At 51.9% G+C, this 67,537-nt stretch overlaps 8 protein-coding genes across 10 annotated transcripts in view; 4 read left to right on the top strand and 4 right to left on the bottom strand.

Moving 5' to 3' along the window:
• Nucleotides 1–67, top strand: part of LOC100904763 (uncharacterized) — a 2,046-nt gene extending 1,979 nt beyond the window's left edge. For both annotated transcript variants that reach the window (XM_018639863.1, XM_003744172.2), the window contains exon 2: nt 1–67. This exon is cut by the window's left edge and continues 1,503 nt beyond it. The gene's annotated coding sequence lies outside the window, so the exon portion shown is untranslated.
• Nucleotides 68–12,478: 12,411 nt separating this feature from the next.
• Nucleotides 12,479–17,915, bottom strand: LOC100904617 (protein similar). Its single transcript, XM_029111695.1, has 3 exons — nt 16,641–17,915; nt 16,157–16,292; nt 12,479–15,823 (listed from the first exon to the last, which is right to left on the bottom strand). Exons 1-3 carry the CDS (start codon nt 17,913–17,915, stop codon nt 13,656–13,658), a joined length of 3,579 nt encoding a protein of 1,192 aa, XP_028967528.1. The 3' UTR covers nt 12,479–13,655.
• Nucleotides 17,916–35,079: 17,164 nt separating this feature from the next.
• Xpac (DNA repair protein complementing XP-A cells homolog Xpac) lies at nt 35,080–37,379 on the bottom strand. The gene is made up of 5 exons (XM_003744170.2): nt 37,282–37,379; nt 36,580–36,774; nt 36,187–36,312; nt 35,914–36,071; nt 35,080–35,510 (listed from the first exon to the last, which is right to left on the bottom strand). Exons 1-5 carry the CDS (start codon nt 37,377–37,379, stop codon nt 35,359–35,361), a joined length of 729 nt encoding a protein of 242 aa, XP_003744218.1. The 3' UTR covers nt 35,080–35,358.
• A 1,732-nt stretch (nt 37,380–39,111) lies between these two features.
• Nucleotides 39,112–41,262, top strand: LOC100904323 (zinc finger protein 532). Its single transcript, XM_029111676.1, has 3 exons — nt 39,112–39,150; nt 39,294–39,422; nt 39,561–41,262. The coding sequence occupies exons 1-3, from the start codon at nt 39,112–39,114 to the stop codon at nt 41,067–41,069; spliced, it is 1,677 nt and encodes a 558-aa protein (XP_028967509.1). The 3' UTR covers nt 41,070–41,262.
• An 88-nt stretch (nt 41,263–41,350) lies between these two features.
• On the bottom strand, nt 41,351–42,370 carry LOC100908275 (U11/U12 small nuclear ribonucleoprotein 35 kDa protein). The gene is made up of 3 exons (XM_003744111.1): nt 42,142–42,370; nt 41,933–42,028; nt 41,351–41,768 (listed from the first exon to the last, which is right to left on the bottom strand). The coding sequence occupies exons 1-3, from the start codon at nt 42,226–42,228 to the stop codon at nt 41,391–41,393; spliced, it is 561 nt and encodes a 186-aa protein (XP_003744159.1). The 5' UTR covers nt 42,229–42,370; the 3' UTR covers nt 41,351–41,390.
• A 52-nt stretch (nt 42,371–42,422) lies between these two features.
• On the top strand, nt 42,423–43,977 carry aph-1 (gamma-secretase subunit Aph-1). Its single transcript, XM_003744110.2, has 4 exons — nt 42,423–42,588; nt 42,843–43,099; nt 43,222–43,472; nt 43,598–43,977. The coding sequence occupies exons 1-4, from the start codon at nt 42,476–42,478 to the stop codon at nt 43,757–43,759; spliced, it is 783 nt and encodes a 260-aa protein (XP_003744158.1). The 5' UTR covers nt 42,423–42,475; the 3' UTR covers nt 43,760–43,977.
• A 144-nt stretch (nt 43,978–44,121) lies between these two features.
• Nucleotides 44,122–45,153, bottom strand: LOC100904184 (uncharacterized). Its single transcript, XM_018639869.1, has 3 exons — nt 44,956–45,153; nt 44,474–44,826; nt 44,122–44,395 (listed from the first exon to the last, which is right to left on the bottom strand). The coding sequence occupies exons 1-3, from the start codon at nt 45,151–45,153 to the stop codon at nt 44,266–44,268; spliced, it is 681 nt and encodes a 226-aa protein (XP_018495385.1). The 3' UTR covers nt 44,122–44,265.
• Nucleotides 45,154–49,108: 3,955 nt separating this feature from the next.
• Nucleotides 49,109–56,027, top strand: SH3PX1 (sorting nexin 33-like protein SH3PX1). 2 transcript variants are annotated; one of them, XM_003744109.1, is made up of 10 exons: nt 49,109–49,403; nt 50,143–50,346; nt 52,048–52,303; nt 52,519–52,602; nt 52,981–53,165; nt 53,414–53,590; nt 54,454–54,632; nt 54,810–55,149; nt 55,279–55,463; nt 55,611–56,027. In XM_003744109.1, exons 1-10 carry the CDS (start codon nt 49,265–49,267, stop codon nt 55,713–55,715), a joined length of 1,854 nt encoding a protein of 617 aa, XP_003744157.1. In that variant the 5' UTR covers nt 49,109–49,264; the 3' UTR covers nt 55,716–56,027. The 2 variants fall into 2 exon arrangements, with proteins under 2 accessions (XP_003744157.1, XP_018495380.1); XM_018639864.1 differs by lacking the exons at nt 50,143–50,346; nt 52,519–52,602 and having other exon boundaries at nt 49,131–49,403.
• The last annotated feature ends 11,510 nt before the right edge of the window (nt 56,028–67,537 follow it).

The raw sequence follows: 67,537 nt of genomic DNA, 5'->3' as shown, positions 1-67,537 counted from the left end.
TTCTACATTGATTCAGAGAGAATTGCTTCTTTCTGCAATCGCGAAAGTCAATAAAACAATGGAGGAGAGTTTTGTTAATAATGCCAATCTTGCATGTTCATGCCCATTTCGCAACACACAATGAGCTTCCAATACCTCTCCCGACGGCCCGCAATCGTGGAGGGTGCTCCCTGCAGAGTTTTCGACGGGGTATCAACAGTTTTCCGGTGCTTCATTGAGACGCTCGTCTCAGGAGAATGGATGAGTGAGGGATGTTTCGATGGATTCATCTGGGATTCGGTGGGAAAAGAAGACCCTCGGGCTAAGAGAATTGGCACGTCGCGGGTCTGTCGTGCGCTCGTCTCCGGCATCGAGCTGTTCCACCGAGCTACATGACTACGCGCCGCAAGTCGCAGGCCCCACAAACCATTCCCTCCATCACTCGAATGCGATAGCCGAGCGGATCGCGTCTTTTTCGGAGCTCTATCGTATTGCTCCAATGCGAACCCGCGCACTGAGAGCGCGAGAAATGCGCGCGAGTGCCTGTCTGGCGAAAGATCGTCGCTCTGTCGCAGGGATCCACATAGTGTTGCCCATAGGCTACCGCTGCCACCATAGTCGAGGCTGGGAATATTTCTAGGGACCCGAATTCGGAGCATTCTCCGGCCCCCATCAACTTCCTGTGGAGGATCGCCTAGAAACATCGTGAGAATTCACGGCTTCTGGCGCCACACCGGATTCCCAGCCCTAGGCATTTCTATTTGCGTTTCCTTGGAGCCTCCGGAGATTCCTCTCTGTCTCATGACTTCTGAGGCCGGGAGCCCGTCAGGGTCCTGCTTTGCGGACTTCGGCTCCATCGCGAGCTATGGACTAGGTAGTTCAGGAACTTCCTGGAGACCACCTTCGGGAAGATCCTTCGGAGCACAACCACGCGTTCGCATCGCCTGCCGGCGGCAGCGGGAAAATATCAGGCTATGAATGAGGCAAGGCTCCTCACGATACATTGCGCGCACACCCCGGCCAGCTCCAAGCCCCCCCCCACCACCGCGCATGGTTCTCTGAACTACACCGAGTTCAGTATACGCGGATCAGGGTCAGTGCCCGGGTCCGTACAGCTCTGCTCCGTCGATGAGTTACGAGTGTGGCATCCTGAAAAGAGCACATAGCGCATGGAATCTTCAATACTTCCACTCTCCGATGTCGTGCGATATACGGGAGCCGAGCCGCTCTAATCCTTGTCAAGCTCCCGGAACGGGTAGATGGTGAGCCTGAAACGCAACTAATTCAGATAGTTCGTGTTGAGACCCATCGGTCTGCTCGGACGCTGGCAATTTTCGAATGGAACGTGGAGGTCCGTAGCTCGATCTGACTCGATGAATCTAGATGGACGAATCTTGTTGCCAGGAAATTCCCCAGCGACTTCCACAATCTCTTTTGGAAACTTTATCTATGCGGGAATTCCGAGTGCCGATTCTTGTGCTATGAACTTTGGGAGCTTCGCGCTCATTCTTCAAAAGCTAATCGGTATTTTTTCGATGAACATATCTCGTCTAACGATTCGCGAAATCCCGGATTTAGGCCGGGAGTATGCAAAAGGTACTCTGTGGCATCCCTCCAAGCAGGAACATCGGTGCGTCTCTGGGTTTGACGAACGATTCGCAAGCTGCGTCTAAACTCATAATCATCAATCTCAGAAACGATCAAGAGCAGCCAGCGCATAGCTCGCATTGTTCGCCAAACGTTTCACGGGACTTTCTCGAGTTTTTGCGTCGAGACTGAATGTGAATGCTTCTGGAGTTCGCTAGAGCAACAACGACGACTCTTCGCCAGACAGACATACACTCACTCATTCGCTTGCTCGCTTAGAGAAGCTGTCCACCAGAGAATCGGCAGAACAAACTTGATATACACCTGCAAGCAGGTCTGTGCAGTTTCAGGACAAACAGGCCATCAGACAAACAGTCTAATGGTTTGCTACTCAACTTTGAGAGGCTGTAGTGGCGGTCTCCGCGTCTGCAGTGACGGCCGGTCTCACTCAGAGATTCGGCTACGGCAGAGGCGCACTCGTAGAAGCGAACATTATTTTTGGAAATCATCAGCCAGTCGATCTGAGCCAATCTCTTATATGGCCTTGCCTTTCTCCTCTTCATCACGACCGGCCGTAGTAGCCGCAGCCGCGGTACCGTGATCTTGATGCTCATCGTCGACGTCTTCCTCTTTTTCTCGCTTGTTTTCATTACCGAACCCGTGGCCGGGAAGAGGTGCCTTTGGTCGTTTGTCAAACGCGAGAAATTCGGTATCCGGGCATGCGTTGCTGAATCTGGCTACTGTTGATATAAATATCTCCGCACGAAGCGCGAGTGCGCGCAAGAAGAGGATGGAACAGAGAAACATTGTGGAGTGGTTCGAAATCTCGCAAAAACTAGGCTCCAGGCCGGCGTTCCCAGGATATATCAGACGCTAGGAGAATCCGCGGGAGTCGGGGAAGAATAGGTGGCGCGTCCAAGCTTCAGCAACAGAGACCGGAGCCCTCAAAAGTTTTTGGGATTTTTCGAAGAGGCTTCGCTCGAGTTCTTAGTCGAGCTCGTACACGCTTCCTAAGCCCGGATTCCTCTGATATCGATTCCTACAACAGCTGTGAGGATCGCGATCGATCGCAGGCAATGGCTGTCCGCTCAATCATCTAGGATTTAGAATTTGATCTCATTGCAGCTCCCGGAATAGAGACTGATACTCACCGATGAAACCAGCTTGAAATAACGAATCAACCACTGACGGTCGCGGAATCTGACGTGACAGTCACGTAGATGTGAACGCCGGAGACGCTCAGCTATCGGATGCGATCCGTCTGTCGAGGACTGATATCGGAGACCTCCATCGTCGGTTATCCAGGACCTCTACCAGTCGAGCGTCCGGGAATCGCCGTGGGTGCGTTCGTCTTGAGTTACGCCGGAGAATTCCTTCGAAACCAGAAATATTCAGCAGGATAATATAAGGTTCAAATACTTCCGTCTGCCTCGCGACTATGATGAGGGATCTCAGAAACGCGGTGCTGTCAGCTTTCAAGAAAAGAGATCATCTGGTAGATGCCCTAAGCTGACTCGACAGTTGGCGACCGCAGGAAATGCTCCTCACGCGCGCTCTCAGCTCTCTCTTCACAAGGAACTTCTGGGGCTTTCCATGACGGAGAGCGAGGGATGGCCTTGGAAAAAGTTCAAAACTCATTCTATCTGACGATGCAGATTGAACAGCTTCAGACGTTGCCGTTCGGTGTGGTCAAGGCATGAGAGATAAATTGCGCTTCAATCGACTCAAGAGGGTACATTTGTATACAGTACAGCCAATTCATTGGCACAGCCGGATATTCGGACCACATCGTGCAGCCCCAAAACATGTTTTCCAGCTGATTCTGGTTTGGTCTATCGGACCTATCGCTTGTGTGGGTCAGACGGATCCGGTCTCGATGGGGTCCCTTCAAGCGAGAAATACAATATAATCTGTTGTATGTATCCCAGATCCTTCCTTCTGCAACCACCTGCCTCAATACATCGTTTCTTGAATACGGCCTTAACGGGAGACAGCAGTGAATGACAGGATTGAATTCCACCATGCGTAATCAGTCGATAAGTCGCAGCAAGAGATTCATGTCCGTCGAAAACTTCCCCAATCATCGCACACTTCGCTCATGCTCGCAGAGCATCCCGTCATTGCATCGAGCGGCCTCCGTTCGACTGCTCACGGAGAATGATTGTGCATTCACCCAAGCCATCACTTTCGGGACCTCCGGAAGGTGTTGAATGAGGAGGGCGGAAAATTCGTTGGGGGACACCGAAATACATTTGAGACGCTGTCGACGCTTCGGCAAATCCGTTCGCTTACGGCGTTCTCTAAATATAGGAACGTATATAGTACTGGAACGGGTAGATGGCACTCCGAGGCAGTCGTCGGTCTTCGATTGAAGGACGGCCTCGATATTGCACATCGAGGAGCATGACCTTGGCCAAGTAATGGGCACATAAATGTCTCTTATGGATACGGTCATTTCGACTCATCGCCGCTGCGCTACTTTGCCCGCCGGATGATGGTCAAGCGCGGATCGCTGTCCGCTTCAACACATACACATTCACCTCAGGGATATGCGGAAATAGAAAAGGGGATTGAGTGTCAACAGATGCTCGGCTCGTCGGTATCGGTATCGATTGGCCGCTGCTTTCAAGCATCCGAACCGAGACCGATCCTCTTCTAGACGTTCGTCCCGTGATGTACCTAGTCGATCGTCCGCCCGCTCCGACGCGACAGAGAATGAGCCCGATATGTTCATGGAAGGAATTCGGCCTGCGTGCTGCCGAGCTCGCGAGAATATTGTGTCGACCGGAATTGGTGGCTTTTTCGGATACTTTGCTGGTGGGGATATGATCTACCCATCGAGAATTCCTTGTCTGGATTGGCGGCGGGCGGTCGATTCATTTGATCAAAGATCAGAGCACGTCGGCGCACCTTTTTTAACCACTGACGCTATCGCTGTATTCCACGCGAAGCCTGTTCCTCGTTCGAGGTCCAGCGAGAGCAGAAGAATTCCCCTGAGACATGTGATTTTTCGGTCTGCTTCCGGTGCGATCGGACACTCCGTAGCTTCGGACACAAGTACATTGCCTCCCTAGCATCAAGCATGATGCTGCGCGGAACTCGGCTTCCCCGAATAGGGCTTCGTCTACAGAGGACCGATGCCCCAGTGGAGCGTCGATCAGGAATCATGATTATCTTCGAGTCTTCCGATGAGTACAATGAGTTCGAAACATCCAACGAGGAGCTAAGCGATCGACAGGGTCGGGGCAGTGGGGAGGCACGAACGAACGATTGTGATAGTAATCGATTGTTCGTCACAATTGAAGGCCGAGTTCATCGATCTGAACTTCTATTTATACCCCTCACACAGTTATGATTACTTTGTAAGTCGTCAGCAATATATGCGCCGCCCCGGTGCCTACAGTGTTCTGGACATCATAATTTTCTAAGATCTGTCCCGAGGCCGCCCGTTCTTATCATTATTGCTGAGGCTGGCAGGAGGTTCCGCTGAATTCGTCGCAAGCGACCGCTTTGGGCTCTGGCCCTCCGACTTATCGAGTGTCAATGATTATGAGATGCCTGGCATTTCTTAAGGAACAAATGATGGACAAGGTTGACTAGGTTCCGACTCGGACCGCAGCTCGTATCACAGATGCACTTCGAAGCACTCGGTCCGCTACCCGTCGATGCTACGTCTGTCTTCATTTTCGTGCCCGACGTTGTCGTAGGGAAAAGATTGAGGTAGGCGGAAGGGTCGCCATAGTGTTCTCCTCACTCAGCTGAATGAGTGTCAACAACTACGATCTCTGAAAGGCCTCCGTACACCGAAGCCAAGACTTGCAAGCTAAAGCTGGCACCGGCAGCAAGAACAGCACTCTCTTGCGCGGCTCTGTGGGCCACTGGACTACGGTGCTCACTTGCCGCGACTGCCAGTGATGCTTGAGAAAAGAAGAAGTTCTTCGCAAGCGAGCAACGCATCACAAAGACGACGAATAAATGGTGTATCTACGAGGAGGTGGGCTAGTGAGTTTCCAAATTTAGAAATCGAGCGAACCAAGTTATGCCGAGCTCTGCGTTTGCCCATCGAGCCCAGCCAGACAAAGCGACCCGAGTCAGGACTGCGTGCCGCTTGTACTATTTTTCACGAGCACTGGAGTCGGCGAACTACATCTGCCGTCTGACGCAGAGTGCAAGTCTGAACGAATCCGGGTTTTTCGAGACGTCGTGAACCACCTCACATAACCAGAATGAGAGCCTAAAAATTAGTGGGCAAATGTTACGACATTTTATAGACCGCGTGAACGCGTTTGTGACATTGAGTGCGGTCTGGGGAGCCTCGGTTTTCGAAATGGATCAACGTAGTGTCTTAAGATCTAGAAAAGTTCTGTTGGGAATCAAATGCTTCCCCGACAGTGGGATAAGGTGGAATCTGAAAACGGGACTGATAATTTTGAATATTTCATGCGAATGACTGACGCTTTAGGTGACCGCTTCTCGTGATCCTGAGTGGACTCATAAGTGCTTAGGTTCAATTTCGATACCACGGAATTCCCACCTCTTCAGGGGCGACCAGAGAACTCCCAACTCTCCCTTAGGGAAACCAGAACCACATGAGTGGAATTTTTCCATTCAGGTAGTGTGGAAAACACACTGCCTCCCCAACCTGGCAGGACCTCGAGGCAAGTTCGGAAGCTTTCTATAGCGCGGAAGAATAGGGGTAACGAGCCCGCTTCCTTGCTCCTTCGTCTGAGGGGAAAAATCGGGAGAAAGAGTCTGGTCGGTGGGAAATTGCACAAAGGAGAAACGGCGTTCGTTCTTTCGCCGCTCCTACGTTCTGCGTGAGACGAGGAGTCGTCCATGGAGATGCGAGCATCGAGCGTGCCATACAAGGTCCTTTCCCTCAGCTCTTTCTTCTCGTCCCTCTATATCTTACCAGCCCGTCCGACGAACTAGGCCATCTGACTAACGGAAAACTCTCCCCGTAGGTGGATGGGCGCTGCCCTGGGTGGGGTTCGTAGCCTTTCTCCCCTTCTCGTCTGCGCCAGAATGTGGGTTAGCGAGGCGAACGAAGGCGGTTGCCGCCGCGCTCCGTTGAGACAGCCTCAGAGAAGCCTTCGTTGGCATGACCGCGGTTACGTCAATAGCGATTCATTTTTTTCTCGTTTCCTTTTCCCCTCCACCTCCTCCCGAGGTTTCCGTTCGACGCTATCATCAGCGGGAGCGGCTTCGAAAGTTCCCGTTCCCCAAAGGAAACAAACACGAGACCATGTGATCGAATTTAGATTTTATCCCGTTCGCTCTCCCCCTGCCGGAATTCGAGGAATCGCGAGCGAAGCGAGAATGGTCTGAGTTAGAGGGCCCATGTACCGGGGCGCGGTGTCGATTGACGTATCGGAAAGAATCGCTCTCGGGTGACTGATCGCATCTATGTACGTTTCGTTCGAGCGATCATTACCTCCATTCGCTTATGCTCCATGAATCAAAAACAGCGACAAACTCGTCTGGGACTCGTTGCCTTGGAGAGACCTAGTTCCGCTCGAGTCGAAGCTCCAGCTCTCTCGACTTGAATAAACGCTCCCTTCGAGGCGTTCCGAGCCTCGAGACCGTTATTGGAGGCGCCCGTTTCATAATTCTGAGCGAAGTCGCCATTCGCCGGGACGCTCGAGCGGTCTCCGTGAGCCGAGCGGATTCAGGGCAATACGTCCCAGTATGCAAAACCCTGAGAAATAGGTCGGGTTACAACGCGCCACGTGTGAGCCGCCCGGGAACGCAGGAAGACGGGAGCTCCATCCTCTGTCTTGTACGCGCGTGGCTCAAGAACGAATCATGGAAATAGGTGACAAACATTCGCCGGCCTCTTCTTTCATCGCGATGTCCGGTCGGCGAGATCCCTTTCTCTCGCGTTCTCCATATCCGATCGTATTAGCTCCTCCAGCTGGAGCGGTGTCTGCCCATGATTTAGATTCCCGGAATAATTGGAATATGGACACCTCAAAGTCAAGTCCCTCGATCGCGCACCCGCATAATCAGAGGGGGCCGAATTTCGGCGTTCCCCAGATTATCAGCTTTGTCGCGCTTTTAGGTAGATTGAGGCTTCTTTTTTAGGCTCGACTCGAATTCATCTTAGCTCTGCTGGTAGAGCGGAACAAGGAAGCAAGCGAGAGCCGATGTGAGCAAAAATAACTGTCGACAAACTTGCGAAGCGTTCTAGGTGTCAACAACGCGGGCACATCGAGCAACACCTTCGAGATGTTTTCAGCGCCGCCATCAACATACACACTATAATGGGATTGACTTTTGGAAAGATGCCAAAATCTTTGCATCGCCCCCGTCAGTCCGAGCTCTCTTCCCGCCGCGCCGGCCGATTGAAATCCCCGCTCGGTCCTTCCGACTGATTGGAGTCGTCGCAGCAAGCCTCGGAAACATCGGTCGTCGCGAACTCTGGGCTGCTCGCTTCCTCTTCCGCCGATTCCTTCTTCCGCTTCAGGCTTACACATCTCTTCATGGTCCCCTCCCCCTCTCCCTGGTCTCTCCCCTCTCTCAAAACGCACGTACGAACGAACGGACGCATGAAAGACGGCCGGCTGTTGGGCCAAGCCACGAGCAACTAACGCTCCGTGAGGTCCTCCCCTCGGTTCCGAGACCCCTTCCTCTCCTGACGTCCCTGCCGTCGAGTGACTCCACTAGACAGGGACAAGACAGGCGGCGGGAGGAGGAGGGACCGCATCGAGAGAGACACAGACAATGAGCGAGAGAGGCCGGAAGAAAGCGGAGGAGAAAGAGGGCCACTACTGGATCATCTAGTCAAGGTCACCGAGCCGAGCCAAGCCGAAACTGGCTGCTGTCCCGCTCCAGAGAGAGGAATCACCCACCAGCGACCCTATCCGCAATCAAATCTATTTTTCCGGAGGCTCCGCCGAGCTTTACGCTCTCGAATACAGACTTGAAATCGAAGCAAGGGAGTCGGGATCCTAATGCAGGCATTCGCGCACCATCGGAATTCGAACTTCCCTCTTTCCACCGAAAGCAAACGTACCATGTCTCCGTGTCTGGAGGTGGGCAGCCCCGACAGCCTTAATAGACGGATCAGGGAAGTAACGACGAGAACTCCTGATTAGACTTGCAGATCGTCTGATTGTAAGTTATGGGCTCCACCCCAGAGTTATGTCTCAGCTCGCGGCACTACCAAGGTGTATATTTTTCGGTCGGACGAGGGAGGTTTCCGATAGGTATCAGCGCCGACGCCGAGCTCTGTTCAGTCCGAGAGTAGAGACCGCGTCCTAAGCAAATTCCTCTCGGGACGGAAAACAGTCTCAGAGTGTTTTTGATGAAAAACGAAGAACAGATTAGAAGCTATGACGTTCCGATTTCTGCAAGCTCACGAGAGGGGTCATTCATCATTCCGTCGAGTGCGGGGACTCGAATAACAGACGGTGTAGCTCTCCGCTCGAAGGGACAAAGATCATAATTGAGGAAAAGATATGATAGATCAGAATCTCTATCCATTGCGGGTAGTATTGAGCAGGCGACCGGTCGTTCCACGACAGGGAGCCCCGGCCAACGGCAGTCCGTGAGACCGACGCCGTTGGAAGGTTCCACCATTGTGAATAATTATACATACAAACATTTTCCTTGTGATGGCGCGCTTACTCGAGTAGCAGCGGAACAAGGCACGAGACCTTGCTGTCCGACGGAGACGTATTCTACTCTCCACGTTACTCCACTCGACGTCGCCGGAGGCACAAGGTAGCCGAGAGCGCCGCGCAGCAGACCAAACGAAAGCTAGAAGTGGACTCTTGACGTTCGACGTCATCCGCTTCCACATGATTCCGATGCTCAACGTTGCTCTCGTTCGATGAGATCACAAACAGTTGTACGAATTCACCGATTTACAGTCACAGAACTGCGATCTCCTGTAGTAGCACGCGCTCCATTGAGAATTGGGATCAATGAGCTACTAGTCTAGACCCGTCTCATCGCGAGGGAACGCGTCGATCCGATTGATCCCGGCATCGATGGTTCCGTAAGCAGATCGGATGCGGATTACGAGCCGGGATTAGGACGACCGTCGATATTCACGCTCCGAATGGACGTCCTATAACTCGGGATTTATCCCTGAACGACTCTCGTTTCCTCTCTCGGATGTTTTCCTCCGAGGACGCATCGTTGCAACAGAGAGTGTATTCGACCACTCAGCCAGTCTCCAAAGCATTCCGCATACCCAATCGGGAATGGCGTGTCCGGGGAACTCCCAGATCGTCGTGCTTAGCCAGAGCGGACACGCATGTTCTCGATTCGGTGTCGAGTCGACGGTGTTTCCGCGTGGGGATAGACCACCGCGCCGATTGAAATTCAGGGTCCGGAGATCGGCCTCAAGTGACGACAAAGAGCGCCGTCGGTCCGATCTCGCGGCACCTAGCTGCCTGCCAGTCAGTCATCCAGTCAGTCAGTCTGCTCGCCAGTCTTGGACCTCAGAGTGGAAATATAGTCGAGCCCGTGTGAGTAAGCAAGGTCTCGAGCTCGACACACAAGCACCTCCGTTTCTCAGTGAGATTGAGGCTCACAGAGCCGGCTACACGGGTAAAGTCAGTAAGCCGCAGCGGGTTCACTATAAGTGAGACAAGTGTCGCAAAAAAGCTACAACCAACTAGTACCTAGTCAGATGGGGCAATGGGCTTACCATAGATTGTGCTCGCCCGGGAATGGGTTCATCTGGAAGTACATCGCGGCCGCCGCCCGCCCACTGTGACCATTCTGTTCCATATCGGCCTTTTCTTCCTCTAGCACTCACAGACCCCTCAACAAACCCGAGATCTGAAATATTGATAAGTGACCCGGGACTAGGACCGCATCGAATAAATAACATCCACGAGCTCAGAAGTCTGCAGTCGTATGCTAAGGGAATATCGAGAAAATATATGAAATGGGTTCCTGGCGTTACTCCGTCGTAGTATTGGGCTTGGTAGAGGCCTGTCCATGCCCGAATCCAAGTCTTTGAGCTGGTTTCGCAAGAGAGTCGCTCAACGCCATACGATGTGCTAACGAATGCTGCCTACCTCGGCTGTTCCTGCCAACTCATTATGTCAATGAATGATAGTGTATAGAGCGAAAGAAAAGGATGTGTGACTGCTCTGCTTAGGCTGGCTGCGAGGTCCACGGCTTCGAGCAAACATGAAAGCATCGTTCGAGCGGGCAACTCTGTACATCGCACCTGCTGTCTTCATCATTGTCTTCAGATACAAAGGAGGAAGCCACACGGACAACGACCACAATTTCGATTCGAGCGAGCCGTCTGGAGATCTCCATGCCCGTCTCATTCTTCCCACTCATATCCCGTTCTCCTGTGGGCTCCCGGTGTCGTTCCCTCTACTATATCCTCTTTGTCCGCATCTCCGTTGGACTCCCATACCGAAGACGGGAGCTCGAAGCTGTCTCCCTGGTGCCGTGAGAAAGGAGTCGACCCAATCCGAGATCTCGATGCAGGGCAGGTATTGCGGGAGAGCCGCGATCAGCGTTGCGATAAGCGCTCCGGGATGATCTGGTATTCGAGAGACGACAGCTCAATGTGGTGGAACGTGCGCAGATCGCCGAGACTTTCACCTCAAGTCGCATAGGCGTTCATCGGACGAAACCCGCGTAGAGAAGTCTGAGGGCGCTAAATCGTGTTCTTCGGAATACACTAGGAAGCCCTCAGGGTGATTATGGCATCGAGCAGTAGGAGCAGTCCTCTTGGCCAACAAACGGTGTTCTCGTTCCAGCAGTTACATCTAGAACCCAAAGTCCATCTCCGGGGATATTCCCAAGGAATGACGTCGACTCAGAGCTTTTTGATAAGGGAGTCTGTAAAGGGAATCACTCCAAAAACCTGGGCAAGGAATCATAAGGACCGATTGCTGAACGAGCTTTCTCGTCCGGCTCCTGGTGCGCATACCGGAGGCTACTGACAGGCGAGAGGTCCAGTCGTCGTCTATGCCGGCGCTCAGTGGGCTCGTCCTCGGCGCGCCTCCCAATGGTCAGGGCTTCTTGTTTTGACTCTGTTTCCGGAGCTCACGACAAAAAACGCATGCGATAGTGTCAAGCCCACTATCTTCACTGCAGATGGTTTCATCAGGTTTCCTAGCGATTATCAGAGATAATGCATCGACGTCGGGACCGACGGGAGGATAAGAACAGACAACGGCAACGACGCAGAGCCGACTAAGGTGCGTCTTGCTGCTTATCGATGACCTTAAGATACAATCAGCTCGGAGTAGCGGCGATGGTTGTCGAAGCTGCGGCTTACGGTCGCCGTGGTCATTACAATAGAGCAGGTAGGTAGCTGCAAAGGTAGGGAGGTGAATATCACTAGCGCAGATCCTCCGGAATGGCTCAAAAGCAACTCACGCGACAGGAGTATTCTACGCTGTCTGTTCAACAGCCCTCTCGAGGGAAAGTTATGAAACGATGGAGCGCGCTTTGAGTTAGCCAAGCTCGAACTCCGTCTTCGACACGGGCTCCCGAAACAGGGGTCTATCGGGCGATCGGCTCCGAAAGCTAGGCATGAATGGAAGAGCATGGTCCACGGGCCGCGTCCACGGGCTCGAACCTTGGTAACGTTGAAACTATGGGCGAAAGCTAGGCATGAATGGAAGAGCATGGTCCACGGCCGGGAACGACGCATCTTGAGAACGAGTGGAGGCACTGGCTGCGAAAAAGGAATACGACGATGGAATTGGCCAGATCCAGATCGTCGCTGTGCCGTTTCGACTCTTCCTTCCGCGCCCTGCGGAATGGATTGGCATCGAGAACAGGCTCCCCGGACGTGCTTGTACGCCGGAAGAAATCATGCACAGCGCAGGAAGGAAGGTGTGAATGATGATCCTGCAAACGCTCAACTATCTGGATGTAAACTGAAGGAAAACTGACACAAATGAACAATGATAGCTTCTAGCCACAAGAGTTGATTGACGTCAACACCATTTATTATTGCTCTAACTGTTTGATTTCATCAATCAGCGTCGGTCAACCAATTACCATCTCAACTTTCGTAGTGATGTCACGACCATAACCGAGAACTGTATGTATGTAGCATCCATTGCGCATTTAGTTGCGGTCTAGTCTGACATTATCGTTATATCAACGTTTATCTTATAAGTTCTTTCTTCAGAGAGCGACTCTCGCGTCCCATTGATCTCGGCACTCGCTCGAGGCTCTCTAGACCTCGTCGCCGTCTTCGTAGACGTCGCGGCTGCTGGTCCTGCCGCCGCGAGTTCCCGCTCTTGTTGCTGTAGCTGTTATTGATGATGATAGCATATCTGTTTCCGTTCCGTTCGCCACAATCCCCACCTTCTCCGCGTTATTCAATCGAGAATGAGCGGAGTCCTCTGTCCGTCTCGTCGACTTTGCCGTAATGGTCGTTTCCGTTTGCTCTTGTCTATCTGCTTTCGATATTTCGTTTTTCTTAAACATCGACGTGAAGCAGTCGGTATCCAATCGGGCTATTCATCAAGCATCAGTCAAACAATCTCTACGAATCAGTCGAGTTCGATGAAACTAAAAATCTACCTAGACAAGAATAAATCTAACAAGGGATTCCTTTGCGATCTTTGCTTGGATTTCTTGCATCGACAGGGTCCAACAGAGCGTTCGTCTTCTTCTCCTCCTTCTCTCAAATAGTATATATGTATAAATCGTATGTATATATCCTGCACTTCTCACAAGGTCAACTGAATTTCAACTCAATTCGACTGAGCACTCGATTCATCGCCACCGAGTCCTGTACCTAAACACCATCACGGTTCCATCGGGAAACGAACAATAATTGAACAAACGAACGAAGGGAGCCACGAGCGAACGAAAGGATTAACCAAAGCAGTTAAGGACCGACCAACGAAAGATGAGACCAACGACGAAGAGCGAGCGGTCAGACCGATTGCGGGTATGGCAAATCTCTATCTCGGATCATTTCAGGATGGTTGAGTAATGTCGAAACGTCATCGCGGAATATTGCAGCTGTCCTCTTCCTCAATGTTCATGCTTGTGTATTATCGTGTTGCTTTGTTACACTCGTAATGCCGGCGAATTCATTTTCTCTCTTTTCTTCAGACGCACCATTTGCCACTGTAGAGCTGTCATTCCTGTGTGACCGCGGCCAACGCCAGGAGTAGATCGTCATCGGCCGACAGCAAATGGCAGAAGTCGCTCGTGTCCGAACTGACAGAGCCGGGGTCGTTATCGTGCTGCGTAAGACTGTGAAGGTAGTCCTGAGCGGACCGGAGATCTCTGTCTTTATCGAGGCAGCCTGGGCGATGCTGCACCCGGCACGAGTATCCGTTGGGAAGGTCTTCTCCGCTGACGAGCAGCTTCATCAGAACACTGCCGCTCTTCTCAACCGGTTTCGGTTGCAGCTCACCGCTATCGATGGTTTTCCGACGTTTGATCGGACACACCAACGACGAGCGTTGTTGTTGTTGATGCTGCTGTGAATTCGATTGAGGATGTTGCGGCGACAGCTGGTCTGTGCTGTTTCTTTGGCTGACAGAGAGCGGTCTTTTAAGTGCGTTGATGGTGAGCGTAGAGTGTACCTTCTGAGGAACGAATTTCACAGGCGTGTTCCGCTTGGGACTCATTTTCATGCTTTCAGGTAAAGGTTGCGTGGTGCCACCCCAGTCGTGAACCATAGCTCGCTGCTTCTGACTGACACTCGATGGAACCAGGTCACTTTGAAGTAAGGCAGCCAGCATTGATTTACTCGAGGCGCTCAATGCCGATGATGATGATTTGCTAGATGAGTTGTTACTTGTACTGCTGGCGTTGCGGAAATTTCGACAATCGCCCTTCCTGGAATTCGACGTCGTCGTGCTCGTCGATGTCGTCGATGGACTTGGAAGGGGCCAGTCGCTTGGAAGAAGGAGGTTGTCAGCTTCCAGCTGGAGATTCATGGATAGATCGTCGAGCAGAGCTGGCGGAAGATCCGAGTAGCCGAGTAGAGGATCCTCGTACGGCGGAGAACTCGACAGCGGGGAACAGCCGGCACTGTCGAGCAGACTGGGGAAGAGATTTTCCGGCACCTCATCACAGACTTCGAACTCGACCTCGAGGGGCATCGCGGAATCGCCGGCCGTCGGAGCCAAATGAGTAAGATCAGCACCGGGCTCCTCGCATGTGAGAACTTGGCCTCCCTTTATCTGTAAAAAGCCCGGAGACATTTCTTCGGTTCGAGGAGCGAAAACGCTCAGCGTGGAAGTGAGAACGGACGTCGACTGCGGCGGGCAATCGTCGGCGACGACGACGTTGCTGTCGTCCTCGGTGTCGCTCCGATGATCGCTGCTGCCGTTCTTATTGCTCAGGCAGCGCTGAGTTTCCGCGTAGTCGCTCTCCGATTCGGGGTCTGTATTCTGTCTCGACCGCTTGGAACCGGCGATCGATGAAACCGAGATCGGAGTTTCCCACTTGTCCGCTCGATCCGATTCGATCAGGTTCTCGGTATCGTCATCGTTGTGCGGCTGCCGCTGCTGCTGCTGATCGTCGTGTAGATGGTGACCTAGTAGATGGTCTGGCCCGATGAGTGCTCCGTTGTACGTAGATGCTCCGATGGCCTTTGGCGAAGGCACCTGACTTGTGAGTTCCTGCTCGTCCCGATAAAGGCTAAGCTCGCTTGTTCTGCTCTCGAGCAGCAGCTGCTTTCGATTAGCGCTCTCGGCGAGTTGCTCACAGCTCGAAGCTTCGATGCCGTAGCTGTTGCGGCAACTGTCGTCGCTAGTTTCGCAAGCAGGCGCCGGAGACTCGAGTACTGGGCAATCGTCGTCTTCCTCGTCGTCGTCGTTCGAACTCACCAAGTCCGGAACGCAATCCGCCGCCGGTTCTGGCGAAACAACACGTTTAGCGCACACTTGTCCACGCTCTAGCTGCCAGTGCGCTTCTGCTTGTTGTTGATGTCGTTGTTGTTGTTGTTGTTGATACGCTTGAACACCGGTGAAACACGCTCCGAGAACACCACCAGCACCAACTACTCCCTCGATTGGCTGATGCACTTGGATATCCGAATCCTGGAACACGTTGTCTGTCCTTAAATCCGAAGCCGCTGTGGCCGCGATTTGGCCGGCACCGCTGCAACGAAACTCTACCGAGTCGACGTCGATGCTGGTAGTGCGCGATGTTGCGCTTGGTACTTTTTGTCCGCTGGCGGTTGAAGGCACTGCTGCGGCCGATACTGCGTGCGTTAATGTAGTCGTCGACGAAGACGACGACGGTAGCGGCAGCGACTTCAACGTCGACGATGTCGATGATGATGCCGATACTGCTGATATCAGAGATCCGTCAGGAACCGATGTGGAATACGAGCGGCGGCGGCGCAGCAGCAGACACTCTGCCGCTGCAGCGTTTGCAGCGAGATCGTTGTTGCAGCCGACGACAGCAGCCGCCGACGGAGGATTCACGCCACCGACACCACGACCACCACGAACACCATGAAGAGGAGAAACTCTGATGGTACTTTCTCGCTCGGGAGGAATTCCTGCTCTCTGATGAAGCTTTCCTCCTCCTCTCACCGAAGCAGGTGCTGGTCCGACGACTTCTGCTGCCGCTGCTGCTGCTTCTGGTAGTGAGAAGCTTGCCAATTGGAGCGAAGTACTTTCAGCAGCCCGCTCGGTAGTGTTATTATTATCCAACTGATTATTTTTAGATTGGCCTACAACCGCTACAGGGCTCGGCTGACCAGCACTCAACTCGGCAGCGTTCACATAAGTCGCCGTCAGGCGCAGGCTTTGCTGGGGGAAAGAGACGAATCCGAGGGCCCTGCCACCCGCCACAGGAGAGGGCCCTCCGCCAATATGTCGGCTAGGGACAGAGGGCGCTGCCGATACCGAGAGACAGCTTTCCGGACGCCCGTTGAGGGCACCACTGTCGATCTGGCCGCTGCCGGCTCCAGACGGCACAAAAATAAGCACGTGATGCTTGTTGCGGCTCTCGCCACTGTTATCCGTCGTTGTCGTCGTCGTCGTTGACGCTGCCGCCGCCGTTGACGTCGTCGTCCCAGTCAATGATGATGATGCTGACGCTGACGTTGATGATGGTATCGTCGTCGTATTCGATGATGAAGCTGCCAGTCTGGGTACGGGTTTAATCGGGGTTGTGCATGAAATCGAAGGTTTTTGGGCATATTGGTTTTTGACTTCACGGAGTCCGTCTTCCAATAGAGACACGCTTGGGAACGATTCCGATCCCAATGGAAGACCGCAACGCGGAGCTTGCTGCTGTTTAATTTGCTGGAAATCGGCCAGCACACAGTTCGCGTCCACTATCGTGCTCCCGAGACAATAGTGCACGCACTGGATCGTCAATGGTTTCCCTGTCGTATCCTGAACCAACTGAGCTCGACTCGAGATCCAGCAATAGCCACCGCAACCGGCGAGGAATCTGTAGAAACCGGTATCGCAATAGCCTTTGCTGAAGAGCTCCTTGAAGTGTCCGTTCATTTCAAAAAGGTCCGCGGGATGGATAAGATCGTAGAGCGACAGCTTCTTTAATTCATCGGCCGAGAATCCTATGAACTCGGGGAAACCCTCGACGCTTTTGAATACTAAATTCAGAGCGTGCTGGGTCGTGAAGTCTAAGCAGGTCTTCACGTCTGAGGTCAAGAACGAGCTCCTCGTCGGCCGCAGTTTGGCAAAGCACGGCCCCATGGGCTCGCAGAGCGCACTCATGTACTGCACGTCGTTGCGCTTGAAAACCCTCACTTGGAACTTGACGACTTTATATGCGGCGCTCTTGATGTTCACCACTCGACCCTTTGCACTGATCGTGCATTTCATACGGACTTGGAGAGTTCTTTCGATCCTGTCCGATTCCGCGTTCTCTTTGAAACCGAGGAACAGCGTGCGTAGCTCCTGGTAGTCGCAGGGATGAACGAACGTCTCGAGTGAGACGCCGAGCATTTCGGCCACGGGCAGACCCATCTCCAAGTGGAGACCCTCGGAGACGAATATCGGCTCGAGTTGTTCGCCGTCGTCTACGAGTATCATTACGAATCCGTCCATGAAATTCAACGCGGGATCGTCGCACAGAGAATCCTCCGACTCCCCGAACTTGATCCAATCCTCGTCCACGGAGCTTCTTCGCGTCGACTCGATGAACTTCTCCAACCTGAGCGAGTTGAGTGTGAGACGGAGTATCGACATCTTGTCGAGGGTGTTCGCGACTTCATTCGCCAGCGGGAGATAAGACAGGAGCTCGTTGAAAATTTCGGATTCCTTCCCTCGGCGACACCGAGCGGCGTCGCGGGACTTCTCTTTGCGTTTCTCTGAGTTCCGTCTTTTCTCTTTCTCTTTGACTTTCGGTATTTTCTTCTCCTGGCCCAGTGGGGGCGGGCGCATGATTGATGTTCCACACATGGTTGCTTCTTCTGAGTCCTTCAGACTTGATCGATCATATCCTGGAATAGAGAGGAAAACTCATTTATTGGTCGGTATCGAATGAGCCGTGCTCTACTGATGAGCCGACGGACGTCCAGGAAGCCGATCGTGGGAAGCAGCTAGGTATATGGCATGGAGCTCCATGCTTTAGAGATCCAGAGCTCCGACCGACGTCTAGACAGCGCTGGGATGTATTCATTTTGAGCGTGGAGGTGGGATTCCACGAAATTCTTTCTCAAGCTCGATTGGAATTAGAGCCGCGAGTGGATATCACCGGGTCCTGGCAGGGGGAGGAATGCATTCGTAATCCGATGAAATCTAAGCTTCCTGTCGCGACAATTATCATATTCATCGACTAATCCAGAGGACTCGTCCCGTCCGAGAGCTCTCCGATCGTGAATCCTGCGATCCTCCCGGGCTGAGCAGCGAATGAGAATGGAATCGAATGGCTCGGACCTTCTGTGATTCGAGACGGTAAAAAAGCCGATGAGCCCAAGACGATATCAAATACGAGAATAGAAGGAGTGATTCCAGAGATGCGAAGGGGGACGAGGAAAACTGCGATTCTGCGAGGAACGACAATGGCAATTGCGGAATTGCGGGGCGATCTCCAATCGCACCGAGGAGTGATTTCAACCTTGTCGTCGAACAGATCAGACGTCTAAAGATTATGACCGAACAATGGACAGCTTGAAAGAGGCGATTTGAGCGACAGAGGTAGACGAGCTGCAGCCAGGCGGGCTAGCAAGGTGACAATCACCACCGGCCAGCTCGCTCGACGTTTCTTTCTTCGCCCTCAGGTTCGCCTGCGAGAAAATCGACCGAGCAGACATTTCAAACCAGTACGAACAACTACAACTATCTAGCCAGTCATAGCAGCGGACCGAGGAACAAGAGCAGCCGCCTCGGCGAGGACTCAACCAACCAACCTAGCTCGCTGGCCTGTACTTCTCGCTTGTTCCGGCTGTTTGCACCACAACCGTCGTCGGCGGCAGCAATGCTCGTGGTTGCAGCAGCAGCAGCGGCGACGACGACGGCGCGGGCCGGATGCCAATTCGTTGCTTGTGAGTTATCTTGCAGACGTCAATCAACTGTCATCCGCCTGAGACATTCTACTCCTATTAAGGCCATCAACAGCAGCCGTCGCAATGGTGGTTACGAATGCCAGCATGCATTGCCGGTCGATCATGCAGATGATCATGTCCCGAGTCGAAATGCCGACTCTTGCAACTGTACAATTCCAGACCTCGAAAATCGCCTTGCGACCGCCGTGCGACAGGTATCGAGAGCACAGATCGTTCGCTCGGGCCGCAAGTCTCCCACGCTCGGGTGGAGATCTCGAAGACTCGGACAGATCGTTGTGCAGGGTAATTAAATTGCGGCAATCGAGAAGCAGTCAGAGGCGGACCGAGGGAACAATGAGACAATGCAAGCAGCAGTGTTCTTTGTCAAGAGGTCTACAAACAAGGCATAATGTACACGGCGAGCAGATGTGGGCCTGTGTGAAGCGACAACACTGTTATCGTGAAGCAAGTAAGCAAACTGGGCTGAGCGGTAAGGGGAGACAGCACACTGTCTGCATAATCTACGACCGAGTAGCGAACGAATCGTCCCACTTTGGCAGCATAAGTGCCGTACGGCCTCGTCGTCAGGCCCGGTGGTAGGCTTGCGCGAACCCTTTGTACAAGCCCTCCTCTGCTCGCAGTGTTCCGTCGCAGCGCACTGTCGACCGACCTCAGTTGTTGAAAGTCTCAGCCGGACAAACATACGTACCGCACGCGGCTCAGTCGCACATTCACCGACATGGGCACACTTAGCGTTCGGTTTACCTTCCTCGATGCTTGTCCCTGAACCAGAGCGCTTCGAGCCGCCAACAGGCCAACCTCCAGTATGCACCACAATCGTATTGAGAGACCGATGACATACCTAGAAGTGAACGCGTACAAGTCGATGCCTTAAAAACGCATCCCAATTACCGAATCCGAACGTTTCTGGCCTGGCGAGCCTGAGGCTCTTTCGGAACCTGAGCTCGATCTGCCGGAAACTCTGATCCCGGCAGTTCTGTCGGAGACAGCCCATCACCGCCCTTATTATTGGAACGCGACGAGAGCTCAGAGCAGATAATCCGGATTGGGGAAATTCGAGGCTGCGGAGGAGGATCTCGGATGTACGGTCACCGTCACCTGATTCGAGATCTATTACCATATCGTTCCCCTGCAAGCCAGAAACAAGGCTCTTCCCCCTTCTCCTCCATGAGGTTCTGGTGTACGGTCCCTCGCGGGACATAGCCGCGGACAAGATGTCAGCTCTCGCTCATGCTTCGGCGACATGAGAAACACATTCAGCCCGTCGAGAGAAGTTCATCTTGTACATACTTGAGATGTAATGGCTACCGTGGCACCTAGAGCAGAGAAGCCTCCGGTTGTAGCTTGTCAATGTCCCTTGAAAACTCGACACACCGAGGAGGATAATATCGGAATCGAGCAAGCTATGCCTAAATGAGCTTCCCGCAGGGCTCGTCCGTCACGTGGTGCCATGGACCCGCACAATTAACCTCACGTCGACCCTCCACCATATGGACGAGGACTTCGGTACCGAGCGGCCTCCCCTCGGGACACACGAATTCGCTCCGGTGGGAGTTCCTGTGGAGATCCCACCGCTCCGTCTAGGAGCGACTAGCCATGAAAGTCGAGGGCGGTAGAAGATGTAAAAGTCGGATAATTACTACCTCCCCTCCCCCCCAATGAGATAACTTTTATCCGGTGCTGCCAACGGATCCATGGAGCCAATGGGGTGAGTTTCCGTCATGTATCTTCCCGAGTTCTTCGTACCGAAATATAATCCGTCTCAGATAGACGCGTCTCTCTCGAAGCTGACAACAGCGTTCAGAATATCCATCGCTATTAGTACAGTCCTGATTTGCCGGGAACAATCCCTGCTGATAAGATTGTGACAGTCTCCATGGGTTTCGCTGGGTGACGGAATTGACGGTTCCATAGAACATAGAGCACGGAACCCTAGAGAGCCACTATTCCTCTTAGAGCTCCTCATTCGGTACCGACTGACACTGGTGAGCTTCCCCAATGATGAGCGTAGTGCCAAGTCACTGCTCGGCATGTCTCGAATAACCGCATAGTTTATTTCTGAGACCAATTCTCTGTCCGCCGGCGGTCCCCTTTACCTTACACCTGGCGAAGCGAATGGGAACGGGGAGGGTCCGTTCTGGGCGAGGGAGCTCCTCTTGCGCGAAGAATTCCCGATTGGGATGGTCTAAAAAAATTCTTAGCCTCACCGTCTATGATTGGTCCGAAAAGCCGTTGATCAGCTTGTTGACATAACCAATGGTTAAAGTCGTGCATCTTGTATAAAGCTGATCGTTGCTGCTTCTCGATCGAGGAAACTTTAGGGAAACCTGAGAAAGTTTTGGGGTTGAGAACAGGAGATTCGCGAATAACCGAGCCGAACACCAAGCAAGCTGACTGAGGAGAACTCCAGCACCACTACCAGCTACACCGACACCGAAAACGATGCTGCATAGCAAGAGGGAAAGGTCGCAGGAGATTATGGGGATCAAGAAATCTTTCCAAATGGACTGACGATTCGGACACCGGATGCTCAAATCGCGGGTTTTCATTTTGGAACGACAGATCGATCGATGAAGTCCCGGAGGCTTCCTCACTTTACAAGTCGACACTCCATGGAGGGGAGTAGCCCAATATCAAACTTCCTCGAGCAGGTAATCGTGGAGAGTAATGCGATCAACGCCTCCATATTGCAACAATGGAGCAGATTTGAGAGAGATTTGTTGTCTGAGATAGCTTCGCGAAAATCATATCGCGTCATCTGAGAGGCCACATCAAGTCGCGATACGGCGATTCGATTCAGCTGGAAAGACTTCATGGCACAGAAATAATTTAATTCCTTTTCGAGGCGCTCCCCCGAGGCTTCCTTCCCCCCCCCTCCCCCCCACACGACTTGCGATAGGATCTGGATCGAAGTTCCGGCCAGAAGGGACGAGTCAAAGATCGGAAGAGACGGTAGTCTCCCGGTCAAGGATTAAGCTACGACAATCCGTGGATGGTTGAGGGATCCCGAAGGAGGATATCTTCCAACTCATCGTCCGTGGCCAGTTCGGAGGACAAGTATTCAAGGCAGCAAAGTCAGACTCCTTCTACGGCTCAGGGTTCACCCGCTCGATCGGCGCTTCCTCCTATGCTCATCCGGGAGATCCTCCTATGATCTCGGCTAAGGTCAAAAACGCGGGCACGAGCATCGTACCGTCAGGGTTGCAGATGCTCGCATTGATCTCGAAGGGAAGGACCATTTGATACTCCAATGAGATTTCTATCTCTAATCCGCGATACCGGTGAAGGGACAAACCCGACGGGATTACGCGAGTACACGCAGCTATGTGCTGGGAATACTCGAGCGAAGTGCGCTCATTCGCGATACAACAATGCGAACACCGGACCGAGTCTGATTCCTTGCTTCTTAGTCAGAAAAAGGGAAGATGAACGATCAAGTGAATCTCAATCTAACATCGTCAGTCAGCAAGCGAGCGAGCGGGTAGATGGCCCACTCGCTTCGTCAGACCTGAGTTAGGCCAGTCACAGCACAGCGACTCGCGAGTTCCCCCAGATGCCTGTGCAACTATGCGCGATTAGAGGTCGCCGCAGGTTTTAATCATTTCTTGGCCTCGCCACGAACACCGGTCAGACCCATCTATCTTGAGAGAGCTCGCTTTCCGGCGTCGGGTTGGTCGACCTGCCGTTGAAAGAACATCGTTTGCAGAACTTTGGTCCCACCAAAAGGCAAGATCGTTTCCTTGATCATCAACGTTGTCGTTAGAGTCCTGCAGAGAGAACCTGCAAGGGAGCAACTCTTCCGTGGGGATCATCCTCCAAGACCTGGGCGCGCCCGAATGCAAGTCTCACGTGGAATGTTCTTGTGGTCCCGCATAAGTTTGGGACGCAAGTGCAAGATGTCCATCTGCCGAAATCGGCTTGTCGAGATGTTGCTCTCCGTGGATGGATCGTTGAGCGATTCTCCCGTCCAGCGCCTGTGCTCGGGTTTTCAGAGCCGTTTTTCATGTTCCCTACTAGGTGCGCCCACCGGATCGGGGCGCGAGACTCTGTTCGAACAGCCTTTAACGGGGACATCTGCGCCGTTGTCAATTGCCCGCTCCTCTCGTGGCTGTCGCAAAAGCGAGAGAATCCGGATCCTCGTCGGACCCAGAGACAATTCCGGGGCACCCCAATGTCGCCTAATTTCCTCCCTCAGAGTAAAACGGTCACGTCACGCTGATGAAGCGCTTGGTCAGCCCACGGCAAGGGAGAAAATCGCTTTTTTTTACGGGGAAGCGTCGACCACGTACGGAATCGACTCTGTCTCATGCTCTTGATTAAATGTTGACCATTCGGTGGACTGGAAGACCACGTTCGGCGTTTCATCCGCAGTCCGGGCGCAAGCCTCTTGGTTGTTCGTCCGCACCGAGAGAATCGTGCCTACGGTCGATTCGGTTGTTTTTTCCCGAGCGTTCCACGGGAAAAAAACCCTGGAGCTCCCTCCGGGATTCAGCGATCCGCTCAAAGAGCTCCGAGAATTCAGGCAGTCAGCTGACATCGCGCAATGTATATCTTGTTAGCTGATCGGGGAAGAGCAGAACGACGACCTCAATTGGAAGGGAACCGACAGTCTCTGAAGGGGAATCGTCCGACTGCGCACGGAGCTCCAGCAAAGTATCCAACGTATTTTTACCGCTGAGCAATACGCAACATGACGCCATCATATCCGATGCATGCCTCCGATGCTCAGGTAGTGTACAGAGACATTAGTCGGAGAAGAGAATCGTGCCATCGAGAATGAGGGTGCGGTGTCAGCGATGGCTGCTGTAGCGCCAGAGGCTTCATCGAAGACCTCATTTCAACGCGGTGGAATTACCGCGATGGCCTTGAGGAGAATCGAAAGATTAGCCATGATTACCCACCATCGATTGATCTGACTGGTGCCGGATCATTAAGCTCACTTTCAGAGGGGTCACTTCGATACCTTCAAAGACCGGATATCCCATCATTCGTAGAAATATGAATATGTGATCTGCACAGGTACGACGTGCAGGGCCGCCCTTCAATCGGTCTCATTCAGTGCTGAATACTTTCAAGCTGACTGAATTACGGCTCGGGTACTTGCTCTCATGAGAGATTGAGTGCGAATCGAGCTTATCAGGAACACAAAAACCGGGCGCGTTTCGTGGGCTTCATTCTATGTTTGTGGCGTCCCACCCGTCGTTCTGTTTTGCTTGTGGGTATTTCTAGACCTCATCTCTGACTGAGTGAATGTTGTGGTGGTGCCTATAAATAACGCCACCTCTGGTGCCGGTCCGACTGAGAAAGCAGAGATATTCGACGGTTCAGACTAGGGTTACGGAGACAGGACGAATAACCTCCGCCGACAATAGGCAAACCTGTTCTGCTTGACAGAACGCGACAGACTGAGTGTTCTTCCGACCGATGACAAAGCAGTCAGAGAGCAGAGCGTTCCCTCCCTCCTCTCCCTTTCCCCGCATTCGAGGGTGAGAGTGCCAGACGGCCTTGAGATTTCAGATTGACTTACGTAACGAGCAACTCTGTAATGACGGAAAAAAACAGAGACCTAGGCGCGGGTTCCGGCTACCAATCCTAGGGGTTTCATGAGAGACTTCGGAATGCAGGTTTACTAAATTGACTCGGACGTCAGACCCGGAAGGCTCATTGCCGCGCGCCGCCGACGCGAACGTCGTCGAGTGGAAAATCGGTCCTTTCGTCTGACCGGTCCCGCGAGACCACCGAGCGAACACACCCCCGGCACTTCCTCTGTCCACGATGCACAGACTGAAATATTCTCTATCTGACTTCTAGACGCGCTTTCGACGCCTATAGCAGATATTCTTCGTTTAGCGCGGTTTTTCTCCTCCCGACAGACGTTCCATTCTTCTCAGAGCCTCGCATCCGAACTTCACGGTAGAACCTCTTCGATCTCAGAGGAGTGGGGGCCGAACACTAAGAAAGACAAAGGAGGTATCGGGAGAAGTAGAACGCTGCACGCTTGTGAATGCGGTCTGTCGCTTAGATTACCGGAACTCACCTCAAGCTCGTGAATGGAGTCTGAAGCAATCAGTCTGACGAGAACACTTCTCGAAGCCATTACACCTCGGAGAGCAGTGAGCGGGACGAGCCCGTGCGTAAGCCTTTGCAGACACTGCCTACGTGAGATCTCGTAGTCGATACGTCGGATGTGTCTCTTCCCACTTCTAGGAATGAGATCTACGTCTACCTCGTTCGGGTTCAGTGTCTTGTTTTCAGCGGATAGAAAGACGCAAGTCTCGTGCATAAATCTTCCCCTCGATCGGAGAATTCTAAATCCCCGGATGTAGTGGAGCAATGATATTTCCAGTGATTTTAATCTTGGAAAGCGCTCTGATCTTAGCTCGAGTAAACCTGTTTGCTCGCATAAAATTAGAAGCCAGCTAAATGGATCCTTATAAAGTATTGGAGCATGTCCCATGGTCGGTTTCGCTGTCCGATGGAACAGCTTGATTTAATCCGTTCTCTGATACTTCTGAGGTCACGCACCGACTCGCCAGGGCACAGATCTCCGTACTGACGCAAATCGAATCCTTCGGCAAATCGAATTGAATTCCGGAATCTCGTCGTTCGCGCGGCTCGGGGAAACAAGGCAATCAGGGGAGATGTCAAAATGAAAAGTTTCCTCGGCTAGAATCGATTCCCCTGTGGGAAATCCCCGATGATGATCAACCGGTTGAAAGGAGTCCAAGACCGGCTCAACAGGAAGATGGCCGCTGGAACGACGGAGTTTTCCTCGCACAGAGGGGGAGCATCAAATTCTCCTCAAAAAGTCGACCGCGAGCGACTTCCGAAGGTGTTGCGCATAAAAACTTGATAAAGAGACTCCGTGCCGAAACTAAGGCCCACGGTCTTCGAGCATATCCGTCAGGCATAGGCACGGGCTCCTCTTTAGTCGTAAAGCTCCCTCGATCGATGCACTGATTTGGCGAACGAAAGACTTAATGATGGAATGCTCCCCACTGACTGCGAAAATATCCGAAGGACAAATTCACTCAATGGAGCAAGCAGAAGAACGTGACGTGATTCTCTTCGGGCTCTAGCTGTTCCGGCAGTCGACCAGCAATTTAGACTCGATTTGGCATCATCGCGCTATATCATCTCAATCCCGAATCATTCATTGAGAGCGACGGCTTGTGTCTTTCCCCTGATCCGATCGATGTGGAACTATCCGCATTCGCCTCGCAATGACGCGCGGAGCTCGCATCCCTCGTAGCGCGGCCCGTCGAGTACGCCGAGCGTGTCGTCGACGATAATAACGTCAGCATCCCCCGGACAGGAAGTTTGATATCGGAGTAGATGTTTTCACGCACGTTGGACGCCTCTCTGACGTCATAAAAGTCACTCTTATCTAGACCTCGTAAATACATACATACGGGCATCACGTTCAATGCTCAGAACGGATGAGTGCAGTTTCTTCGCCGGTAATAATTATGTAATTTCGTACTTTGCCAATTTGCTCGACCCACCAGCGCTGACAACGAGCAACGTAACGAAAATGGGCGACGGCCAACACTTGACCGTGAGCAACAATATTTCTCTCAGGTGAGCGTTCTGCTGGCGTTCGAGAGAGCTACAACAATATTTTGAAAGCCGTAGAAAAGTTACAGAATGATAGTCGTAAAGAGTGAAGAGTTGCAGGCATCCTCACTCAGTGCGGGCCAGAACGACGAAAAAAACACCGCGCTCGATCGCACTCTTGCTGAACCCTTCCCCTTTCGGCCTTGAAAAGCTGATGGCCTTGGAAACATCCCACGACAGTCGACCTCTTCCCCAGGCGGGAAGCTGGCGGGAGCAAAGACCTCACTCACCAGTCGGGGAAAAGCCCGGGACCAAGGGAAAGAATCTCGATACGGGTGCCAGGAGGCATTCGGTCTGCAACGCCTTACAGCCGCGTTGGACCTGTCAGAATCTGGACCGAACCGTCATACTACCACTTTTTCATGCCGATTGTTTCGGTGACGTCGCGTTGACGACTCTGTCGTGCCACTCGATATCTGCGAGCCGAAAAGATAGCTCTCAGCCAGCGACGTCCGGACATGCGACAAACGATTCCCGTGCCGTCAATTGTCTCGGCCGGACCGATGTTGAGCATTCCTCTCCAAGGAGAACTCTCCCTTCCTCCTGACTCCTGACTGACTGACTGAGTCTTGCGTCCGATCGTGCACGCCACTGAGCGATCCGTAGACACTCTTCTGACGCGCTTCGTCATTTTTCTTCGACTCGGAAAAGTGAAAGAACTGCTTTCCTCGTCTGGATAGCCCTCGAGAAGGGCTGCATTCTGCATGGAGTTCTGATTGATGCTGATAGACCGAATTGACGGAGAGCGCGTTCGATCATGGATGCGAGGACCTTTCGTAAGCTCGTTAAAGAGATGGCGTCGACCGCGGTCCCGGGGCATTCGATCAAGCTGCACTCGATCCGGAGCGGATATTTTCCTCGATTTTTCAGGAGCACAGGCATCGAGGAGCAAGCTGGGACTCGATCCGCAGCTCGCAGCTCGAGGCAAGGCGTCGGTCGAGGAGGAATTTTGACAAGTTCTCGCCTCGAATTGAGTTCTATGCGCCGCGTGACGAATAAGCCTCGCGTGTAATGATACTATTGTACGTGGGAACGGGTTCAAGAACGCGAAACAGATTATGGAAGCAACGGCTGTCAAGTATTTTCCGGGCTGCGGAATGGCACCGATAGATAACATGGCTGTAAACGACCGTCTGTAAACACAACCGGATCACAGGTCGCTCTCGCCTGTCGCGGAATGACTCGAAACCTACATGCTTCCAGTCCGCGTATCTCGGCTTGCAGAAGCGTCCTTGAGCTCTCGTGGAGGAAATTGAGCGACAACTCATGCGGCGAACTTATGTAGAATCGCAAGGCGCACTCGCTTGCGTTTTATTAGTTCGGATTCGAACGCATACAGCGGGGCATTCCTCCGCAAGAGCCTTCGGCTGAATTCGCTGCCGTGGAAAAAGAATGCTGTTCCTCGTTGTGTCCAAAAAAGAAGAACACGATGCGTATAAAGCGACCTGCGGGCTTGTCTCCCGAGACGGAATGTCACTGGCAGCTGAGACAGGCAAGAATAGAAAACCATCCTTGCCTTGCGGAATTTTATGACAGTGTTCGTGCTTTCCAATATCCATCCGCGGCAGTCCTTCACTCGGGTTTTCACCGTCAAAACCCAGCATATACATCCGAGCTTCACATCGAGCCTAGAGACCGCGCGGCGTCAGGAGAACCCAACAGTGTTCCCTCAGAGCCAGAGCTTATAGCCCACAAATTTCCCCTCCCACGATTGGAAGAACGAAGCCTCAGACTCTCGTCGGAAGCCCGTCGTCGTCGGAAGAGGGACCACTTTCTCTGAGAAGATTGATATCCAACGCGAAAAAGTCGGCTGGATAGTTCAAGAGTTTCGAAGCGTTCCGCGAGCTGAGATCGTCTCTCGACTTTCCGCTGTGGAGATACGGCGATCCCGATGGCGATTGCTGGAGTCGACGCGAGGAAACCCGAGTCGGAAAGAGTTTTACATTCCGGGAGTCTTGGCGTATCAACGAGGAGCGAAATTCGCGCTCAAGGATTCCTAACCTTCCCCATATGAGGGAATGCCATGGAGAAGAAACAGACATGCTGTTCGGAGAAGTTAAGGAACTCGAAAGGTAGGTATTCGCTGGTCGGTAGGCATTCAGAATAGTTCTCGAGCGCTCCTTCCATGAAGCATAGTATCAGATATCCTTGCGGTCTACATTATTATGGAGATAAACGAGGTCATCTGATGGCACGAAATCTGAGAGCTCAGCGCTGGCTTTCGGTCAGACAACAGACACCAGCAGATCTATTCACTGAAACGTATCCGACTCGAACGAAAGCCGTTTCGAGGGAGCCGGCTTTGCATCCGAGAGCTCAGTTTCAGAGCTCGGAGGAATGAGATTCGAATTAGCTGAGGCGGACTGGCTGCGGGAGACTGGAGCTGAATTCTCTGCCAGCGATTCTAGGAAATGTCAACAAGGTTGTCGTCGGCGAATTATCCACGCTAAACAACTAAATAACCAAATATCAATAGACTGTACGAGCGACCTTCTCATAATATTCGTCGGATATGCGCCGTCGCTGGCTCCGCTTTCTCGGGGCGAAAGTGGCGTAGCCTGCAAAAATCCGCAATCAGTTCCCGAGCGACGGAGCGGCTTGCGAAAACTGATTCGCGGTCGATCGCACAAACAGACGGGCAGATACCAGCGACCCAGATAACGGGATAGACCAGCGGCAGGAGCGTGTACGAGCGTTGGAACAGTTCAGAAGCGGCGGGTGCGGGTGATTAAAGAAAGCGGGATCAGATGACGATAGGACTCCGAGCCATGTAATCCAGTCGGTACTCGTAGAGGGACTGCCACCAGAGGATCTTCCCGAGTCAGATACGAAAGAAAACCTACGATATTCACGCGTCTGGCGCAGATATTATCATCCATCCGATCCTTAGGCGCAGGAGAACAGAATTCCGGGGAGGAAACCTCAATAAAACAGATTCTGAATAGTGAGCAACGCGACCCAGACTCTTCTTTCTTCGCCCGAACGGGCTCATGGCCTTGTGCGATTCGCGTCGATTCGCCTTGACTTCAGCAACAAACGGCACATAATAAATCCCAAGAACTACCCCGGATCGCGGTGAAATCGACGACGGTAATCGTTCGCGAGAAAGCACTTTGTAACATCCTGTTGTTGGTTAGATTTTTCATAGTTTCCAGGTTCTAGTTTTCGCGTACTTCCATAACACTCGCCGCACCGGTCGCTCCGAGCGAGAAAATATCACTCGCTCACAATGTCATTGTGGAGATTTATTTGCAATGTTCGATGCCGGGGTATGGTCAGGCTCGAGTCTTCTTCCGGCGTCTCGGCTCTAGTATTTCCGGCCAATATGTCCGCACAGGATACTTGTATGGCTCTCCCTCAGGCGAAGGTGAGGCAAAGCTTGGGAGGCAAGTAATTCACGGTGACGACAGAAAGTATGCCCGTACAGTCAATAGAATCAAAAAAAATTCCGAAGATCCCATGCATCACGCTCGCCAGTTGCTTCCACTGAACTCACTCCGTCCATTTTTCTCCCGAGACTTGGCGAAATGAGAATCGAAGAATCTACAGTCACCGTAATCCGGCGTTCGGTTCGAGCTTGTTTAAGCGATTGACGCAATCCACAGCGGACGTTCTGATACCGTTATAAGTCGGCTTTTGGACGTTCCTTCACAGAAAAAAAATCCAATCACCGAAATGTGCTCCTCAAGCACAGGAGCTCTCTCGGAACGAATACCTAGGCGGACACGCTCTCGAAATTCGCCCAAAAAGAGTCTGTGACGAGCCTCTACCCCATGAGAGCTCCTTCCGGGTAGAGCTCCAGATTTGAGTTCTGGTTGGCGACCTCTGCTTTCCCGATTGACTGGCCGCTTCCCCGACTGAGAGGAAATCATCGGAGCTTCCCTGTGACATTCCTTATCGCCAGGAATTCCGCTTTTGATCAGTGAATACGGGGCAATCGATTCCGATTGGGCGACAGAAAATTTGCTTCTCATTAGATTACTTTCGTCTGGAACACCACTGCCAGATATATACAGAGTATTCAGTGGAGGAGAACATCAAGAGAAAAACCGATGAATGACCCGATCTCTGCTTGCCGCGTCAAGCCAGAAAATTCCGTGTCTTCCCCATAATTGTCAGAAATGTCTCGAAGGTACGGTACCCGAAACGACGGATGACTCATCATTGGGGTACGTTCAGGACAGAGCCTACTCTTCGAGGTACATGCGAAATATCGGCTCAGAGTCACCATCAGGGCTGCTATCGCCCACGTCATGACGTCGCTGGGGAAAAGTCATTGAACAAGATGATAAGATTTTCCTGATCTATCGATGCATGCCATTTGACCAAAGGAAGCACCTCAAGACGGAATGGGCACTCCATGGGTCTCATCAGCAGTCGTAGAGGCCCTATCGACTCTGGCTAAATGACGGAGCTCATGCGTCAATGCAACGACTGTCAATTCCGAGCATTGAAACCACTCGTGCGAAGTCTCGGAATGTATTGGCGAAGACAAAAGCATTCCTCCCGCACTGCCATGAGTACTGAGAGCGCTGCAGAATCTTGTTGAGACCTCTGATTTTGTTTCAATGCAAGTGGTCAGCGTTCTGGCCGTCAGAAGAAAATTTCCCGAGTGCTGAAGTAGGTATTATGTCGACACAGCGGTCTTCCTCCGATAGGAACAGATGAGCTTCGTTCCGTTTGCCTTGCTGATTGACGCACATTGAGAAGCGACTCTGAATGCTGCTTGCTAGATCGCAATGATCGTCCTCGTCCTCCTCGTAGAATGCAAACCTATATATCTTGGCTGGCGTCCATTGGCAGCTGTTCAGGGTTTTTAGTTCCGAGAATGAAATCCGCGCACTGGAAATGATTCAGTGAGAATTCCGATTCGATAGAGGATGGGAAAATCTCCTCGTTCCCAGCCTGCGAGCTTCTACCGACGAACACTCGCTCCTCCATGCTAACGAGCAAATAGGTTAACGACACACACTCGACTATCTCGGGCCGGCGATGATATTGTCTGCGCGAGAGACATCGCAAGCACCGACCGGTCGGCGTGTATCGCTGCTTTATACACTCGTGTCTGTCATATTCCATCAGCGAAATGAAAGCTACGAGAAGACGACGACGACGACTCGAGAACTAAGTCGAGAGAACCAGCGTTGCCAGCAGCGGCCAGAAATTATCCAGACAGGTCGACTACTCTTCTCGTTGCCACGAGCTCGGACGCAAATCCACCATCGTGATAATCACACGACTATTACCATCGACCGGAACTCTCATCCGTGATGATAATTGCAATCGATGCCAAAATCTTGGACCCGGTCCAGTGTTTCGGACTGGTGGTCGGGATTCCGACGCACTCCGTCAGTCGAGAACCGGAATCGGAGAACTCATAAAGACAGGGAACATGATTTCGGATTGCCAACGAGGCAAGCGGATTTGGTGAAATACGCAGTTCAGAAACCTGGTTCGGTGGTTCAAGTGAAAGGATTGTCCATAGCGAGAGAATTTTCTGGCAGCGCTCAAGCTGAGAGAGACCTCATGAGATTGTTTGACGTGAATTAGAACGTGCTGCTCTTTTCTTCCTTGCCGACATCCAGAGTCAGATTGGAAAAATCAGCGAGAATTGATCCAATCGGACTCGTGTGTCATGCTGTTCGCCGTTACCGCTCCACTGCTGCGGACGAAAGACACCGACTCCACATAGAGCGGTAGACGCGCAGTGCTCTTGCTCCTGAACGGATCTGAGAACATGAATGCGCCGTCTCAGAATAAATAATGAGCCCCACGATTCTCCGTCGCGGGCGCTGGATAATGCATGAAAAATGATGCCAAGAAAAACCTTCCAGCAGTTGAAGCAAATTTTCTTCCAGGAATCCCTGCTCATTGGATGCGAGCTCTGACGTCAAAGGCATACCTCGCTGGCCGACTGCTGATGTCAAAGGCCGGCCGCGAAGCCGTTCGCTCGGCGCCACCGCCGCTATGCTCGTCTCCGGGCTGTCAAGCGCGCGGCTTCACGAGACATGTAACTGTTCGAAACCCTTCTGCGGCCTGGAGGCACTCGCGAAGAGTTACCCACTCAGAGGCGTTTTCCGTTACCGGTCGTTGCGGCCGGTAAGCCACGACCCGATAAGCGAGTGTCCGAGCGACTGACTGACCGAGCGAGCGAGCCAGCAGAGTACCGACGTCTTCGAGCGAATGAACCCGTTCCCGCCTCGCGCCGGCTCATATTCATCGCCGGATTCATTACGATTATTTCTGTTGGAATCCCTCGTATCAATTGGAATGGAACGAATGAGCCTCTCTCCAAACTTGTCGAATGGAATCGACAGTTCCGAGAATAGACCTCAAGACGGAAAGCTCATCTCAAGCTACGGCACAAGCCTTAGGGAAGCAACTCGAAAACATTTTAGAAAGGAAAACAACACTGTAGCGAGATTGCGCTGGGCCGTCGGCGAGATTCGAGCCAGACGTCGCGGCTCTATCAGAGGCGCGCTAGTGTGAGCCGCGATCATTCTAGAAGAAAAAAACGTTCCCCTCATGAACCGCGCTCTACCACTGACCACGAGCACACTCCGAGCGAATGGACCTCCGGAGCTTGACAATAGAGTGCTCGTTGTTTTGACACTCACAAACAGGAAAGTCGTTTGGAGACTTCCTATAGGGATATTTCGAAACCTAGATTGAGCCCGCATCCAACGACCGTATCTTTGCGCAACAATAACTAGTGCTATCCGGAAATACTTTCGTTTCCTCGGAATATATGTTCTCGAATCTCCCCAATCAGCAGAGACCGATATTCCTGGTTCATCCTCGGCTAGATAAGGTCGAGATAGCGCACCGGTAGAGCCCTCGAGGGAAGGAGTCTAGTTCCATTGCATCATTTCGAGTGTTGCTCTATCTCTTCAGACGCTCTCTTCGAATCGCTCCCTTCTGCTAGCGCGGTGACCGAAGAAGACCCTATCAAAGGTCATCCATCCGTTATCTTATTCCAAATTAACACCTTAAGGTGCTGATGGGGAAAACTTATTTAGCATCAGGTTCCAGTGAGCTCCGCAAACGGCGCGAGATGCTGAGGCCTTTCGAGGGGCCAGCATGACGTCGAGCGTCAGCCAGATTCGACCAGTCGGACGGCGAACATACATGTCTCTCAAACTTTCGGCGAGAGACGGAAATGTTCGAGACCTGTTTCGATTCTAGTGTTCGTTCTATTTCGAGGTTGTTGTATCATATTGTCAGAACAACAGCTAGATCCAAATAGAATCATCGAAGAGATTAGCTCGAAGCCGCCGCTTCTCATCCGTGCGGTATTCGTCCCGATAAGCTCTCAACGATCGAGCGGATCTCCTATGAATAATAATTTATGCCTAAGGATATTCCAGCATTGTAGCCATTAGACGGAAAAATGGGGAAAAATACTCACAGTCAAGCGGGTTTATTCGGTTTTCGCATACTATGATGCTTGTCCTAATTCCTTTTGACTGGCAAAAGCTTCTGTGCAGCGGTCGACGAACCGCGGAAGAAGAGTGAATTTGTCGAAACGATTCGGATGAAGATCCGTCAGGCTGCAGTAATTTCACAGTTTCCTCGGGAACAGTGAACGAATCAGTGAAAAAATTCCGAGAGCTCGCTACTGTTCAGTGGTCCAGATTTAATCAACAAGTTTTTGCTTGCCGAGAAAGTCGTCCAGCTGACTCGGCAATGTGTCCCTCCTCTCCTCCTCAGGGTAGTTTTCGAATGTGACGACACTCTCGAAGAACTCGACAACACCACTTGTTTCTATGTTGGGCTTGACAGTAACTCGGAGTTCAGCTTACAGGTGGGCACGGTTCACTGAATTCAATAACTGTACAACTGTATTGCAGGCGTGAGTTGATTCCGCCGCGAAGACGCAGTCAATGTGATCAGCCCCCTCTCTGCGTCCAAAACAACAAATGTGGCACCAGCGACTGCGGCGCCCTCTCAAGTGTACCACAGGGAATTCGCCTGGAGAACCACAGTTTTGCACAAGTGCTACAGCGGCAAAGCAATAGTCGCTTTGCGAGAGGCTCATTGACGTGATCAGGGACGATTTATTGGACGCGATGCGAGATCAGACGAATCATTCGTGGAAATCGTATGCCTCATTCGACGGGATCTCCATCAAAGACTATATTCGCGGACGCGGAATAGAACCTTCTGGTTGGCGCATCTCTTTCAGAGCTCGAAACCCCTTCGAGCTCAGAGTTCGAGGTTCCAATCGTAGCATATAATGTTCCAGATCACTGTCCGGTTATTCAGCCCAGTGCAACTCTCAGGCGGTCGCAGACAGGAAATATTTCCCTTGGACCGGACCGTTGCTTTTCGACGTAAATAGAACCGGAGCAAAGATCACTGGTTGCGGAGCGCTCCTTATCTGGAGCGTCGAGTCTGACGACAATGGCTAAGGACGGAAAAGAGGAACTCGATTGAAGAGGAAAAGCTAAAAAGATGACCAAGTCACTCACTGAACTTTATTTCGTTTTTTAAAAATGTGAGCTCTCGTCATCTACTCCATGCAAGTTTAATAAGGACATCGAAGAGACGTGCTTCGTGAGTCATGCGCGGGCTGAGATGAGAACCTTACGATCCGTCAGATCGTTAGTGTTCTCCCGAATGAATGATATGAATTCACAGATGACGGACATGCTTCACGTGCTCCTGGAGGGTGCCTCGCGAAATTTACAGTATTTTTCCTCGGCTCTCGTCTGGAAGTATCACAACTTTTCGAACACTAATCGATATCCACAAGAGGTGCATTCTTTGAAGTACTCGTCCTCGTTGTCGTCACTTTTCTTCTCATCTCCGTAGGTGTGCTCGTGATTAGCGGGAAGCTGATAGGCTTGCGCCCGGAGCTCTCGACGTAACTCTGAAAGCATCGTTTTCATTATCCCGTGCAGCAACGAACCTCTGGAATTCTATCGACGCCGTTGTCCGAAATTCCATTTCCGCAGAGGAAAATTCCTCCCCGCGGAGTCAACAAGCTTGGTCATGGACTGAGCTAGATGGAGTCATGCTGCACTGCAAGCAACAAACAGACAGAGAGACAAACAAACGAGCGAGCTTCCAGAGGCATTTCCAGACATATTGCCGTCACCCGGTCAATGTCCGAGAGCTACACGTCGAGATTTGGCAGACCGTTCCGATATACGGCCCGCGGCTTTCGAGATTCCGAGTGTTTTCACCGACTGACTTTGATCAGCGAGTTCGCAATGCGTGAGAGCAAAAACGCAGAGCAAGCTTCCAGGACGGAAAATCGTTCCGCGACTCACCGGATATTTTATTTGTGAAAGCCGCCTTTTTCCTTTTCTTCGCATCCGTCTTCCTTTTGTTCTTTTCCTTCTCCAATGCATCAAGGCTTCCCCAGACTTCTTTCGCGCGTTCTTCCAGCTGGCAGAACAGGTATAATTTCATTGCAGCTCCGTGTTCCCTGGAAAAACCGGATCTCTCATCTTGATTACTGATTGGATCGCGTCGCGGGCTCGGAGTTCTCCGCCGCAGAAGTACCCTGTGACGTCTCGAGTCGAGGTGATCGTATCACTCACCTATGTGGATTCGGTTTTTCTAAGCACTTCAAAGGTGGCGGTCGCATGTCCAGGTCGCAGTCCTTAAGCTTGAATAATGTCTTTGCTTCAGTTCGCGGCACCAAGCGATATTTATCCAGAGATTTCCTGGAATGACCCAAATTTTGTCGGAAATCCTCGGATTCCCAATATCCCACATGGTTGCCCAGATCGAACGATGCTCCAGAACCGGAAAAAAATTCCATGGAAGGTTCTGAGAGCGATAATAATCATTCCCGATGCGATCGATGGAATCGGCAATTTTCATGAGTTTATTAGATGTCATTTCCAGAAAGTCAGCGGGATGCGGATGCAATCTTCGAATCAGAGACTGTCCTGATAATTATTAGCCTTCGTTCATCTTCTCCGGATTACCTGCATTCATCACATAGATCAAGGGAGAACTTCTGTCGTCCCACGGATTCCAGGAATGGCCTCTCACATTCGACGCATTCCACTTCGTGTTCCGGGGGCTGGTATAACTTCTTCACAGGTGCAGGCGCATCAGGCTCGAAGAAACCTTCCCCGGCTCGAGACCCAGCCGGTTTATTTTCCACGAAAACAGTGTTTCTGGAAGAATTGAGAGTTCATCTGCGTGATAATTTATAGCTGCTAATCCCTCGCACCGGAAGCGCATGCAGGCGAGCCGATCTAGCAGGAGGCAGTGAGAATCTGAAATCCAGATGATATGCACGCGATCTGAGCTGGTCGGATGAAGAGAGTAAGCTTCGCCGACAGGGCCGTGCCGAGTTGCCTCCGACATAAATTTCGCATCGAGCCTCCGAATACCAGGTACGGAGTTCATTCTTCCAGCTCCCAGATCAAGCATTCCGTCACATACTTTTGCAGCGGAAGCCTGTTTGAATTGTCGCGTTCCGCGGACGGACGCGCGATTTCCCCGAGAGAGGGAAACTGGAGCCTTCCTTTTCTCCGCACTTGTTCGCGGAGGATCGGAAAAGTCGCGCGGTCCGTCCCAATGACGTCTTCTCCGGGAACGATGTAGATATGCGAACTTCGAATGTCTCAGAGAATCTCGGAATCTGATCCGACGATCTGAACTTTCCGGTCTATTCTCACCTGATGAGGTTTGCAGTTTGAGCGGCTTTTCTTTTTGCGAGTGCTTTCTGCCGGCTTTCTTCCATGCGCTGCTTCTGCTCGTCGCTGAGGTCCTCCATATTCACAGCTGGCGACGGCTTCGCAACACGACAGATTCGAGGAAAACAGGCGCGATTAATTATTTCAGAGTCACTGTTCCTCGCTTCCTACAACTGAAGCTCATGAAGACGAAACAGAAAAAAACATCATATTCGAAGGGTTTGTTTACAAATTCGGATCTTCGCGCCTATGGTGGCTCTCCGTCCGCTCTCTTCTCTCCCAACTCATCCCTTCGATTCGTCTCTCCTCTGCGCGGTTGTTGATGCTGGAGGAAGTCGATTCCAGAATCACGAGTTGATTCACTCGGTAACTCGCATTCGATTCCGTTCGTATAGCGGACTCCAACGGCCTGATGCTCCGAGTCATGATGGGTATTAGCCGACAGCGAAATTCGAAGGCGAATAATGCTGCCGTAGGATAGTTTCGGGCGGGTCCAGCGAGCACTGCTACAGCCGCTACGGTTGCCGCTCGCAGCTGATTTGCGAGCAGCGATTGAGGATATCTTTCATGGAATCGTGGGGTGCCTCTGGCAAAACCCTCGAAATTACCGACGATTTCAGACCTTTTCAAGCGCCGTGATACTACAATCTTAGTCACTTATTTTGCTCACTCGCTTATTTTGCCGGAGTGAGGGGCTCCGATCCCCTCAAGCGTACTCGCACTCCCTCGAACTATGCCCCACGACTCCTTCACGATCCCGGTATCCGTATTTCTGTCCGCGTGACGCTAGATCGATCCGACGGGTAGTCGACCGAGTCTCAATGGTGGGTGTTCACGAGAATCGTTACGAGTCCTACGATGGTTCAGTCGGTGATGAAACTTACGGCGGAGGCCCCGGCCGACTCGATCATAAATCATAAGTATGACATTCCGCGCAACTCGCAGATTGATCGCTGCGAAAAAAGCTACAGAACTCCTTGACCGATTGGGACTGGAAACCGCGTGACTTATTGGCATTGGCGACAGCAGTTTAGGTAGAAAAACTCGGGTTTCAACAGGTTTCTGTGGCTCGGCTCGGGCATTTGAATTTCCGCGCCAGTCGTCGTCGTGCGTCGGCCGTCTTCCGCCGCTGACGATTCCTCTTCCATCTTCTTCACCTGATCCATTGTGTGTTTAGGTTTCGCTCACGGGGACGAATATTCCGCCGATATCCCAGGCCCCTGAGTCTTCTCGATCCCCGAGAGATATTCGTTATCCTGGGGGGATTACCCAGACTGTATTGCGCGGGGTTTCCGGTGAGTTTCCTGGGAAACGTTCAAAATCCTACATTACTTCTGTCAGTGAGGAGAGACCCCCTTTTCTTTATGTCTCCAATGATCCTCGAAATTATGTACTTCACCTATCACTCTCTTTGGGGTTTCGATCTCTGGAGAGGAGGTCTTATATCTGGTCGCAGAGCGGCTCCAACCGTTCCCTCTTGCGGTGTGAATGAGACTTCGTGAGATTAACCAGCTGATATACAAAACAGGGAGGTGATGTCGGATACAGATGAGCAGGCTTCCAGATCAAGTCTCAGAGCTCATTTCCTACGGAGCATATCGTCTCTCACTGGAATTCCAGTGCAGATTTGTATGCACGAGAACACCAACGTCGATGCGATATTCCGTGCAGCCGACATCGATCTCGAGCATATAGGCGTTTCTGATCTGCAAACTCCGATCGGGAGACAGGCGCAAGCGATTATTCGCACCAGTGATATAATTGCCGTCACCTTCGAGAGTAATACTGGACAAAAAACAGAAACCCACTGAAATGGCCCTGGTTCTAGCCAAACAGGGGACATCTTCCCAGGTGAGTAATAACGAGAAAGGAAAATATCTCCTCGAACGCAATCCCAGTGAATTGCGAACTCGAAATCAATCGCCCCGGGGAGACTCGCTTCCAGAGCGATATCGAGTTCAACATTGATTCTGAAATTCCCGATCCCCACCCAGAGTATCGATCCTCTCGAGCGGTTATTCTCTCGGAATGAGCTCCCGCTCGTCTTCCTGGACTACCAAGAGGATTGGTCGGCGAGAGTCGTCTCTGCTATAAAGGATTCATCCTCAAAGATCAAGAAAGAAGCGGTAAGCGTCTTCGACAATCCGTTTATTTAAGCGAGATATCCGCATGGTTGGCAGTGACGATAATATCTCCCGAGAGAGGAAAAAGTCGACCGGCCCTTGCTCCAGACTCACTCCCGAGCTCTGATTCTCTTCCAGAAAATCGAGTGCAATTATTGCGGACTGAAACTCCTGACCGAAGTCGGGCTCGAAGAGCACTACCAACGACGATCGATAAAAGTTCGTCTCCCCTGTCTGAAGTGCTGCCTAGTACACATATGCTACAACCCCTGTCAAGTGCTGAATGTCCTGAAACTCTGTCAGACCGTCGTGCCCTGGGGTCTGGCGGTGGAAGAGGTCGAGCCCCAGATCGCGGGTCTCCCGATCAAACTCAGAGAACCGGACCCGGAGGCTCCAACGAGCGGGAAGTTCACCGCGGAGGAACTGATCCATGCGACGCGTACCTGTCACGAATGCAAAGTGCTATGCGCCGAAGACACTCTCGAACGTCATATGACTTTCTCGACCGGTCTGAAACTCACGTGTCATTCGTGCGGCCAGCGCATGCCGACTCGATGCTCTCAGCAGGCGCACACACGACTCCATAGGCTCAAACCTCCGTTCGTCTGTCCGGAATGTGGGAAAATGGCTCCGCGCGAAACGAAGATCGAGGAATTCAAGCACCACGTCAACGAGCTGTGTCACCATAGGGAACGCTTGATGGTGTACCAGTGTCCCAATTGTCCTGCCGTGCAGGAGCGGGACCGAGATCTGGCGTCGCACATAGCCGATTCGCACGTGCAGGTCCTTCACAAGTGCTCTCACTGCTCGCTGGCGTTCAAGGACACCGCGGCTTTCATCAGTCACAGCGGCAAGAACCATTCGTTCCCAGGAGCAAGTCCGGTGTCTGTGATCAAGTGTCCGATGTGTGAAGCTTGCGTATTCGCAGACACCCAGATGCTAATCCAGCATTTCCTATCAATCCACATTTCGTCGTGTTCCAAATTCGTTTTTCGTTGTCATATATGTCGCCAGCTGCGAACAGATCAGTTAGCCATTCACGAGCACCACAAAGCCGAACACTCGTGGAAACCCACTTTCCCGGATGTCATGATCACAGTTGTCGCGAAAACAGTCCTGGCCATGGGTGCCGATGGGCTGAGACACAATGAAGGCAAGGCCGCCGTCCAGGAGATGGAGAAAAAAGAATTCAGCCTCGGACAAGGAACGCTCCTGCACTGTTTGAAGTGCGCGTTCGAGTCGATGAATCGCGTCCAGTTTCTCCAGCACGTTCGATCGCATAGAGAGAGCGAGACACCGCATCAATGTTCGGACTGCGGTATTTACCTCGACGACGATAAATCGCTCGAGAAACACCTCGTCGACGTGCATCAGTTGGAAGATGTCGCCGAACACTTGAAGAAAATCTCTGATCTCTCCAAGCTGATAGCAATGCAAGTGGACGAACAGGCAGAGGATCCGAAAGCGGTTGCGCTCCCACCGGAACCTCAAATGCCGGTCGAAGGGGCAGCAACAGACCACAACGACAAAATTCTCAAGTGCGCCGTGTGTTGCAAAGAGTTCATCGAGAAGAGGGCGCTCGAACTCCACATGAGGACGCACGGCAGCGAGTTCCTGAAGAGTTTCAATAAACAGCGGAGAACCTGACCTAGGAAGAAGTAGTTTAGCCCGTCGTAGCGTTTTCTGGCCACTAGACTCACCTCGTCCAATCAGTTTCGCTTCACCTGTGTAGAGAGATCGGGGGAAACCACGGAATGTTCATGTTCACCTCATTCATGCAGTGTAGCGCAACGTCCCACCTCCCTGAACGCGTGTTCATGTCTTGGATTTTGAATTTACATATACGATTTAAATAAACAATCAATGAATCATGACTCACGGAACACAATGCTGTCCTTGCGCAACATATTCCTTCGATTTATTTCCTACGAAATTGTGCATCAATCATGAATCACGCGAAACAGTCCGTTAGTACGCATCGTCTCGTCTCCGAGTCGGAGTAGAACAACATCGCTCGCGTTCCTTGCGGTCTGCACGACTCCTGGCGGGGAACTTCGTTTCTCGATCCGAATGCGGACAGGCTCTGCCGCCGAAACGCATTTGTCCGCTCTCTTTACGGCCTCCGAAACCACCTCCTAATCGGCGCGGCTTCCAGCCCGGTAAGAGTCTCCCTACTTCGCGTTCGACCAAGATGCGTTTTCCGCCGATCTCGGAGCCATGAAGGGCGATAGCTCTATTAACATCGGCGCTGTGCTTGAACGTGAGAAAGGCGTACCCCTGTGACGCTCGCGAAATCTTGTGCCGCACCAAATGAAGATTCCTCAGTGTGCCGCATCCGGAGAATACCTTTCGATAAGAAATTCGATTTAATTGGCTCGGAGGCGCTCGCGGAGTACTATGGCCCGTTCCCCGTGAGGGAAAATATCTTTTTTTCCCTCGATCCCCAAGGCCTCGCGAGTACCAGAAGCAGTGAGGAGCGGTCGGCTCCATTTTTCGCAGTCGAGACCTACCTCTCTCAGGCGATCTTCTGTCAGATCCAGGGGCAGACGGCCAACGAAAACGGTCTTACTCGGATCGGTGTCGAGCTTCGGCGGTTTGAATTTCGCCTAATTGAGGAAAAGGCTCCAGAATTATCTTCTCAACAACAAAATCGCCTTACTGCGGGACCATGTTATGCTTTCGAATGTCGATTTAGTAGAGAAACGCATCCTCGACCCACCGTCTCCGCTCTGAGCAACGCTCGGTCATGAATGAAGCTCCCGGATCCGTCGCGGGTACCAGCGACTACTGGGTCGTAAATTTTCATGGAGGTGGCTCGAAACCCTTAGTACTGGAACCGCGAAAAAATCCTTCCAGAACCTAAAATCATTGCTCTCCCAGCAAAAATGCCACATCTGAACGTTACGACAGATCCGGCTTCGCGGTTCGCCGTTTGCTTGGGTACTCTGGCCGGACCCCGTTAGACAACGGAGACTGAACCTTATCCGACGGAAGGGCAGCCGGTTGCTGGCTTTGCAGATGCGTTGACACTTGCCGCGAGCAAAACTGCAACCATGGGTCTAGCAGAGTTTTTCGGATGCAGTTTGGTGGCTTTCGGCCCTTCGCTGTCCATGTTCTGTGTCACGATAGCAGCCTGTCCAATCAGAGTTATAATTTTCATTACAGCGTGAGTACTATCGTGTTATGAATCACAAAACTGCCGAATCGAAACTTGCAATATTGACCGGAAAACATCTATTCGGTCTCGATGACGCCCCCGGATCTGGTGAGATCACTCCCAGGAATCTCCCGCATCGTGGTCAACCCGCTCGAATCCCCTAGCTATCGTGTCGCGAGCTACGGCAGCTGTTTTCGAACAGCTCTCGAACGCAACTTTGACATGAAGACACTGCATTGAAATGCTCATTATTCTCTTTCCAGAGCGTTCTTCTGGCTGGTGTCGCTCCTCTTTTCCTCGATAGTGTGGTGCTCGGTGTTGGAGATTTTCCGGATTCGAACATCGGAAGAGAAATCCAATTTCGTCGTTTTCGGACTCCTTGTAGCTGTCGCTTTCCAAGAACTGTTCCGGTACCTATTCTACGGGATCCTCCGTAGGGCCGACAATGGACTCAAGAAAATGGTTGAAGTGGGATCAACCGGGAGCGTGGTCTCCGACAGCCGGCAGCTCCTGGCCTACGGTACGATTACCAATGATTCCGGGAGTGTCGACATAACTCGTCGCTCCAGTCACTGTATGAGAGGGAAATTGAGAGGATCCAAATGATGTACGTAAGGTTAAAATTGCAATCTTCTCCCTCAGTCGCAGGATTAGGATTCGGAACGATGTCTGGCGGATTCTCACTCCTGAACGTTCTGGCGGAAATCGGCGGACCAGCCTCTGTGGGTTATGGCGGGCAAAGCGAATGGTTCGTGTTGGTTTCCTCGGTCACGACGTCACTGTTCGTAATACTTAACACGTGCTGGGGGGTCATCCTTTTCCATGGATACGATACGCGTGATCATCGACTCATCATCGGCGCCATCGCATCTCACTTTGTTTGTTCATTGATGGTGAGTTCGGGGTTCGACCCCGGGGGTGAGAACTCTACCAGAGCGATCCGAGACATCATCGTCACGAGGCGCATATGGATGCGGAATCTATCTGTCTGAACCAGCGCTATATCTATGAATTCCAGACGCTCTTCAACAAGAACGAGACGTACGTCGCGTCGCTTCTGCCCATATCCGTCATGACCGTCGTCTGCGCTGGGCTAGCGTTCCATCTCGCCGGCGGAAAATACAGAAAGTTACACTTGATGTTCAAGAGCCGCACTTCATCAGTTTCGAGTAGCCAATGAATTCCAGGGTACTGCGAGGTTCGCTTCCGTCTTTACAATCACCCAACCAAAAATTTGAAGCAAACCCAGCTGTCAAAGTTTTGGTCCGATGTCCAATGAGCCTGACAATGTAAATATTCTCACAGCGAAATCGTCGGAGCGGGTTCCGCCGATGCTGAATTTGTAAATTCATGCACGAGTTGAATAAATATTCAGTGATGTCTCAGATATGAGCTCCGCAAGAAACGACACAGCTACTATACGCTCATTTTAAAGAGGAATCGGCCTCGCCAATCACTAAAAACTTCCCTCTTGCTCGAGAGACACCTTCTCATGAGACTCCCAATATCTCCGCGAACAACGACCCGGAGCGGAATCATCTGTCAATATATTAATCTCTTTATTCAGGTACGGGAGGGAAATGGAGAAGTGGAGCAATAAATAGAAATGGTGTTTTGTGACTGGAAGAGAAGATGATCATCTGAAAACGCTGCCTAAGGTTCGAATCGCCTCAAACTGTCGCGAAGCTAAACTGCCTCGTTGCAGGTCTGGTATAACGTGAAACAGTCGTCTCCTGAACGGCCGTTCCTGGTGGCGTTGTAGCTGAAGTCGAATTTCAGGTTCTTTTGCTTCTCCAGGGCGTAGCTAGCAGCATACCTGCAGAGAGATCGACACTTTGAGATTCGATTCAGATAGAATCGGGAATCTGTCTTGCTGCCCGAATTATAGACTCACCCGCCGAACTGTGCCACGAGATAACCGAGTTCGTGACCCTCCTTGACGGCATCTTTGGAGGCTTCGCACAGATATCTCTGCATGCAGTTCTCGTCCTTGGCCATCGCCGATCTCAGGAGGCCTTTCATCATTGAGGCTCCGGCGATCGTGATGTCGTCGAAAGCTCCGTTCAAGCCACGACCCTGTTGAGCTGCACGCGCACGAGCGCCAAAGGTCGTCTTGACCATGTCAAGCACGGTGACGAGGAGGTTTATGATCTGACGCGATGTTGCGGCGCTTTCCTCGTCGGAACCGAAAACCAACTTAATAGCCGTTTTGATGAGGTTTCGAGGGCTCATGAATTTGCCGACCTCCTGAAAAGGTCAACAAGTGAGATCGGCGAGAAGCGTCGCTGAGAATGGGCCTTTCCGAGGTTACCAGGTCCCGTTCCCTGGGAGAGCGCCGGCGCCGCGGCGAGTCCCTCGTGGACTCGGATTCCTCACCTGCTGCGTTTTCAACTCGACAGCCTCGGCGCTGACGGCGTTCTTCGACATCGAACTGTGGAACTTATGTCTTCGTTCTTCGATCCGGGGTGATCGGACCACTTTGACGGATTTCGCTTCCCTCGACTCCGCTTCCTCGGCGGCCGTCGAAACGGCAATCACTGTGAGCACAACGAGTATTCCAACGAACGTCTTCATTTCTGCAAGCAAGATGGAGGCCTATTCAGAGCCGTGGCCGAAACTCCTTGGTGTGACTGAGGTTCTCTGTGACACGCTTCGGAAGGAATTGATATATATTTTTCAAATCCTCTATTTAAACTTGAGAGAGGGTGGCTGCTCATAAGGATGCACTGGAGCATCGCATGCTGCCCGAGAGAACATATGGAAAGCATGAGAGTTGCTTTGAAATAGCGAAAAAAAGATCCCGGATCTTCTTGGCTCAGATGGTCAGCACGAACACTCAGCTGAAAAAGAAAGTGCTATAGCCACCGACGATGTCTGCAACATCGTCGAGTTACAAATCTCGGCTTTAGAAATCCTAATTCCGACATAACGGAAATCGACAGCTAGCTTCATAACAAGCTGATGAACAGAATTGGCGAGAATTCAAGGAGTGGCCATAAATCTTCGCCACTGCGACCGCTGTCGCTGATCGTTTGGTCAAGTTTGGGAGCGATAGATGCGCCGACCAGATCGACCAGAATATTCCCGGAGCGTCGCCGACCCTTGTATCGCTGTTTCTGATTATTCTCCGGAACATTGGGTGATCAGTCGTGATTACGGTCGCTCGCGGATGCTCGGAAGGGCGAAAATCTAGGGCGGCATGCCGAAATGCAAAAACTGAACGAATCAGTTCACGGATCGGTGACAATTCCCGTCCGCATTCCTCGAACGTGGAGCAAACGTTCCGGAGACCCGTTAAGGAATTCACAATTCCCATTAAGGGGTGAAGAGTTCAATAACCGTATCGCTCGAAACCTCCGACGGGATTACGAGTTTGGCTTGTCCTCGATCGCGGGGTCATGCGACGCAGACCCTTTCAGAGCCATCACGTAATTGGGAATCATTGTAAGCAACGATCTGGAGTGGAGAGAATTCGGGACTCCTGGGCTCCAATCCAGGGGGAACACTTCTTCACAAGGATCCCATCGCCTCACGGGAGATGGCTCGAGAGTCCTTCCTCAAGGGTTTCCGCAGAGAATCACCTTCGCGCGTCCAGACGGATATCTCAATACGTTGGGAACGAAATCCTAAGTAAAAGTGTTCGGCACGTCTCCGATGTGGGCAGGTCAAATCGTGAAGGGTTATTCCGGCTCGTCTCCGCTCTTTCTACTGGAAGAAAATTAGTCTGTACGGACGGGCTTGACTTACCTGCTGCAAGTCTTCTGTAGAACTGTCCAGCTGATGTTCGCTGCCGACTGACGGCGGAGACTTCTGGCTCCGGTGGTGACCCGGGCTGGGCGATGGCAGAAGACGTTAGAGGCAAGAGAAGAACTGGGACACCACACCGGTCCACAGAATTGGCTCTACTTCGAACTGACGCACGGCAAGCATCCCGTCAAAGCCGCAGGCGACGCAAGGTTCGAAATAAAAGCGGCTGAGTTTTCAGAGCTTCCTGACCGTGAACGTCATCATCCGTTCCCGGTCGGCTTCCGGAGCGCATTTCGGACGCAAAAGACCTCGTGGAGCCCCCCTCACCAGCTTCGATTCTTTCAATCCCCGACTGGATCTTGTAAAGTTTTCAATATGCCTCCAAAATCAGTCTCGAATTTCAATGCAGAGCTTCGCAGAGTCTGCTGCCCGAAACGAGTGAACAGGAAATGGAACGAGCCACAGACGAGCGGTGGCGACAACGGTAGTCGCGCACGAACAACGAAAGTGAAAGCGGAAACTGGGACTGTCAGGCGGGAAGACTGACTCCGTCGAAAACATTGCAGAGCGTCGGATCTGCGGATTGAGCCTCGGGCCGACTCCTTGGTCTCGATGTGTGCATCATACTGGTTCCATATCTAACTGGGTTAAATACAGCCGCTTCCACCGAACGGAATATCAGTTTGCGACGCGTAGCTCAAACTCATGTCGGATGGATCGTCGTACGCTCGTCATTGATTATTCATGAATGTATATCACCTACTTTCCTTGAAATCAATGCGCTGAAAACCGCCCAGAATTGCGTGGAAAGAAATCCGTGGCCCAAGTGTACGCTGAATATCACAACTCTCACTGATTGGGCTGGTTCGGAATATCGCACAGACATCAGGAGGAGTGGAAGAAGCTCAGAGATGGATACGCGATGGTGGAACACGGCAAGAGAGCAGAAGGAAGGCACGAGTCCGGAAGAATCCGTACACTCGTTGCAGAAGCTCTACTCTCCCCTCTTGCGCTCCTGAGAAGTGCACAGAAGGTCTAGTCTATATCACGACAGGAAGTCGTATACGGGGCAGGCGAGCACAGGTGACCGATCGTCGCGGACGCCTGAGATCGAATTAGGACGGAAAACATCAAGGTGGGATCAGACTGCGAGGAGTCACCTCATGATCAGGACTGACCACGGCCCATCTCAGGACCCCTAATTCATATGTATCAGCGTTTCGCAGAGATCTAGTGAAGAGAGCTGGGAAATACAGTGACCAAAGTTGAGCAATTCCCCGCCATGATGAGATGAGCGGAGCCCAATCTATACCGAGATCGGGGGAAAGCCGCCGCTTCTGAGAACTCCGGGCAGGAATACGGGCTGCGACTGATTGGATGCTCCGAGTTCATACCTTACCGCACACAGGTCGACTGACTGGAAGCTTTGAACCAGAAGCATGGAAAAAGCGACTCCGGCCGGAATTCGAAAGCGCAATCCCCACGCACAGGCAGCCTTGGAAGAACGAGTTCGACGCGGGCTTCGAGAAGATGAACTCAATCTGCGCAAAACTATCCAGCGTACGACTATTTACTACCTGAGATATCCTACGGGTCAACCGGGATATGACGGCTCATTCAGCTGATTACTCCCGGAACCGCAGTTGTTGAATCGTTCGTAATTTTCCTGAGCGTTTCCGATGGTGAACCCTATCCAGCAACTCTGAGGGCTTCCAACTCCTCGATCTCTCACGCAAATCCCGCAATCCTAGCATATCCCGACGCGCCGTATCGCCGCCTAGTCTACTCAGGCTGAGCATGGCCGAACCTCTGGAATAATCAGGGGGGCTGTATGGCCTTCTTCAGCGTGAACTCCGTTTCACGAATTGAATGTTCGTAATCCATGATTGCATTCATTCATTCGCAGGGCATAAAGCTCTGGAACTTTGGCCTGTGCCAGTGACTTCGGCCCGTCGAATCCGTTCGGTTGTCCCTCGCTCCTCATATATGTGAAAGTATAATGGAAAATGGATCCGAATAAGTGCCGGGGGCGGTTATGGTCCGAGAGGGCCTAATGAGGCAGAGATGGAGTGATATCTGAGTGCTTTATCTGAATGGGGAAAATGAACAGTCGGGATCCATGAGTACGATCGCTTCTCACGGTATCCGCTCTCTCTCGATCCTCAAGACGCTCGGATCGAAGGAGTTTCCTCCCAAAAATGAGGGAGTCTCGGCTTGAGGAGGATATGCGGGACCCCATTCCTATACAGTATATCTTGGCTGCCGCACATTCTATAGAACATTCTGCCTCTGACTAAGTGATAGGCGTAGTATGATCGACGGGCGGGCAGCTCGAGACAATGGAGCGGCAGTTCGAAGCATTTATGTAGGTGCGCTCCCGAAGTCTGCACGAGTCGTTCTGCGAGCTTGTGAACTTGCTCCGTGCTCGATTAAGCGCAGACTGCTGATGTAACGGATTGCGTCAACTTCCTCCATAGAACATTTTCGGATTCCTGGAGCCGTCCAGTCACTACTCTTATCGCAGCCTAAACAATCGCATAGAGGCTTTCGCGGTAGCTGTCAGACACTGGAAACAAGCTCGCCCGATCCGAGATTCCGTCTCGGAATGTTTCTTTATTTCCGTGAAATGGCGAGTCCGACCCGAGAAGCCCCAGGTCCCAATACTCCGTCGCTTGAGAGCATTGAGAACAAAGGCTCAGCTTGGAATCCGCTCTTGAGACGAGCTCTTGGTGGGAGTGAAGCTTCTATCGCGTGCGATGCAGTGGGAGTCATCTGTTCGACATACATCGAGAAAGGGAGGAAGCAAGTGCCGTCGTTCGTTGGGGCTTTCGAGATGTGCGGTGGTTTTTGATGAACCCACTCACTTTTTTTGTACTCTACTCAAATTGGTTTATAAAGTTTGAACGCGGACGGCCGTCTCCCGTCGACCGGGCTAGTTATGGCCCACATTAAGGTGAAGGTTCTCTATGATTTCGATGCTCAGGCGCCCGGCGAAATCAGCATTCGTGAGGGTGATACGGTGACGGTTACGAGTCGAGATGTCGGAGAAGGATGGTGTGAAGGAATCAACGCCAAAGGTAAGGCAACATCGCTAAGCGTAGCTCACTCATCCATCCATCATTCATAGCTTTGAAGTTTCGCAATTGTCTAATCTAACAGCTGCTGGGCAAACGGTGAGGGCTGTCATTGAAACCTCAAAACAATGCTTCCTGCTCTCCGGAACAAGCACAATCATCCGGGAAGACCTCCCACTGGTTTTCTATCTACCTAGTCAGAAAAGCACGATTATCTTGTTCTTCATTCAAACGGTTCATAATGTCAAACGAATCACCAAACAGTCAGCTCAAATGCGCTGTTTTCCTGGAGGCCATTGGACAGTGTCGCTAGGGAAAACCTTTAAGCCCTCTGCTGGCTCATCTGGCTAAACCGTAGCATGTTGACGCGTAAAACCCTGATGGAATGATCCGGGCCCCGCACTGGATGTCGTTTAGGCTTTGATTTTGCTCAGAACCGCGGTCGATTTTTCCCGGCTGTAGAATTTTCGTTCAGTCGTGGTGCTAATTTCTCTTTGCACTTCATTCGTCCGGACCGCATCTTTGTTTCGAACGATTCCTTCGGTCGCGTAAATTAAATACGATCGGAGGCTAAGCAGCACCGGAGGCAGCAGGCGTTAATTTTCAGCACATTCTCCGAGACGGAGCCTGCGGTCGTTGGTAGCGGTCGCAAGGCTCAAGCCGCGATGGAGACACAATTTTAATTGACGTTAACAAGACACTCCACCTCGTATGACTATCTCCGTCTATTGCCAACCATCAGGGGAGAATGGGCTGTTCCCGGAGGCGTACGTGGACTTGGATTCGTCGCCAGATGTTTCCCCATCGACCGAAACGGGTCTCGGCTCGTCTGCGTCGGTTTCGCCGAGCGCGCCTTTGACTCTGGGAAGGCCATCCGATGATGACTGGGGCACTCCGGAGGGACTGCTCGAGATGGCGTCAAAAGCTCAGCCCACGGCACAGCAAGGTAGCTCGTCTGCTCTCCGTCATTCTCTGTCCCCTGTGAACGTAAACCTCGGCCTTTCTTTCTGAACTCCGACCTCTTTCTCTCTGAAATCTTGTTCTCGGCGGTTCCCTGATCAGGGACCTCACGACAACTACTCGATCACCGCACAGAGCGAAATGGACTGGATCAGCCTTTCGGAAACGCGGTCGGAGCTCGGATGTCCTGGTGTTCCGATAATCTCTCGCTGGCCAACGGAAATGCGCCGGGAAGCGACGAAGTTCTTTTCTAATTCGCATCGTTGGACATACTCTCGAGTCGATTACGAATGATTGCACATTCGGGAAAGCCAAATAGTCAGTAGTCGAGTCACGTTGAGCAGACATCGTTGCACGTGATGCGCTCCATGCTCCCCATACGCGAGCTCCAAGCCCTTTTTTCCGAAAGTCGTAGTCTGAAATACACTCTTTGCGATGTGCGGAAGAGAAGCTCGAGGATGGAAGAAGTTCGGATCGGTTGATCTGTCCTTGCCGTGGAATCATAGCGTGCCGGCTCCGGTCGACTTCAGGCTCGGATTCAAACTCTTTCGAGAAGACAAATATCGTTATCAGCAAAGTACTTTGCTCGATCGATCGCTCACACGCTCCGTTGATTATCATCATTGCTCTTATTCAGCGGAAATGTTTTTCTTCCCTGGTTCAACCGTTCCTACTGATGTGCCTGGGAGTTCCGGAATCAGAGCTCCCCTTATCCGTGACTCGGCTACGAGGATTTCATGATGAACGTTCGGAACGCTGCAATACAAGCTGTATCATATGTGGCGTTGTTGTAGATCCGGCATTCCTCGCCTGAGATCATAATCGACGATATCGTCGAGTTGATTCTGCAGAAAACCCTATAGCGGCCGGCAGACCGCAGTGTACAGACGTAAGCACACAATGAATACGGACGGTAATCTAAGCGACCCGAATGCGATAGATCGCCACTCGATGGCTCTATCGTGCTCTCACTGATATACGACGGGTCGCCTCCTAAGCATTAAGCTCGGGGAACTTCTCTGAACCGCTTCGGAGTGAGATGAGATAAACAAACACGCAGATTATATTGCTACCGGCTTTTGTCTTCTAGCGGATGTGTAGTCCTCCTCGTGGACTGAGAGACCGGGATAGTGGATGCTCCCTGCTCAATCGAGCATAGAAATGGAGCTCGGCGTGGCGCTTCGCGGCTGAGCGAACGGTGCGGTCGCACGTATGCGCCATCAAACAGACGAATGAGATGAAGTCACTCTCTGACTCGCAGCGATTGTGCAGGAATGCAAGCTTTAATGCAACCCTGCGGTATCAATCGTTATGCCTTGGAATAACCCCAAACCCCGATCATTCCATGAATGTCCATCGTGGAACAAGAACCGTCCGATGGATCGTCAATACTGCGGTGTAAAATCACGAGCTCCTCCTCCTTAACGTCTTACTGCTCCGACTTGTCGAGGATGACAGCTGCTGACTATCCATTTATTCTTGCTGATCTTGCATGAGATATCTGGCATGTGAAAGTGTTCGCTCGATTCCGTCCCTACCATGGCTGCTATTTCTCTGTCTTTTGTTTCGCTTCTTCATCATCCTCTCATCAATTGTCGTTTTAACGAAAAGTCCTCGTGAGCTCTGTGTTCACTTTTCTCCATCTCTCGGATCAAATCTCGATTAATGGCGATATTCCGCGCTACAGGGGAGGTCGGATTATTTCCTGAGAGTTATATCTCAACCCAGCCTCCTCATGGGGCTCCTTCGGTGGGCAACGGTTCCGACGCTACTTCGGACTGGGATGACTGGGACGACGACGATGACACGATATCCTCCAAAAATAATCAAGGACTCGGAGGTCCCGGAAATTTCGGGCTCATCATTCCACGAGACACCAGCGACGTCGCGAATAAGGGGGATGGAGGCGCCGTACGCACTGGAACCGTCAAAAGATTTAACAGGTATGTTTTCGCGGTCCCCAGGGTATGTAGGGACCCGTGTGGAGTGAAGCCAGGCTTCGGAATCGGAAACCGTGGCACAGGGAATCGGAGAACCCCAACGGAATTCGCTCGATCGAATCGTGCTCGTCAAGCGGGTCAAATCCGGAGACGTTGACGATTCGATTTGGGCTGGAAGTCGTCCTTATAGTCTAACGAAATTCTTCATGAATCGTCAGTTCCAATTCTGTGAACGGAGATGCCCCGAGAGGGACTAGGAGCCGATCTAACAGTCTCAGTGCAGCTCCGAAATCAGTCATGAGGTATTTTTCCGGGTTCATAATCCGAACGTTGTCGCGCATAAGCTGTACGAGTCCCTCCCTCTCAATTTAGAATCAAGCGTAGTTTTGTCTCGTCGGAAGGGACTCCTTGAGCCCGAAGAGTGTGTTCCCGACCCGCGGGTGTTCTCCCGGTGCCAGGGTTTTACGCTCGCTTGAAATCTCAATGTATTTAGACCAGGGCCTGTCCTTTCCAAATCGTATGAGAAGACGTGATGCTACATAACCGTCTCGGTTCTCCTAATGGTGTGAGTAAAGACGCTCGTTCCACAAGAGTCTGCCGGAACTGCCTCGCTTCGTCTTCGCTTAACGTGAACCATGAGCTGCGTAGAGAAATGACTCGGAATGATTGCTTTCTCTCAGGTTCTCGAATTTCGTGAAAAGTGGCGGAGAGGCGTTCCTGCTAGGGACTGCCAGAGTTGCGATCAACAGCGCGGATTATGTTACAATTGTCAATAATGGAGGAGTCATACAGTGGAGTCAGCCTTATCCGGAAGCAATGTACAAAGCAGAGATTTCCAGCCCGAAGAAGGAAAGCAAACTCAAAGGTGAGGCCTGTGGATACTGTCCGGGGATGACTACACCGATCTCAGACTCAGTTCATGATATGGACCTGGCAAATATAAATACCTGAATTCATGAACACAACATCACACACTCATATTATACTAGATAAGTCCAATGGATGCGTCAAAACTTATGTCGATGCCCTTCGGGTTGTCACCAACTCTGATTCGGCCGGTTCGCCTCCCAGATTTTATAAAGCAGCTCATCCTGACTCTCTCGATCCCGACAGGTCTGAAAAGCTTTATCGCCTACGCCGTGATCCCTTCATTCAACGGTCTACCTGTATATCGACGTTACAAGCATTTTGACTGGCTTCACGAACGACTCGTGGAGAAATACTCTTTGATACCCATACCACCTCTACCTGACAAGCAGGTCACCGGACGATACGAACATGAGTTCATTGGTGAGTTGGACGGTTATGACGAGAGCAAGTCGTTTTTTTCCAGAATCTTTCCGACTCAGCTCCGACGGTGCTTGGAGAAAACGGCGGGAGGACGGATCGGGCTTCCGTTGAGTAGGAGTGAGTGAATCACGCGAACGGATGACATTGACCTTTCCGAAACACGGTGGGTCCGACGCCTTCGGCGCCACCGCTCGGGGCTATTGATCTGTCCTTCTCAAGGACTCATCGGGGATGTTTGGACTCTTAGTTCAAACTCATGATTTGGATTCGTCTCGAGCGCAGTATCATTCCCCATGTAATAATTATCGCGCCGTAGAGTTTGACGCTTCGGAAAATTCGCTCGCTATATCGATGGGGTCTCCATGCAATCCGGAGCACCACAGTCGATACTGGTCCCTGCCAATACATTCGCTGCAAGAAATAGCCGCAGTCAGAACTGGGAAGGGCATCGTTCCCGCCTCCCGCTGGGAACATCGAGGGTCGATGTTCCGCACACAGCTGTTTCCTGTGGTATACGGATACTGTCCTCAGCTCAAAGGAATACTTTTCCTCGTTCTATGTGGAGGAAAATCCGATAGAGGTTGATCTGACGAGATTCGGATATCACCTCGGGAGTCTCGGCATGATCAGTCGCGGAGCCTGACTCTCCGCGACTATCGCTGTCTCCAGCGAGACTCGATCACGTAATTCGGAGGTCATTCCTGATCGAGCCTTTCCTCGTGGAGTACCGCCAAATTGATCGAATCACCTGGGCGGCCTGATTGCCCATTGTCTTTGAATTTCTCTGCGACCGTTAAGAAGTATCGCACCGATGTCCTGCTGATCGATTCGGGGTGCTGAATGGTTTTGTTGAATCATTCCAGAACACCGGATGCAACAACTCCAGCTGTGGGTCAACAGGATGTGCCGCCATCCCGTACTTTCACAGTCTGCTGTATGGCATCACTTCCTTACGTGTGGAGATGAGAAACAGTGGAAAGGAGGCAAACGAAACGCGGAAAAGGACGATCTCCAAGGTGCTAACTTTTTCAATGCCATCCAGGTGAGTTTTCAATAGCTGCCCTGATTCTGTTGAGAAGTATGCAACTTTGCGAGTCCCCCGTGAATTTCCATTGGCCCTACTGGTTTTCTCCCCCTGTGACTGAGGATACCATATCCTTTACTTTCCCTTTCGCCATCCTCCGAGTCACAACCGAAATGACCGGTCCCGATCTTCCAGGCTCCCGAGACACCGCTCGACGTTTCCTCGGTCGAACGACAGACGGAGGCTTTCATCAGATTTACGTCGAGAATGGACGATTCCGTACAGTCCTTATTCAGAACCGCTCAGGACCAGATGAAGAGGTGTCAAGGCCCATACAAGCGCGAGTGCGTGAAGATCGCCACCGCCCTGAAAGAAGTAGCCGACGCTTTCGACTTAGATCAAAACGAGCTCGATACACAACTCAACGCCTCCATACGCAACACTGGCGAGACATATAATAAGATAGGTCAATTGTATGATGAAAACCTCCGGCACAATTGGGAAAACATGGCGGACACACTTTACGAGTACCGAGGTGAGAATCGACGTTGATTGCATGACCAGAATTCCAGGGTAGCACGTAGTCGAGCTTCTCATCAGCTTCGAGCATCTCCTCTCGATCCCCCCGGCAACATGATCATGAGCCGTGTGTGAATTCTTGCAGGTATCCTCAGCTCATGGCCTGATATAATCAATATCCATCGAACCTTCTTGACGAAACGTCGGGAGTACCAACGGCAGCGAGACGAAGGCAAGGTGTCGGCCGAGGACTACGTTGATATCAATCGAAGGACCGACGTTGTTACCTACGCCACGTTAGCCGAGATCACCCATTTTCAGCAGGAACGGGTGAGCGCTCGCCTCTGAACATTCTAGAATCCCTGAACCCCAATCGCGATCAAAACGCGCCGTTTCCCTACAGGAACGAACTTTGACTTCCCTCTCGGGTCCCTCCAGCTCTACTGTCGGTTCGCTAAGCCCGTGCCTTATTTACAGGTACGCGATTACCGCGAGATGATGCACACGTTCTTGCAAGGGCAGATCAATTTCTACGAACAGGTCGTGGAGGAGCTCCGCACAGCTCAAAGCAGATATCGATAGAAAGGTCGCCAGTTCCATTCCAAACCTAAAAGACTCGTACAAACCAGCTCGCCTCTCTAGAGCATCTAGAGCCGAAGAACTCGATGGACAGATCCACGAAACTGACGGCATCATAGGTTGCGATGCATAATTTACCGGGAATTTACGTTTTATTCAGACGACGCATGTGAATTTAGAACATGCCTGCCCATTTTCATCACACAGGACATTTCTATCTTTCCCATGAGGAGGAAGTCTCTCTTGATAGTTGACGAGAAAGCAACAGTCTGTATTTCACTTTGACGCTGAAATGAAGAGCATGTTCGTTAAACGGAGTTTTCCTTGCCCTAAATATAGATACTACTCCAATAATTATACTGAAGCTCAAAGGCAGTGTCTCGAGGTGGGGCGAGAGACAATTTTCTTTTCATCAGAAGCCTATGAAGGGTGGGGCACGGTGGGGCGCGATTTAACATTGAGCTGGGGCCTGGCGCAAAATCCTTGAGAAACACTGCTCTACCTAGACGGTCCCGGAGGAGTCCTGGAGAACTCCAGATGGACACTGTCATGAGTCGTACCGTGTAGAGCTTCTGGGAGGACGGATCGGGTGGTTTTCCTGAGCGAAGATGGGACGCCTCAACTGGAGACCCGATTTTCAGAATTGATCCTCCATTCCCATTCAGCGGGTGCAGCCGTGATATCTCCGTCTGGGTTCAGAATCTGTGTGTGCCCTCACCTGCTCTCCCGGGAATTTTCCGTGAAGTCTCTTGTCTGACCGGCCGTGGGAACAAAACTCTGCAAGCCCAGACGTACATCATCCAGACGAGCCTGGCTAGTTCGGTGTTCGATTTCATGGTTAAGATCGGGTATCAAAGTCCTCCGAGGTGGCGTCTTGATGCGCGGAGCGACAGACGACGAGAGAATGGGAGAAACCGGGACGGACTTGAAGGGCTTTTGAGTTTTCCTTCGTCTCGATTCGATGTTCGATTGGGACATGCTCGTCGTTCCAGGGTTCTAGGGCTCGTCTTGCCTGCAATAATGATTTTGTTCGCGGACACCGAAATCCTCGCGAGGGTAGCCGATGCCCGATTCCCCTTGATTGACGAGGACCGGTCGAATTCACGGCAGCCGTGATTCCCGTTGGCCGATCTTGTACCCCCTCACGACGTCTGCGACATCCCCCAAGGTGCGACAGAACCACCCTCAATCAAGCAATGGAAGAAAGCAGCCTTCAGCATCGTATGGGTCGTCGGTACAGATGCGGAGAACGGAGTTGTCTGTCGGCCCTTAGTCGATCTACCTCTCCCCCAGCCAGCTTTCTTCCGAGCAGCAAACGGAAGAATGCGGGACAGCGAGCAGCTCGAACGCGAAGCCCAGAGAGCGCCGTGCCGACGCTGTCGACTTCACGTTGCCCCCGAAGGTCTGACGCATTGGAGAGCAGAGACAGAGACGATCAGAGTCGACTGCGCGGGGAAAACTAAATCTTTCAGAGTTTTAGACCAGTCAAGAACGAACTCGAATCTCAAGTTCCGGCGTTGCTCCGTGCTCCGTGCCCGCTCGATGGGAACCGATGAAGGCCTCCGAGATTCCCTCACTTCTGGGCTTTCATCTGGAAACCTCGATTTCATTCAAGGGCGGAGACAAAACTATTTTTCCATTGGACGCAGCATATATGTACATGTAATATCTGAACGTAAGCCGGGCGCATGGCCCGCCCTACACACAATCGACTCTCGAGCATTCATCGTGGAATCCAATCCCCATCCGTTGCCATGAGCATTCGATGAGTGTTATTGGGAATAGCGATCCATGCTTTTGATTCATACTGTCTCGAGAAGAGTGGATTCGCGACGTAGACCCGGAGACTTCTTCTCTTGTCCTGATCTTGAGCGAAATTCAACGGACCGCAGTCGAGTGCTTCCCCCGCTTCTCATCTTTCTGTTGTAGAACGAGGCGGCCCCTTCGTTGAGTCTAATTCTGAGTCACGTTCTTCCGCTTCCCCGCATCCATTTCCCTCCTCCCTCAAACACAGGACTGCCGGTGTCGTCCCAGAGATCTCTTTTATTCAGATAGCTCGAGACTCATTCATTTCTCGCCTTCATATCGTGCGAAAATTCTAGAAAGCGACATTGAAAGTCTCAGATCGCATCGGGTTTCTCTTTCTCTAGAAAAAATCCGGAGGAGAGCGGGTTATCCGGGACAGCAGGTTACTCGAACGAATGATGATGCGCCAGTCCACAGGTCCGGAGCCACCCGAACTTCCGCCTGGAGTTCACCTCTACGAGAGATGGAGCTTGGCATGGTTGTTCTACTAGATACACCCATCCTATACTAAGCAGGCAATGCATCCAAGCACAAGCTAGGGTTTCGGAGATTCCTCATTCAGTCCAATCTTCGACGATTTTTCAACGCGCTCGGGAATTCTCGAGGGATCAATTGATGAGTTTTGGACAATTTCCCGCGACATGATAGTGTGAGAATGACATAGTGCTCAGTGTGCTCGGAGCCGAGGGCGGAGTAACCAATAGATTCACGGATTATTATCTGCCTCCCGTAAGCGAGTGTGGAAATGCTGAAGGACACTTGGGGATGCCTGAAAGGCTACGCTGAGGAAGGGAGCTTCGATCGGAGGCAGCTTGGAGCAGCCGCGAGATGGGATCTTCCACCAATCAATTCCGCCCAAAAGCTGTATAACAAGGCATGGTACGATTGTGGACCGAACTCAAGAAACAAATGTTGAGTCTCTGTAGCTGAGGAGCTCCTTGGTCGCTTTGCACTCGCATTGAAGAAGACCTATGAAGGAAAGTCGCTCCGATTCCATCGGAAGGAGTGCCTGCGAAACAGCGACTTCAGCCGTGGTTCCTCCTTTTGGAGGTTGTACAAGGTGTGTTTATGTACTCGGGCTTCCTTGGTAAGACCGTCGAAAGCGCTCGAGTGGAATTAATGTTGCGATGCTGGTCATCGATCCCTGTCTTCTGAAAAATCGACATAGGGGTATTGATGGCTTCGCGAGAAACAATATCTTCGGCGTCGCCCTCAGGTGATAAGTTCTCGGCGTGGGTCTCTCCTTGTGCAGTATCCATACGAACATGTACGTCCGGAGCCAAGATCTGTACACGATCACGAATCACGACCCTTAAAAACTGATCACCGATTATCACTCGACCAGGGTCTAGCGAAATTTTTATAAGAGCGAATCCACAGACTTTGCTCTCGTCTTGAACTTATTCCAGCTGAATTTGAACGGTACCTGCGAGGTAGCCGATCACGATCAGACCTCCCCCCGCAGTCTGGAGTGGAGCCCTTGAATCAATCGTGAGTTATACTGGGACCGATCGAGGCAATGAGACCCCGCCATCGTTTGCTGCGGATGTTGGAACGTGACGAGCGGGCGATAATTCGCTCAGGAAGGTCTGATTCCGTTCTCTGACCACGCGAGACACCGAGTTTCCACTCTTTTCCAGGATGCGTTGTCTTACCGTCCGCTTAGACCGCTGTAAGTAGGTAAGATCGCGGCGGATGAGATTATCCACTCATCCGTTCAGGATTGTTCCCAGATAAGCTTCGGTATCAGGAATCTTTTCCGCAGTCTTGTGTGCTCGAAGTCCACACGCTTTATGATCGATTGCCCAATGCCGAGGATCTATCTCGAGATAGCCTAACAGGTCAGAAGTTTCGTGACAAAGTCTACGATCAGAATTCCCCGGACTTCTACGACTCGAGTAGAGCGCGGAAACACAAGTAAATCATTCTGCTACTCGGAAACATGTTCTCACTGAGAAACAAGCTCGAATATTTGTCGCGACCCTAGGAAGAAAGGTTTACTGCCTCTGCCTCTCCCAAGATTTCACCTTCTTGGGTGAAAGAGCATGCCCGTGTACGCCCGGCTACTGTCTCACCCGCCTTGGATTCTCTGTATACTCGTAGTCGGTCAAGTTAGTCCAAAGACATTCTGCAGTGAGTACTTTCGTTCTTGATTCTCACTTTGCCGTGGTGCATCCCTCCCGCACGCGAGCTTCCACAACCCGTACGACTCGAGTCCTCGATGATGGGGCAATTCCGACTTGAAGTACGAGCCCCTGTGCCTTCTAGCGGATCGCTCTATAAACTTTCGTTGAATCCGTCGCAGATTGTGCGAACACCACGGAGGCGGAAGACCCTATCGGCACATTCAGGACCAGACAAGAAATGGCTTCCATTTGCGAGAATTCTACGATGTCAGAGGGAATCGAGGCGCTACACACGGTGAGTTGTGATGGCGATGTCAATAGATGTTATTACAGACCTATTATCTTGCGATGCAATGTCAGGCATTGATTCGAACGCTCGCCGTCTCTGTTTTCTTCCATCGAAACTCACAAAAATCCTGCTGCTAGTGGGGAGGAAATATCTTTTCCATCAGCTCAGAAGACAACAAGGTCGGCGTTTGCAAGAAAATAAACCTCCAAGTCGCGCCCGACTTCATCATCTACACGACCCTGCTGCAGACCGGCAACAAGATTCAGTAAGTGACAACATCACGGCTGAGAGCGACCGTGTTTCGCAGAGCTGTTTTTCTAGTTCGCCTAGAGTTATGAATGAGCCGTCTTAAACCAGTTCGGGCTCCGAGTGAGGAAAGACCAGAGAAGTTTTCTCTCACTGCTAAAAATTGAATCATGCCAAGATGTTCCGACTCCTAAATGCAGCGCACTATACAACTTGACGGACACTGGCTTCTATGAGCGAACCAGGGCTCCCAACGGCAGAAGCGGTGATGGGGCCAGGACCCACGTATTTGAAGCCGTCGATCTCGACGCTGGGAATGTGACGATTGACAGCTTGCTCTTCGAGATGGACTGCCGACCCGATGGTGAGTATACGAGCGAAAAGTCTTTGTATATGGACCCATATTTCTTCCTCATGCTCCTATTCAGCAGAATTGCATGAAGCTTATTATTCCTCCCGAGATATTGGTATGTCAGTTTTGGGCAAAGTTGGATGCCGACGAGGCCGTCCCTCATGGGCGGCACGGACTCCTTGACTGCTGCCCCGTTCTCCTCGGATGTGTTCTCAGATCCTGCAATCGCAGTGTCTTCGCAGAAAATATCCTGAGGCGAAGCCCGACTAATCCTGTGGCTCATCCGGGTGACGAAGAGACAAACGAATTCCCGGGGCAGCAATCAATGATTAGAGGGAGCTTTTCCCGAATCGCCGAAAAATTGGAAGACCTATACCCGTCTTCCACGACTCCGAGCTCCTATCGCTTTTCATAGCACGACTCCTACCCTCATCAATCTCATCCTTTCCAGGCAAGCAAGATTTCTTCATCCTTGTGCGAGACGGAAATCGAAAAGTTCAGCAGGTTGCAATCGATAATGCAGAATTTGAGGGAGTCGACTTGGGCCGATGCTTGACCGAATGGACAGAGATCGACATGGATACAGAGGACTGACCGAGTCATACGCGAATAAAAATCGCAGTTATCCCTCGGAACGCCTCTTTTGAGATGGATGAGCGACCTGAGCCCATTTTCAGACATGGGTTCTGGACGCTCCGGTCGTCAGACGAATCCCAATATCGATTTACGTGAATAAGCGCCTATTGCTAGAACGGAACTCTCCGCATACAATGAGCGTCATCTGATTGAGCCCCGAGCGATGAGCTTTTCGTAAAGTTTTTTGCTTGCCGGAAAATACGTTGGCGGTGGGCAGCGTCGGGAATCTCCGGTATGTCATGGAAGCAGCCACCTGCTTTGTACTTACTGATGAAGTCTTCTGACAGAATGAACCTCCCCGGACAGGATATTCACTTACCTCTTCGCATACTATCAACGTGTGTAACACGCCTTGCTGCGCACCACTTCCGGAGTCCTGCCGCATTGACCTCCACCAAGGCTGTGATTTCCAGTTATCCTTTCCGGCGGGCCAATTTTCCCCGAAAGACCGAAACGAGCCTTATAGGCTCCGCAAATCAACTCATTCTTCGGAACAAGCTCTCCTTTTGCCTGTGCGGTCGGATGTGCTTTGATGGGAGCCGAACCTTTCAAGTCGATACTGTTCCTCTTTCTCGGTTCTCCAAGCGTGAGGTTTCCTCAACGGTATCATTACTCCCAAGAAGTCTGATCAGAACGTCCCTTATGTGCATTTCTTAGTACTCAAGCCCAGGGGCGTACGCGGAGGGTCCCAGATGGTTCCTTCGCGATGCTGTAGTACAGGAGCGAATCGCGATACTGTATTTCAGCCTCACGCGGAGACCCGATCATCTAGCGCAGCTCATCGCCGACCGAAACTCCCCTAAATTCCACTCGACGGTCGACTTTCGGTGTCTCGCAGAAGAGGTTCCGCTTCCGCGCACCCTCAACAAGCAAATGCAAGCTTATGGATCTGAATTCAATAACGCTCACTCCTGCGACAGTCTAGATTGGACGCTTTCGAGAGGAAGCTTCCCGGGAGCACAACCCGTGCTTGCCGAACGGATCGGGTATATCGAAATCCGGGTGACGTTTCGAGGCTTTTCCATTTTTTTGCGCAGAGGCTCGCAGAGAGTCGACCCCATAAGTTCTCAAAAGAATTCGCGAAGGTGAACGGAGGAGAAGTTTGGGAACAGGAAGAAGGGAAACGCAGAACAACCATAGGAAGAAATGCATTGACGCACGACCCAGAGAAGTGTGAAATTCGACCGGAGTGTGGAGCTAATGTAAATATCACCCTCAAGGAAAACCTTGGGCCCTCTATTCTGAAAGAGAGAGCGGATCGCGTTGGATTTGGAGAATATAGGATCATACTTCGAAAGGAAGACATGAGTGGGAAGGGCATTCCATCGACCGGATATGCGGGAAATTGTTTGGTCGCGGCATTGACGTCTCTGGGTTGAAGTCTCCGCCTACCGCGGATATGTAAAGTTGAGAAAGGTTGTGCTCGATATTTCCCATGAAAAAGCCGCTCAGAAGCGACAGATTGAAATGTTTGCTGGACTCCAACTCCGGACCGACGGTCAACAGCGAGAAAAGCTTATCCTGCTGAATCATGCTTCCTTCGGCAGCGTTTGCTCGACTACGGGCGGGCGCGAAGCGAATCCGAGCGAAGCAGCTGATGGCCGGGCGGGAAATTGCCGAGGGAGCGGAATTCTTCGAATCTTGGCGTTTATTCCCTTAGTTCACGATTGAGGCCGTCTTCCCATCTGTCTCGAGAACTCTCAGTGAATTGTAGCGCGGGAGTCCGGTGCCGGAGCCCAGCCAGCCATCTACTCCGGCGCTTGCCCGTCGAGAGTGAGCTTGAGGTTCCCTGAGGTTCGTTGAAGAAATGCCTACCTCGACTTTCGCCTAACGTCACCTCGCGCTTCGCTGGCTAGCCCCAAATCTTTATTCTCTCCGTTCATCGGAGTAGGTAAGAATTTATTTCCTAGAACGGACCGACGGAGACAATCACTTAGAAATCTGGAATGCAATGACTTTGCACGGAGGATTCCCATCCGAACGACTCGACCTTCAGCCCGTCATCCCATGAGCTCGTAAACGGTACTTGATGAATTTCGTAGGTGTCATTCTCAGCCCCAATTATCAGGATCGGCGAACGAACGAGTGGATCTCTCAGCCGCTTGAAGCCGCCCATATGTTACCAGGTGATCATGGCAATGATTCCAGAGCTGGATGAAACGAAGAGGTTAGGGCATGACTTGTCCTGCAAAAGGATGGGTCTGAGCCCGGATTCCATCGAGTCGCGACTCAATGGTCTGAATCGGTGTCGGAAGAGCTACCGCATAATGACGGTACGCGAAAAAAAATCTTCGGATCAGCTGATGCTGTGTCGCCGTAAGCCGCTCGGATCATGGTAGCTCGCAGAGGATAATGAAATGTTGTCTGTGAGAGGATATTTTGCGCAGATCAGCCCTTCGGGACGCTCAGACAAGGGGGTATGACTCCGCGAATATAGGAGACTTTCGAGATCGCAACTTTTCATTTGGAGTTTCGGCCGGCGCATCTCTGAGATTTACGGTCAGCGGAAGCCTCCGCATGAATTCTTGAAATAAGATGATGAGCTTCACGGAACGATGCCGCGCCCTTCCGTCAGTCGAGAGCGAAATTTTCCGGATACCAGCGAGCTGGAGGCGAAGCAAGACCGAATGAGTCTCGATGGGGCATCTGAGGTGCTCTAGACCGGACTACCCGCGTGCAAGAGTCGGCTTTTCGGGAAGCCCCCACCTGGGTCCGTCGGCTGATCGTGCGCTATGCGTCGTGGATCTAAAAGCTCGGTACGCGGAACTCTGCGCCCTGAAGCGATCGAGATTCAGGACAATGTAGAACGCAAAATACATTTCTATCGAGCGCTCATACGGCGCAGAGTCATGAGTTGCACATACGTTATCCGACGGCGAAAGTCGGAGAATCTGATCTCCGTCGACGCTATCACAGCGAATCCTCACTAAGGGGAGTCGCTATGCGCAAACTGACTGGGGGAAGTTCATCAAATCAGCAGCAGAAACGGGGACTCCGCGGCAGCATGATCGACCCACTTCTTTGAAAGGCATGAGCAGGGTTCATCCACAATGAATTCATCTCCCGTATGCTTTCTGGTTGAGAGGCTTTCTTTGCGAGTACGGCCATCCGTAAATTATGAAATTCTGTCGTCGCGGGATAGTCCGATGCATTTGCAGCGCTCCCGTGATCGTTTTTCAAGCCCGGGATCCGGGCTCCACACGGGACTGCCGGACCGTGGTCCGCTGGAGCGCCTCAGACCCGAGGATACGAAAGTTGGGACAATGACAGACCCCGCAATCTCGACTTCACAACAGACGCAAGGCTGATTGTCGGAAGACACGGAATCGCGTAGATACTCGTCCGGCTCCATTCATTAAGTATCCGCATCGGAAACGCATCTTGACGAGCACAACCAGAATAAAGGTTCTAAGCTTGAACTAATCGAACAAAAAGTCAGCGATGATACTCGACGGCGGCCTTCGTTTCCTGCCTACGGTCAGCAAGGTGTTTCCGAGTCGTTGGAGCTAACTTAGCAGGGATTGGCACCTTTAAGCTCATATACATCTGGAGAGTCACTTGCTGATCTCTGACGTTGAGCCTTCGCCGAACACTTGAAGGACGTCACCGTCCCGATAATTGAGGTTAAAAAGAGGCTCCTATCGATATCATTGACTTGAGGCCTGACCGGAAAAGTGACCGTGAATCCACCTCCTACTCCATTCAATATCGAGTGAGCTCCGATCTCGATTCAGTGAGCATACGTACCCAATATCTACCGCAGCCTAAGGGCAGTCTGGATTCTTCATCTCACTATAGGGATGTATTGCCATCTTTGCTCGCGCCTTTTATTTGAGACGGGCGACATTTTCCGTCGATTCTCGATACTTTTCACGCGGCCGAAACGGGCAACTCTCAACTTGAGGAAAATATACAAAGATTCAATTGTACCCTTCGAGCCAGCTCTCATTGGAACTATCGCTTTGTCGCGACGGGGTCGATTTGATGAGCTCCAAAACGATTTCCCCGCTATAATCGGTACGAGTTGTAGTCCACGTTCTCGACGCACGATCGTAGACCGAAAGTCGATGCCCTCGTAGAATATGGTGAGATATCGCGGCGCTCAAAGCTCGTTGCAGAAACGGAGGCGGGGAATGTCAATAAACTACAAGAACGCTTGTTCTGATTGAATTCCAAGGTAGACCAAGAAATAAGCATTCCGAACCTTCCGCGACGACCGAAAACGTGACTTGAATATCGAGTGTGCCCAGTGAAGCGTTTTTCTGGCCGGAGCGCGTCGAATATCGCCACGTTCATGTTTTGCGAGCGATTGTCGAAACTCATCGCCTGACTTCTCGGGGCCGAGCCCCACGATAAGCGAAGGGCTGCCACGAGTCAGCCCGAAGCTATCCGCCTTAGCCAGCTGGATCTCCTCGAGCACCCGTGAGGTTCGGGCTGGGAAGTTCGGGACGCGAACGTAAGCGCCCCCCTGAACGCGATGAAGGGGAATGGCCTTGACATTGTTGACTGATGGACAAGCCGTCCACGGCGACAGGTTTCGACTCGACACCGATAGATTTACGGGATGCTGACGATGATTCGAATATCATCGGTGAGGGAGAGGTCAAGAAGGCCAATCGTTCGAAATAGATGTTCTCTCCCATGGGATTCCGCAGCTGTGGAAACTTCCGAATCGAAGCCGGCGGTAGCTTCCGATCTTGTGAGGCAAGAGCTTGTGGTTCGTGCTGTGCATGATCGAGCAAGATACCCACTTGCTTTTTTCGAAATGAAATTCCTACCGAAATGTCTGTTCTGACTTCGATTTTTATCCGCATTCCTGAGATCGGAGAAAGTCGCCGAGAACGGTTGCTCGGGAACAGTTGAGAGCCAGTAGATTCGGTCTTCGCTTCGTGGCTCAGCAGAACAGCCTCGCTGTGTCGGCAAACCCACGGCGAGACCTTAACGGGCCTCGTCTCAGACGGGCAGACCTATAATTTCCGCGGGCCACAACACCGTGAAATACTCCGGAGCTCTGCTGGAGGAATCGGCGAGATGGCGAGACTTTATCCCAGCGATATATATCCACGAGACGCAAGGAGACGCCTGGGTAGGAGAGCTCACGTTGATAGATTTCGGGAGAGCAGGAACAGTGAGCAGAATCCTCCTCTTGTCCGTCATAGGAAAGTTTCTCCTCGCAGGATTCCCCTACCGCCGGATGTGGCTTGTACTTCCTGCGCGAGACTATTATCCATCATATGATCTTTCTCGGGGAAGAAGGACATACGGCGTCACAGTCACACCGATCCGATGATTGGGTACTCTTCTGGTCTCTTGAAGCCGAGCCTCCCATGGAAAATCGAGTGTTTTCCAGTCCCTGGAGCATGCGAGGATTCCGACAATAAGGTTCTCTGTGATACGCGGGCAGATAGACTTTGCGGGTCGCAGGCCCGGGCAATGCTTTCAGTCAAATCAGAGGTCCGAAATGAGTTCTTGTTCTTGAAAGATCTGTGTCTCATTCCGAACCATATATTATGTATGCACGTCAACTCAGCCAGATATCCGATCATGACGGGCCGGAATTTCGACTTCCCCGTTCGGAGTTGATTCCCCTGTTCGAAGAGTCACGGAGGGGCAGAGAGGCCTGCCTGCCATGAGCGAGTTGTGGAGTCGTCGAGATCGAAATGGCTTTCCGTTAGGTGAGGCAAAGAACTGGAGCGATCGCGACTCTGCCCCATTAGGGGATTTCTCCTTCCACGATTGGGCACTTCGAGGCGACGTCCCCGACTGGGTCTCGCGGGTGGGGAGGCCATACCTCCCTCACCTTGCTTGGAGCGGAGGGCAGGGAAGCCCGCGGAGAATCCGGAATTTCAGGCATTGGCCTTCTACGCGCCCTGACAACGATGCTGGTCCTAGGCCTCCATTGGAGGGAGATCAAGGCCCCGACTTCTGTTTTCCGACGTGTAATCGTCATCGATACTCCGAATGAACCGAAAGCTCCGCGTGAACCGCATCGGTCAGCGGAAGTGACTGCTGAGAAAAGAGGAGGAATCTCGGGGTCGGGGACTTTTCTGAAGCCCACGTAACATAATTCACCTCCCATATCACCCTTTCAATAGGATTACTCGAGAGCGAGCTTGGAAGCTCTCGACTCCCTCTCGGTTCGGAAGATATTTTTCCCGGTATCAGGCAAGCGCCACTTGGAGGAGATAGCGAGTGTGGGAGAGGTAATGAGACGTACCGAGCACCTTCAGATCTCGGAGCCGAATGTTCGAGACTGAACCCTCGAGTCCCGCTTGTGGTGAGGGTCGCGTACGCTTATCTAGATCGCAGCATGAGGACTCTCTCATCGGGGGATTTTCTGTCACCACGAGTAGTTCGAGTACACCGAGTG

This window comes from Galendromus occidentalis, unplaced genomic scaffold (genome assembly GCF_000255335.2).
Source record: "Galendromus occidentalis unplaced genomic scaffold, Mocc_1.1 scf7180000077460, whole genome shotgun sequence".
Lineage (NCBI taxonomy): Eukaryota > Metazoa > Arthropoda > Arachnida > Mesostigmata > Phytoseiidae > Galendromus > Galendromus occidentalis.
This window is presented reverse-complemented; position numbering and strand designations above follow the sequence as displayed.

Bases quoted from the DNA above. Each gene is read 5' to 3' on its own strand.
- Xpac (XM_003744170.2), bottom strand. From the start codon at position 37,379: ATGGAGGACCTCAGCGACGAGCAGAAGCAGCGCATGGAAGAAAGCCGG. The intron at 36,775-37,281 runs GTGAGAATAGAC...CAATTCTTCCAG, and splicing joins CAAACTGCAAACCTCATCAG to AAACACTGTTTTCGTGGAAA. The intron at 36,072-36,186 runs GTGAGTGATACG...CGGTTTTTCCAG, and splicing joins GAAAAACCGAATCCACATAG to GGAACACGGAGCTGCAATGA.
- aph-1 (XM_003744110.2), top strand. From the start codon at position 42,476: ATGGGTCTAGCAGAGTTTTTCGGATGCAGTTTGGTGGCTTTCGGCCCT. The intron at 43,100-43,221 runs GTACGATTACCA...CTTCTCCCTCAG, and splicing joins CCGGCAGCTCCTGGCCTACG to TCGCAGGATTAGGATTCGGA. The intron at 43,473-43,597 runs GTGAGTTCGGGG...TATGAATTCCAG, and splicing joins ACTTTGTTTGTTCATTGATG to ACGCTCTTCAACAAGAACGA.
- LOC100908275 (XM_003744111.1), bottom strand. From the start codon at position 42,228: ATGAAAATTTACGACCCAGTAGTCGCTGGTACCCGCGACGGATCCGGG. The intron at 42,029-42,141 runs GTGGGTCGAGGA...TTCCTCAATTAG, and splicing joins CGTTGCTCAGAGCGGAGACG to GCGAAATTCAAACCGCCGAA. The intron at 41,769-41,932 runs GTAGGTCTCGAC...TCTTATCGAAAG, and splicing joins CAGAAGATCGCCTGAGAGAG to GTATTCTCCGGATGCGGCAC.
- SH3PX1 (XM_003744109.1), top strand. From the start codon at position 49,265: ATGGCCCACATTAAGGTGAAGGTTCTCTATGATTTCGATGCTCAGGCG. The intron at 52,304-52,518 runs GTATGTTTTCGC...ATGAATCGTCAG, and splicing joins ACCGTCAAAAGATTTAACAG to TTCCAATTCTGTGAACGGAG. The intron at 55,150-55,278 runs GTGAGAATCGAC...GAATTCTTGCAG, and splicing joins CACACTTTACGAGTACCGAG to GTATCCTCAGCTCATGGCCT.
- LOC100904617 (XM_029111695.1), bottom strand. From the start codon at position 17,915: ATGTGTGGAACATCAATCATGCGCCCGCCCCCACTGGGCCAGGAGAAG. The intron at 16,293-16,640 runs GTACCCAGACTG...TCTTTCCCCCAG, and splicing joins GCACAACCCCGATTAAACCC to CAAAGCCTGCGCCTGACGGC. The intron at 15,824-16,156 runs GTACTTCGCTCC...TGATATCAGCAG, and splicing joins TACCGAGCGGGCTGCTGAAA to TATCGGCATCATCATCGACA.
- LOC100904323 (XM_029111676.1), top strand. From the start codon at position 39,112: ATGGCCCTGGTTCTAGCCAAACAGGGGACATCTTCCCAG. The intron at 39,151-39,293 runs GTGAGTAATAAC...ATCCCCACCCAG, and splicing joins AACAGGGGACATCTTCCCAG to AGTATCGATCCTCTCGAGCG. The intron at 39,423-39,560 runs GCGGTAAGCGTC...ATTCTCTTCCAG, and splicing joins CCTCAAAGATCAAGAAAGAA to AAAATCGAGTGCAATTATTG.
- LOC100904184 (XM_018639869.1), bottom strand. From the start codon at position 45,153: ATGAAGACGTTCGTTGGAATACTCGTTGTGCTCACAGTGATTGCCGTT. The intron at 44,827-44,955 runs GTGAGGAATCCG...TGACCTTTTCAG, and splicing joins TCGAGTTGAAAACGCAGCAG to GAGGTCGGCAAATTCATGAG. The intron at 44,396-44,473 runs GTGAGTCTATAA...ATCTCTCTGCAG, and splicing joins CTCGTGGCACAGTTCGGCGG to GTATGCTGCTAGCTACGCCC.